Source organism: Cervus canadensis, chromosome X, assembly GCF_019320065.1.
Source record: "Cervus canadensis isolate Bull #8, Minnesota chromosome X, ASM1932006v1, whole genome shotgun sequence".
In the NCBI taxonomy this organism is placed as follows: domain Eukaryota; kingdom Metazoa; phylum Chordata; class Mammalia; order Artiodactyla; family Cervidae; genus Cervus; species Cervus canadensis.
Genome location: NC_057419.1, coordinates 122,306,801 through 122,378,889, shown reverse-complemented (window position 1 = coordinate 122,378,889; position 72,089 = coordinate 122,306,801). Strand labels below are relative to the sequence as shown.

Sequence of the window (72,089 nt, the reverse complement as noted above, 5' to 3'; positions counted from 1 at the left end):
TGTACAAATCTTTCCTTCGACACATGCACTCATTTTCATTTTTCTTCAGTATGTACCTAGTAGTGAATTGTTGGGTCATGGAGTAGGCATATTTTTAATTTACGGAATTGTCAAATAACTTCCCAAAGTAATCATATAACTGTTTCATACTCCAATCAGGAATCTATGAGTGCTGTCTCTGATTTTGATTGGCTCAGTAAGGTTTTTAGCTAAAGTTATTAATGAAAGCATTACTGAAATATCCAATTTTACTTGTTTATTCACATATTTTTGCCTACCAAATATCTTCTCATAAATAAGGCAGTGTGTTCATAAGTAAATTAATATATGAGACTGCAAGTTCTTTGTAGTTGATTTTCAAGTGCTAAATTTCTGAAAAGTGAAAGTGAAGTTGCTTAGTTGTGTCCGACTCTTTGAGACCCCATGGACTGTAGCCTACCATGCTCCTCCATCCGTGGGATTTTCCAGGCAAGAGTACTGGAGTGGGTTGCCATTTCCTTCTCCAGAGGATCTTCCCGACCCAGGGATTGAACCCGGGTCTCCCGCATTGTAGGCAGATGCTTTACCATCTGAGCCACCAGGGAAATACTATATAATTTTCTCTGTACCTTCCTTAAGGTACTTGTCACTTCTAATTTTATGCAGAGTTTTTGAAATCTAGACTAGCTTTCTGAGTATGCCTGCCTACAAGCATCAAAGTAGGTGGGGCCACATGAGACAAATGACCTCTCACGAAATGCCTAGGAATGCAGAATTGATTTAGGAAGGATAGAGGATATGGGGCAGTGTAAACAACTGCTAGATTGGCCCACTAACAGGATTCAGCTAATAGAGTACACATGCAGTAGAGCAGATCTGCTAAGGGCAACAAGATTATGGAAGCTGTTGATGAGAAACAAATCCTTTGTGAGCAGTATTTTTTAAGATTTTTTTTTTGTTGTTGTGGACCATTTTTTAAAAATTTTAAGTCTTTATTGAATTTGTTATAGTATTGCTTCTGATTTTTAATTGTTTTGCCTGCGGGGCGTGTAGGATCTTAGCTCCCCAACCAGAGATTGAACCTGCACCTCCTGCATTGGAAGGAGAAGTCTTAACCACTGGACCTCCAAGGAAGTCCCTGGGAACAGTATTAACGTGATAGAATGGGTCATACCAATGTTGATAAACTTTCAATTGCCAAGTGCTTACTGTATGCTTTTTAAATGTAATCTTCAGATAAAAGAAAGAGGGTACTGCTAATGGAAGCTTAGAAATGTTAGATAAATTACCAAAGGTCAAACAACTAGTAAGTGTTACAAGCAAAGACTGGAACTCCAGGGCCAGTGCTCTCTCCCTGTCATAATATTGTCTCAGACGTGGCTTTGCTAGATACTGTTTCTTAGAATTCCATAGACAGACATACAAATCAGACTGAAATCAGGTCATAATGAGTTACCAAAAGAGACGACTGTGAAAATGACAATAATAAGTATAATATAAATGTATAAATGCTGATTATGTAAAGTAAGCTGTGTGAGTCAGCTGTAGAGCCATACAAAATATAAACGTATGATTTGTACTAAGGAAGAATTCATGTAATAAAGTATTTTTAAATCAAAATTTTAAACGAAATCAAGTATAAATATGGCCAGGGAGAATGGTCATTGAACAATAAGTGTTAACCTCTGGAGGCAGAGATAAGAAGTAAGTTTCATTAGGGATGAGAAGTTACTTTTTTTGGCTGAGAGCAGATCATGGTAGAGTGTCTAAAAATAAAGTTGGTGAATTGTAGCATAATGAGATGGGAAAGTGAGAACTGATGGAGGCCACAGGTACTTGATAATAGAAATTTTACAAAAAGCAATGGTAAGGAACTGCAGGCTTTTGAAAAGGGAAATGACATGGTCAAAATGATTTTAAAGTAAGATGATTATTGTTTCACTGAGAAGCAAAGTTTTAGAAAAGGCAGAGAGCAAGCAAACCAGCTACTCTTATTTTTCATAAAAGTAAGTCTGAGGTTTTAATGTGCTTTAACTTCATCTAGCAAATATATATCCTATTACAAAATGTATCTTGATCACACAATGATTTAATGGAATCCAAAAGTTTAGAATGGCTAATTTTTTATGATAAACAGATAAAAGTCTACACATGTGAAATACAGTATTCTTGTTATTGTCATTCTATATTTGATACATTTCCCCAACCCATAATAAGAAGGCTAAAATTATAGTAAAATTTTAGTTTCAACTTAAGAGATTTTAAACATTTTTGGTATATTTTACTTTGAAGGTTTATGTATGTTATGGAACTACATTTGCCTTTTGTAAAATATATAAATGTCTTCTAAGGAGGATACTATGCTAAATAAATGATGCTATGCTAAATAAAATATGATGAAAATAAATTATTGATAGTCTGGAAATGCAATTAACTTTTTCCTAAAAGAATAAGATTACAATTTATGATATTTTCTGGATTAATGTATTTCTTTACTTAAAACAGAAGCCACTTATATTTCAGTAGAAAAATAGGAGTAGTGCAATTCAGACAACCAATATGACAGCAAAGCAAAATTTTCATTTGGAAACTGATTCTTTGCTGGAAAACACTCTTCTAAAGTCATGGATGACTTGATTGATGAAAAAAATGCGAGAGTGAAAAGCACACAATTCAGTGCCAGTTACATTTGGTTCTATAGATATTTTAAGCCTTCCATTTATAAACCTAAAGAGGAATGCAATAATGAGGCAGCTTGATCTGATTGGTAACAAGGGCCAGGTAATGACTACACGGAGAAATATATACCATGCCATTTATTTTGTAGATAGCATATAGAAACTAGAAATGGCCATAAAAATACTACTTTTGTCTCCTCAACTTTTCATTCTTTTTTAAAATATAGGTTTTTGTCAAAACTACTTGCAAGTAAAATTTTGCAAGATTTTGTTTTCGAGAATTTAATATCAAAGAAACTCTTGCCTCTCTAATCATCTTTTCTCTGACTTCCCCCCTTATTCTTTTTATTAAATGAAACTCTAATTTTTTCATTCATTTATTCAGTATTCATATACTGAGCAAGTATGTGAGGCATTATGTGCTAAGTGTTGCAATTATAAATATGAATAAGACCCTGAGCTATTTTCCAATATAATTTTCTTTCTTCTCTTTCTTCCTTGGCAATATGCCTCTGACCTTTCTCTCAAATCACAGTCCTATATTTCCAGTTTCCTGATTGATAGCTTTCTGGATTTCTCATTGATACCACCAGTTATCCATATCTAAAACTCAATTTATCATCCATTCCATCATAATTGGTACTCCTGATTAGTTGTTTGTTTGATTTCTATTTTTTTCTTCACCTTTCTACCTATTCTATATATTCAAGTGTGACTCTTCTTAAAATATAACCCATCCTGCAAGCACATTCAAAATCACTAATGGCGACTTTTTCACTTCTGTCCATGATTCCTCTCTAAGTTAACAATGAGAAATCTAGGCAACAATAATCAACATAGGATGTGGCTTCCCAGCTGGCTCTAGTGGTAAAGAACCTGCCTACCAATGCAGGAGGCAAGAGACACAAGTTCAATTTCTGAGTCAGGAAGATCCCCTAGAGGAGGACATGGCAACCCACTCCAGTATTCTTGCCTGGAGAATCCCATGGCAAGAGGCTGGAGGGGAGCCTGACAGGCTACAGTCCATAGGGTCACAAAGAGTTGGACATAACTAAAGCGGCTTAGCATGCATGCACTCAAGACAGGACAGCGGTTCCTAAGAGGAAAGAAATAAATGAGGTGAGCCCTACAACTGCCCTAACTTACCTTCTGGAGATAGCTCCCATGTTGCAGTGCAGTGACCGGAAGCTGAGAGGAACCTGATAGTCACTCTGGGTTGAAAAGCTAAGTGGAGAGGCCCAACTGGCAAAAAAGGCTAGAGTTCACAGGATAGAGTAATGGAGAGGCAAGGGTTGCATTGAGAGAGCACTCTGGATATCTGCAGAGGGTTCCTCTTGAGTTGAGTCAAATATCTATCAGCTCTTGCATGTGCTAAAATCTAACTGTGAGGCAAAAAACAAAAAACGCCATCCATAACAAACAGAGGGAACAATCCATGAATATTTCAAACGGCCAAGAAAAGTACCTGTTCCCACCAGCCATATCCTTGTAAATTTTACAAGCCAAATCCTTGTAAATCACAGGGAATTGGGTACAGTACTCAGAATACTGTTGTCTCACTAGTGGGTCAAAAGTATCCCTAGGCTAGAGTCTACTCTGGCTATACCTAACAAACTTCAAAGTGAAGCTTGAAAGAATCAAGCTGAATCTCAATAACTTAAGTATGTCTCAGAATCAAGATCAAGAATATTTATAGGAATACAAGAAATCTGGCATTCAGTAAAGTAAAATTCACAATATGTGGTATTTAATAAAAAAATTACCCAAGAAGCAATAAAATAAGAAAATATAACCAATAATGAGGCAATAATCCAATCAGTAGAAACAGATTTTTAAAGACAGAGATGATAGAATTAGGAGTCAAAGATGTTAAAAGAGTTACTATACACATGCTTAAGAAGATATGTTAAGTAGAGATGTGGAATGTTAAGAATCAAGAATGTTAAGTAGAGACATGGAAAATAGAAGAATTTCAAATGAAATTCTGGAAATGAAAAATAACTGAGATAAGATATACTGGTAAGATTAAACAGATTAGACATTGTACAAGAAAGTATTAGTGAACTTGAGTAACTAGCAGTAGAAAATATCCAAAATGAAACAGAAAAGAGTGGAGAATAAAATGAAAATAGCACTGGGGAGTTCTGGAACAACTTCAAGTAGCCTATTATATGTGTAATTGCAGTCCTCAAATGGGATGAGAAAGTGAGGCACAGAAAAAAATATTTGAAGAAACTGTGGCTGAAAAATATCCAAGTTTGATGAAAACTATACTAAACCCTGTGATCCAGAAATTCAATGAAATCTGAATATCAATAGCATAATCCATAAAAGAAAAAAAATGACATATCAATTGTGTCCCTGGGTCTCAGCAAGAGAGAGAAATCTCAAGGAGATAACAGTGGTATTACTTTGTTGAAAATTCAGAGAGCAGTGTTTAGTGAGTCTGAGGCAGAAGACAAGAGAATAGAATAGCTATGCAGAGATAAGTTTCTAAAAATCCACATATGCATCCTTACATCTGTTGCTGAATACTATGTGATACATGCTTAAGTTGAAATCCCACAAGGCTGGGTAAGGAACTACCAGTGAGGTACAAGCTGAGAAATTGCTAGAATTCACATAGGGCTGGGAATCATTCTAATTTTCACTTTTCAGACTGGATAATTTGTTTGAATATCCACAGCATTTGGTAAAGACACTAAAAAGGTCACACCTTAGTAGTGAGGCTAAAATAACACTAAATTTAAAGCTACTACAGATATCACCATAAAAAAGTTTTAATACAAGCCACAAAAGGATCAATTTGACTTACGTTTCACCTAACAACTTGAAAAATAATTTTCAACAACCCTTCAAGGGTGATAACAAATTCTAGAAATTGAATACCACTTTGATGTTTTAGCTTTTAATCAGAAATTACTAGACAAATGAAGAGGTACAGGAGAAAATATCATTCAATAGAGTACATTATATTTGATAGAATACATGATAGAGATATGGTTAACAAAAAAAGAAGTGAAAGGACCTATTAAATATGTTCAAGGTTTAAAGAAAAGTATGAACAGAATGAAGAGGTAAATTAAAGATACAATAAACAAAGCATTTAGAACTAAAAATACAATATTTGAAACAAGTTTCACACTGTAAGTTTAACAGCATGTTAGATAATGCATAATAATGATCAGTGAACTTAAAGTTACAACTATGAAAATTATTAAAAAATGAAATGCACAGAGGGGGAAAAAATCTTAAAATCCATGAACAGAGTGACAGTGACTTGTAGGATACTATCAAGTTGTCTACCTATGTGTAATTGAAATCTATAAGGAGAGAGAGGGTAGACAGTAAAAATTATTTGAAAAAAGAAATGACCCTTTTTTCAAATTTGATGAAAATAATAAACCCACATAACCAAGAAACTCAACAAAGCACAAGTATCATAGGATACATATGAACAACACACCAGTGCACATCAAATTGCTGAAAATCAGTGATACAGAGAAAATCTTAAAATCATCAGAGGAAAAAAGACACATTATTATAAGGGAATAAAGGCAAGAATAAATGCAGACTTCCTGTCAGAAATAATGCAAGCCAGAAGATAATGAAACAATTTCTAACTGTTGACAGAATAAACTGTCAACTTTGATTTCTGTACAGAGGAAAATATTCTTCAAAAATGAGAGCAAAATGAATAGTTTTTCAAATAGACAAAAGCAGAGAGAATTTTAGTGAACCTACATTATAAGAAATTTTAAAGAAGTTCTTTAGAGTGAAGAAAAATGATACTAAATAAAAATTTGACTTTGAAAAGATAAATAATGAGAATGCTAAATATGTGGGCAAATATAATTTTTAAAACTTTTAATAAATTTTAAACACATTATTGAAATTTAAAGCTAAAATAATATCACTGTATTGTGGAGCTTATAAAATATGTAGCAGTAGAATTTTAAGTAACAATAACCAAAAGAGTAAATTGAAATAGACTATTATAAAGTCCTAGAGTTCTTAAATTAGATGTGAAATGCTATATTATTTTGATAGACAATGAAAAGTTAGAGATGCATATCATAATTCCAAAACAGACACTTAAATGAAAAGTGAGATAGCAATTAAGTAAAGAATGGAGATAAAATGGAATACTGAAAAAAAATAATACCCAGTTGTCCTCAATAAATGTGGGAAATGATGGAAATTAATGAACAAGTAAGATATGGACAAATAGAAAAACATAGGAAAATGGTAGATTTAAAGCCAACAATATAAAAATTGCATTAAACATAAAATTTCTAAACACTCAAATTAAAAGATAGGGATTATAAAATTTGTTTAAAAAGGAACTGGTTTATGCCATGTAGAGAAAACTCACTTTAAATATAAATATTGCTGATTGGTTAGAAGTAAAATGATAGAATAAGACATACAATGCAAACTAATCATAACACAGCTAGACTGGCTACATTAACGTCAGAAAGAGTAAACTTCAAGATAGTAAGTATCATCAGAGGTTAAGAGGGGCATTTTATGAATATAGTAGTTCAATTCATTAAGAAGATCTAACAGTCCTAAATGTGTATGTACTTAAAAACAGGTCTTCATAATATATAAAACAAAAAAAAAGAAAGGAAAGAAAAATAAATCCCACTTGTAGTTGGATAATTTAATACTTCTTTCTAGGTAATTGAAAAAAGATAAATCAGTAAATATATAGAAACATAAAATCACTAGTGAAAAATTTGACCTAGTTTATATTTGTAGAACTCTCCACCTAAAAACAGCAGAATTCAGATTATTTTCAAGTGTACATAGACAATTCTCCAAGGTATACCATGTTCAGAGCCACACGGCAAGTCTCAATAAAGTTAAACAAGATGAAACCACATGTGTATCCCAATTCCCTGTGAACTTGAATAAAACTAAATTAGAACTAAAAACTATGATGTTGTATCATCTCACAGCAGTCAGAACGGCCATCATCATAATGTCTACGAACAATAAGCTCTGGAGAGAGTGTGGAGATGTATTATGAATATCTGTTTTTAGTACAGACACATTTAGGACTGTTAGATCTTCTTAATGAATTGAACTACTATATTCATAAAATGCCCCTCTTAACCGCTGGTGATACTTACTATCTTGAAGTTTACACTTTCTGACATTAATGGAGCCAATCTATCTGTATTATGATTAACGTTTGCAAGGTATATGGGAAAAAAAGAACCCTCTTACACTGTTGCCAGGAATGCAAATTGATACATCTACTATGTATGTATAATGAACTTGAAGTTACAGCAATGGAAATTATAAAAAATGAAATGCACAGTGGAAAAAAAAAAGCTTTAAAATCCATGAAGAGAGTGACAGTGACTTGTAGGATACTATCAAGTTGTCTACAATACACATAATTGAAATCTAGAAGGAGGAGAGAGAGGGTAGACAGCAAAAAAAAATTTGAAAAAAGAAACGGCTATTTTTCCAAATTTGATGAAAATAATATCAAATTTGGAGAACAATATGGAGATCCCTTAAAAAACTAGGAATAAAATTACCATATGACCCAGCAGTTCCACTACTGGGCATATACCCTGAGGAAACCATAATTGAAAAAGACACATGTACCCCCAGTGTTCATTGCAGTACTATTTACTACAGCTAGCATGTGGAAACAACCTAGATATCCATCAACAGATAAACGGATAAGGACATTGTAGTACATACACACAATGGAATCTTACTCAGCTATAAAAAGGAATGCATTTGAGTCACCTCTAATGAGGTGGATGAATCTGGAGCCTATTATACAGAGCAAAATAAGTCATAAACAGAAAGAAAAATCCTATTATACAGAGCAAAAATAAGTCATAAACAGAAAGACAAATCTCATATATTAATGCACATATATGGAATCTAGAAATATAGTACTGATGATCCTACGTGAAGGGCAGCAAAGGAGACACAGACATAAAGAATAGACTTTTGGACACAGTGAGGGAAGGAGAGGGTAGGATGATTTGAGAGAATAGCATTGAAACATACACATTACCATATGTAAAATAGATAGCTGGTGGGAGTTTGTTGTATGATACAGGGAACCCAAACCTGGTGCTCTGTGACAGTCTGGAGGGACGGGGGGAGGGAGGTGGGAGCGGGAGTACAAGAGTGAGGGGACATATATATACCTATGGCCGATTCATGTTGATGTATGGCAAAAGTCGTCACAATATTGTAAAGTAATTATCCTACAATTAAAATATTTAAAAAGCTAAATTAGTATCCAATAACTAAAAGATATTTGAAATATACCCAAACATTTGGCAAAGAGACATCACCCTTGGATCAAATAAGAAATCGTAAAAGAAATTAGAAAACATTTTGAAGTGAATTATAATGAAAAAAGATATAAAATGTGAAATTCAGCAGATTTAGATTTCAGAGGATACTGTACAGTATTAAATACTTGTATTTAAAAAAGAGCTAAATCTAAGATAAACGATTTAGGATGTAACCTTATAAATATATAAAATAAACAAGCAAAATAAACATGAAATAGAAAGAAAACATAAAAAGAAGAGACCCATGACAGAGAAAATGAATAAACAGTAGAGTTAACCAAAAGCTGGTTCTTAACAACAAAAAAAAAAAAAAACAGATAAGTGAAATTGAAAAGGCTCTACTTAAGTGAGTTAAGAAATAAAGAGAAGAAGCACAAATTAGCAATATTAGAAATGGAAAAGAGAAACTCACTAGAGATGCAACATTTTAAAAGAATAAGGGAATATTATGAATAAACATGGGCTTCCCAGGTGGCTCAGTGGTAAAGAATCTGCCTACCAGTGCTAGAGATGTGGGTTTGATCCCTGGGTCAGGAAGATCCACTGGAGATGGAAATGACAACCCACTCCAGTATTGGTGCCTGAAAAATTCCATGGACATAGTCTGGTGGGCTGCAGTCCATGGGATCTCAAGAGTCAGACCCGACTTAGCAACTAAAACAGCAACAACATAAATAAATAAACATAATATTTATGCCAATAAATTTGATAACTTTGATGAAATGGAAAAATTCCTTTAAAGATGCAAACTACTAAAACTGGTGCAAGTAAACATAGGAAATATTAATACAAATACATCCATTAAAGACATGGAATTTGAAATGAAATATGTTCTCATAAAGAAAACTGTAATAGGCCCAGAAGTGGTTTAAATGGTGAATTCTATCAAATATCAAGGGAGGAAAAATAAACTTTTTTGAAAATATAAGAGGGATGAATGTATTCCAGCTATTTTCATGAGACCAGAATTCACATCGCAAATTCCTTTGAAAAGATTAACATCTTTAATAAAAGAAAAAATTAAGAAAGGCCTAAATAAGTGAATCATGTTCATGATTTGGAAGAGCAGGGATGAAACCTGGGTCTCCTGCATTGCAGGCAGATTCTTTACCATCTGAGCCACCAGCAAAGCCCAAAGAAATGAAGTGTATCATGCTCATGATTTGGAAGATGCAAGATAGTTATGATACTAATTATCCCCAAATTTAACTATAGATTCAATTCAATTCTGATTGTATTGACAATCTGCATATAGAATTCATATGGAAATGCAAATGACCCTGTAGAGCCAAAACAATTTTGAAAAAGAACAAGTTGAAAGATTGAACTACCAACTATCAAGACTTAATGTAAATCTACAGTAATCAAGACAGTGCGTTATTGGCATAGAATAGAAATTTAGATCCATGAAACAGAATAGAGAGTCCAGAAATAGAACCACACATATTTGGATAATTGATTTTACATACACGTGTCAAGGTGATTTGGAAGGGAACTGTGGTAGGCAGTATTTTGGTTCTCATAATCTTTGGCCCTTACAGCCTGTGTATGCTGTGTTTCATGGCAAAGGGACTTTACAGGTGGAATTAGAATTAAGGACCATAAGTAGGGAGATAGTCCTGCATAATCCACATGGGCCTACTGTAAACATGTGTGTGCATGCTTAGTCACTCAGTCATACCTGACTGTTTGTGACCCTATGGCCTGCAGCCTGCCTGGCTCATTTGTCTATGGGATTTTCCAGGCAAGAATACTGGAGTGGGTTGCCAGGACCTCCTCCAGGGGTCTTCCTGACCCAGGGATCGAAGCCACGTCTCTTACATCTCCTGCATTGACAGGTGAGGTTTTACCACTAGGGCCACCTGAGAAGCCCAATGTAAACACATGAATTCTTAAAAGTGAAGGCAGAAGCGTCAGTCAGATAGAAGAGACACTAGAAGAGACAGGAGACATTCAAAGCTTCAGTTCAGTTCAGTTCAGTAGCTCAGTCGTGTCTGAGTCTTTGCAACCCCATGAACTGCAGCACGCCAGGCCTCCCTGTCCATCTCCAGCTCCCGGAGTCCACCCAAACCCATGTCCATTGAGTCGGTGATGCCATCCAACCATCTCATCCTCTGTCGTTCCCTTCTCCTCCTGCCCTCAATCTTTCCCAGCAGCAGGGTCTTTTCAAATGAGTCAGCTCTTCACATCAGATGGCCAAAGTATTGGAGTTTCAGCTTCAACACCAGTCCTACCAGAGAACACCCAGGACTGATCTCCTTTAGGATGGACTGGTTGGATCTCCTTGCAGTCCAAGGGACTCTCAAGAGCCTTCTCCAACACCACAGTTCAAAAGCATCAATTCTTCAGCGCTCAGCTTTCTTTATAGTCCAACTCTCACATCCATACATGACCACTAGAAAAACTATTACCTTGACTAGATAGACCTTTGTTGGCAAAGTAATGTCTCTGCTTTTCAATATGCTGTCTAGGTTGGTCATAACTTTCCTTCCAAGGAGTAAGCATCTTTTAATTTACTTAACTAACAGTTGCTGGCATTGAATATAGAAAGAGGACACAGGAATTAGAGGTGGCCTCCAGAAGTTAGTACAACCCCTCAGATGACAACCAACAAGGAAACGGACCCCATTCCTGCAATGATAAGAAACTGGATCCTACCAATAGCCTGAAAGAGCAAGGAAATGGATTCTCCCTGAGTGCCTCCAGAAAGGTACACAGGCCTGAGAACCCCTTGATTTTGGCCTGCTGAGACCCATGTTATGTTTCTGAACTACAGACGGTAAGATAATAAATGTGCTCGGCTTCAAGCTCCTAAGTTTGTGGAAATTTGTTACAGCAGCAATAGAAAACACAGGAAACAACAGTATTTTTGACAAGTGGTGATAAAATAACTGGTATCCTTATGTAAAAAAAAAAAAGTATAAACCTTAAATTGAACCTCATGCCATAAATAAAAAATAATAATATGAAATTATTCAGAAGCCTAAAGATAAAAGACAAAACTACAATATTTATGGGAAAAACAGCATATTTCCCTAAATTACAAGTGCATGTGTTAGTCACGCAGGGATGTCCAAATCTTTGCAACCTCACAGACTGTATCCTACCAGGCTCCTCTGTCCATGGAATTCTCCAGGCAAGAGTACTGGAGTAGCTTGTGCTTAGAAGTAGAAGTAGCCAGTTAGAATTAAAAGTAGCCAGTGATTTGTTATATAGGGCACGAAAGGCAGGAATTACTAAAAAAACAAACAAAAAAAACCTAAAATGGTAAATTGAATTTGAATAAAATAAGAAAAAAATTCTGCTCTTTGAAAGTAAAATTAAAAGACAAAATATATACTGGGAGAAAATATTTATAGAACATGTATCTAACCAAGGACTTAGATCATGTAAAGGATGCCTACAAATGGAAAATGAAAAGATAAATAACCCAATAAAAATGGCAAAAATTTGAATATCATGACACAAATGAAGATGTATAAGTGATTAATGAGCATACAAATAGATGCTCAACATTACTAGTTACAAAAGAAATGGAGTTAGAAGTTAAGTGCACAGGGGCATAAGGAGAGATTAGGATGTTGGGAATGTTTCTTGTCTGATTTTAGTAGTGGTTACATGGTTTTATATATATGTCAAAATTCCTTAAATTATAGATTTAAAATGGATGCATTTATGTATAAATTATGACTCCATATATCTGATTTAAAATATGATTTACATTAGAAAATAAACAAACAAAAAAGAGTCTTAAATGATACTCTGTGCATGAGTTGTGCTTAGTCGCTCAGTCATGTCTGACTCTTTGCGACCCTATGGACTGTAGCCCACCTGGCTCCTCTGTCTTGAGGATTCTCCAGGCAAGAACACTGGAGTGGGCTGCCATGCCCTCCTCCAGGGGATCTTCCCAACCCAAGGATCAAACCCACATCTCTTAGGTCTCCTGCATTGATAGGCAGGTTCTTGATCACAAGCGCCAATTGGGAAGCCCAAATGATACACAAGTTTAGCAAACTGTGTCTCATATTGCCTTTCAAGTCACTGCCCAATTTCACCCAAACCCACGTTTCCACACTTCTCTCCTTCCACTGACCTGCATACACTAGAAATGATTACCAAATGTCCAGGAAAACATGACTATTTATTGTTCTGATATTTTCTATCTTCTTTCGCTTTTTTTAGACTCTTATTTTTTGCATCTGCTATCCTTTCTCTTAACTCATTCTTTCAAATCTTGACTTCCACAACCTGCCTTGTCTTGTTAAAAGTCAACTTCTCTATCACACCTTTCCTGAATCTTCCCTTTATATGTAGTTCTCTTGACCTGACCTAAACTTTGTTTTGTATTAAATTACCTTCTGTAAATCTTATTAGAACTAAGACACATATTTTGCTATCCATCACTGTACCTTGTCTGTTTTATTGCATAAAACAGTCCCTATATAAATAATGAATGCATGAACAAATGAATGAGTGAATATATGAATATAAAAAGGGTGTAAGTGGAAAAGAAAATTAGAGACAAAAGTATTCACTGGGTCAACAAAATTCGCAGTTAGATATAATTTTTCTCTCCTATTTTTGTTACAATTTGCAAGATGTAACTAAAAAATTCAGTCAAGCAGACACTAACATATCAAGTACAAATTGATGATTGTCACAATCCAAAAGTATAGATTTCAAATAATGAGCAAATCTCCTGGAAAATATGGTAGCACAGTGACAAATATTAGCCTTGGAAAATTAATTGGTCTTTTAAATATCCAACATTCTTTATCTGTTTCCTGCTGAAATGGGAAGTGTTGCATGATGCTATCATATATTGTTAAATTTTAGTCATTCTCCACTTTTCATAGTTAAATATTATATTTCTTCTTCTCTCACACCACATCTTCCTTTACAAGTCCATTATATTTGGAAGGTCTTTGACATTTTCAATAAGTCTTTTTGCAAAGCTGAATGTTGAAACTATTTTTTTGTTGCCATTGATAAAGTATCTTCCCTATTTCATTAAAAATTAAATGAAGACCCATGGGGTCTATAGAAAATGGATTTCCATTTTTTATCTTTGCTCTTGAGAATGATTTATGAAGTACAAATACATTCATAAACTGAGATACCATACCCAAGGGAAAATAGCTAGAATTTATTCCATTGTTAATGGTTCACATTATAAAATAGTCTCTATCCAATTTACATGGTGAATTTAAGTGATATTTAACCACATCATGTCATCCCAGATGATGAAAAATAAGAAAAGCAAACTTCTATTTGTTATCCAGATAAAAACTTTAGAGTAATTTAGAATCATGTACCTATTTTACATGGTTGAATCTAAAGTTATATCACCACGATGGAGTTCAGTTCATTAAAGGGTATTTATTCAGAGGAATAGCATTCTTCCTGCTGTGTTTTCATGACTTGAGCTATTTATTCAGCTTATGTTTTCACAAAATGACACAGAAAATAACAGCATCACGGAATTGAAGATGGTTTCCAATTTGTATTTATTGTGTGTGTTTAGTCACTCAGTGGTGTCCGACTCTGAGATCCCATGGACTGTAGCCAGCAAGGCTCCTCTGTCCATGGGGATTCTCCAGGCAAGAATACTGGAGTGGGTTGCCATGCCCTCCTCCAGGGGATCTTCCCAACCCAGGGATCAAACCCAGGTCTCTCACATTGCAGGCAGATTCTTTACTCTTGAGCCGCCAGGGAAGCCTGGTGTGGTTTTTCTGATTGGTAGAAAAACCACAATTTGGATTCTTTTATAAACTTTTCAAGTGTTTGTGTGTTAAGTTATCGTCATAACTTAACATGTAGAGGATCGTGTCATCTGCAAACAGCGAGAGTTTCACTTCTTCTTTTCCTATCTGGATTCCTTTTACTTCTTTTTCTGCTCTGATTGCTGTGGCCAAAACTTCCAAAACTATGTTGAATAGTAGTGGTGAGAGTGGGCACCCTTGTCTTGTTCCTGATTTTAGGGGAAATGCTTTCAATTTTTCACCATTGAGGGTGATGCTTGCTGTGGGTTTGTCATATATAGCTACATGATGCCTTAAATGTTATAGGAGGGTAAGCATTCTTTTTCACATCATCCAGATGTAATTCAGCAATAATCTAAAATAGCTAGTACGACTCTCATTGTGATTATGAAAAATTTAGACGAAAACCTTTACCAAAAGCCAGGACCATCTAACAAATTGGTACAATTTGCAGCTGAGTGGCCAAGGGGGAAACTGCATTTGAATAAAATAGGGCTTTGATTTTCCAACCACCTTCTTCTATGCCCTTGTTCAAGGTTACTCTCCAGATTAAAATCCTCCTTTGTTTTGTCAGTGCCTTTAAGTAGGGTTTGCTTGGGGCAATTCCAGTTTATACCTGTAGTCCTGGCATTATCGTTAATAGTTTCACCTTTCCATCTCAAAAATGTTCCAGTTTAGATGATATATTATATGGTCAACCTATCCATAGGATAAAATCACTAACACAGTTTCTGAATTTCTTTATAGTCTGGCCCCAGGCTGTACTTCGCACTCTATCTTTTCTACTTGTATTTTACCCTCCAGAAACATGAAACTATTTACCCTGAAAATCCCATGCTTTGCTATACCTTTATATTCTTGCAGAAATAGTTCTTTCTGCCTGAACTGTATGTACTTCCTCTGCTTTTACAGATAATGATTTTTTGTATTCATTCTTAGAGGCACAAACATCAAGTCCTCTGGGACAACTTACCTAATTACCCTAGGCTAAGAGTGAGAAAGCAGTTTCAACTTGTTTTGTTACAAATGGATTGTTGAACCATATTTCAGTTCAGTGAGAAATTGCCTGGAGCCATTTAGCAAAGGAGTTCTGACACCAGCAAGGAAGAATGTGTCGGGTGAGCTTGCTGCTTACTATTCTTGCCCTAAACAGTGTTTGATGGCCCCCGCTCTGTGGTTTGGGGCATTGAATTTATCTATGTATTTAATATCACTGTGCTAGGCAGAATTCTCAGATAGACCCCAAGATTTCCACTCTCTGGTATATATGCACTGTATAATCCTCTTCCCTTTAGTGTGGACAGGGCTTGTGAATACGATGGGGATATTACTCCCATTATTAGGGAACTAATTAGTTTAATTTGAGTTCATCAAAAGGAATATCATCATGCATGGCCTGACCTAATCAGGAGAGCTGTTAAAAGGGACTGAGCCCTTTCTGAAGTGAGAAAGATTTGAAGCATAAAAGTATGAGAAGGCCTATAGAAGACACCATGCTGTGTCCCAAGGACCCTACAGTGGCCTCTAGTAACTGAGTGTGATGCCTGGCTGAAAGCCAGCAATAAAACAGATCTCAAGCATACAATTGCAAATGAATTTAACTTTTCTAACCACCTGACTGATTTTTGAAAAGAATCCTGAGCTCCAGATCAAAACACAGTTCGGCTAACACCTTGATTTCAGTCTGATGACTTCCTGATCAGGGGGCCCAGCCAACCTGTGTCTGGACTCCTGATTTATAGAACCATGAAGTAAGAAATGGATGTGTAATTAGTCATTAGATTTATGGTGATTTGTGGCACAGCAATAGAAAACAAATACAATCACTTAACACATTGATTAATATTTACTTTTTAAAATTGTTTTCTTATTGAAGTATAGTTGATTTATAATGTTGAGCCAGTCTCTGCTAGACAGCAAAGTGACTCAGTTATACACATAAATACATTTTTTCATATTCTTTTCCATTATGGTTTGTCACAGGATATTCAATATAGTTCCCTGTGCTATACATTAGGACCTTATTGTTTATCCGTTCTAAATGTAATAGCTTGCATCTACCAACCCCAAACTCACAGTCCATCCCTCTCCCTCAGTATTTATTTTATTTAGCAATTATGTAGTTTAAAAAACTAATTGCTTAGCATAGTCTTGAAGACAGGGACTATATTTTATTTTCTTTATTGTATTGATGCCTACCAGAGTCTGTGTATATATGAATATTCGTCAGATAAATGAATGACTGGGCTCAATTTCCTCTTGTTACTTAGGGCCCCATGACAGAGCTGACCACATCAGTCTAAGTATCCTAGATAATACCCCATGTCCTAGGTCTGTCCCTCCTGCTTTCCCCCTTATCCACAATTACGTGCAGGCAGGGTCTGGTTATTAGAAACCTATTCTCTGATTTTCATTTCAGTAACTGCTACCATTTCTCATTTGGGTTCTAGAGAGAGAATTAAAATTAAGAACAAATGCCCTAAGGCTGTCATTGTATGTAATGAAGTGACTATACTCGTGCATCTAGAATGGTTCTATTTCTATACCATCTTCAGGGAAATTTAGAAAAGAATCCCTTAAATAGTTTTTTTTTTTTCTTTTAATGTTCTGTATTTTAGATGAGGAATCCATTCACTCTAAATATGAATAGGTTTATGTGTTATCCCTCCTAGTACCATTTTTTTTTTTAATCAAGAATTTTTAGAGACTATTTCCACTGGAATGAACATATTGAAAATATGTCAGGCACCGTGCAAAGTCACCCATAAACTATTTTGGAATAGCACTCAGAATTCTTCCAATAATTGTACATAGTCCATTTCTAGAACCAGCACAGCACAAAGTTCCAGACCTTTATATCCAAAGTTAAATATTAAATTCAACAGCCCTTTCCACTTTGTGGATGCTGATGTTTGTACATACTTTTGCATAATTTTTCATACAATTTTATTTACTTGTTCTAGATGCAGAAGTAGACATAGTGTGATGCATATTGCAGAATTGTCCTTGAAAAAGGTGGCAAAAATTTAACTTAGCACTACACTGGGCCTACGATTTCTCCAGTGAGAAAAAGAGACCCCAGGGTAAACATTCAGTTTTTCTAGCATTGCAGGACACTTCCTGGGAGAACCACTTGGTTTTCATCTCACAGGGATCATTGGGGTAATCTGTGGATCTGGACCACTAGGGAACAGATTTTAAAAAAGAAAGACAAAAGATAAACAGAAAGTAGGGGCAGAGAATACAGCTGCTTCTTGGCAGACCATTTCTGGCAGGTGGTGGCCCCTAAGCAGAGAATGCCGGGGAGCTCAGCATGTGGTTCTGCCTAGTATGGGTCTGCAGCTAACATACAATACTAGCAATGGAGCCCATGCTATATATAGTCCTCCCCAGGAAGGGAAGCAAGTTTACTGCCCCATCTAACTGCTTAGCATAACCTCTGGTCCACCCCACCAGGAACCATGGCCATAGATGTCTGGCAGCTATGGAGTACACTCTGTGACTAACCAAGACAGGGAAGCAAATGAGCAGCCCTTACAAACTGTTGAGCATAGTCTCCAGTCCTGCTCAACCAAGAAGCTTGGGCAGAGGACCAGGACAGCTGCAGAGCTCATTCTACAGCTCTGCCTCACAACAGAGGGCAGCCTATGGCCTTGCCCAGACAGAGATAACAGCCCTGATATATCTCACTTTTTTGAGGAAATTGTAAGTAGCATCGTATTTTAAGGGCTTCCCAGGTGGCTCAGTGGTAAGGGATCTGCCTGCCATTGCAGGAGACTCAGGAGATGCAGGTTCGATCTCTGGAACATGAAGATCCCCTGGAGTAGGAAACGGCAACCCACTCCAGTATTCTTGCCTGGAAAATTCTATGGACAAAGGCGCCTGGCAGGTCACAGTCCATGGCATCACAAAAGAGTCAGACACGAATGAATCAACTGAGCACACATTCATGCATGTATGTGTGTGTGTATATATATATATACACGTATGTATTTACATTCCACATGCCTATATGATTATATTTGAAGAGAACTTTTTTTGTTATAGATTATTTTTTAAAATTTATTTATTTTTAATTGAAGGACAATTACAATATTGTGTTGGTTTCTGACATACATCAGTGTGAATCAGTCATAGGTACACACATATCCTCTCCTTCCTGAACCTCCCTCCCACCTCCCACCCCATCCCACCTCTCCAGGTTGTCACAGAGCACTGGGCTGAGCTCCCTGAGTCACGCAGCAAATCCCCACTGGCTCTCTGTTTTACAAAGGATCATGTATATGTGTCAGAGCTACTCTCTCAATTTGTCCCACCCTTTCCTTCCCCCAGTGAGTCCACAAGTGTGTTCTCTGTGTCTGTGTCTCCATTGTTGTTCTGCAGATGGGTTCATCGGTACCATCCTTCTAGATTCCATATATATGCTTTAACATGCCATATTTGTCTTTCTCTTTCTGACTTATTTCACTTTGTATAATAGGCTCTAGATTCATCCACCTCATTAGAACTGACCCAAATGCATTCCTTACAGCTGAGTAATAGTCCATTGTATATATGCACCACAGCTTCTTTATCCATTCTGGATGATCTGTTCTCATTCTTTTAAAATTTTTTTAATTAGAGTATAATTACTTTACAATATTTTGATGGGTTTTGCCATACATCAATATGGATCAGCATTAGTTGATGATGTGTTTTTAAAATTAATTAATTTATTTTAATTGGAGGCTAATTACTTTACAATATTGTAGTGGTTTTTGCCATACATTGACATGAATCAGCCATGGATGCACATGTGTCCCCCATCCTAACCCTCCCACCCACCTCCCTCGCCATCCCATCCCTCAGGGTTGTCCCAGTGCACTGGCTTTGAGTGCCGTTTCATGCATCAAACTTGGGTTGGTGATCTATTTCACATATGGTAATACATGTTTCAATGCTATTCTCTCAAATCATCCCACCTCCGCCTTCTCCCACAGAGTCCAAAAGTCTGTTCTTTCTATCTGTGTCAAAATGGATTAAAGATCTAAATGTAAACCAGAAACTATAAAACTCCTAGAGGAAAACATAGGTAAAACACTCTCTGATGTAAATCACAGCAGGGTACTCTATGACCCACCTCCCAGAGTAATGGAAATAGAAGCAAAAATAAACAAATGGGACCTAATTAAACTTAAAAGCTTTTGCACAATGAAGGAAGCTATAAGCAAGGTGAAAATATAACCTTCAGAATGGGAGAAAATAATAGCAAATGAAGAAACAGACAAAGAATTAATCTCAAAAATATACAAGCAGTTCATGCAGCTCAATACCAGAAAAATAAACGACCCAATCAAAAAATGGGCCAAAGAACCAAATAGACATTTCTCCAAAGAAGACATACAGAAGGCTAACAAACACATGAAAAATGCTCAACATCACTCATTATCAGAGAAATGCAAATCAAAACCACAATGAGGTACCATCTCATGCAGGTCAGAATGGCTGCTATCAAAAAGTCTACAAGTAATAAATGCTGGAAAGGGTGTGGAGAAAAGGGAACCCTCTTACACTGTCGGTGGGAATGAAAACTAATCAAGCCACTATGGAGAACAGTGCGGAGATCCCTTAAAAAACTGGAAATAAAACTGCCATATGACCCAGCAATCCCACTGCTGGTTGTACACACCGAGGAAACCAGAATTGAAAGAGACACGTGTACCCCAATGTTCACTGCAGCACTCTTTACAATATCTAGGACATGGAAGCAACCTAGATGTCCATTGGCAGATGAATAGATAAGAAAGTTGTGGTACATACACACAAAGGAATATTACTCAGCTATTAAAAAGAACACATTTGAATCAGTTCTAATGAGGTGGATGAAACTGGAGCCTATTATACAGAGTGAAGTAAATCAGAAAGTAAAACACCAATACAGTATATTAATGCATATATATGGAATTTAGCAAGATGGTAATGATGACCCTATATGCGAGACAGCAGAAGAGAGCTTCTTATGCACAGAATAGAGTTGGGTAAGGCTTTAAAGATCCATTGTGATAATTTCTGTGTTTTAAATATATATTTATATTTATTATATATATATATTTATATTACATTTGCCTATATTATTATATTTGAAGAAAGTTTCTTGTACACAGAATACAGTTGGATCAGGCTTTAAATTCAATGTGATAATCTCTGTGTTTTAGTTGGTATATTTAGATCATATGGGCTTCCCTGGTAGCTTAGCTGGTAAAGAATCTTCCTACAAAGCGGGAGGTCCTGGTACGACTACTGGGTCAGGAAGTTCCTCTGGAGAAGAGATAGGCTACCCATTCCAGTATTCTGGGGTTTCTCTGGTAGCTCAGATAATAAAGAATCTACCTGCTATGTGGGAGACCTGGGTTTGATCCCTGGGTTGGGAAGAGCCCCTGGAGGAGGGCATGGCAACCCACTCCAGTATCCTTGCCTAGAGAATCCCCATGGACAGAGGAGCCTGGTGGGCTACAGTCCCTGGGATCTCAAAGAGTCGGACACAACTGAGCAACTAAGCACAGCACAGGTCATATACATTTAATATAATTGTTGTTATGGTAAGGCCATTGTATTCATTTGCTTATGTCTTTTGTTCTCTCCATTTCTGTTTGACTGTTTTACTATTACTGCCTTCCTGTAGGTTATTTGAACATTTTTTACAATTCCATTTTGATTCATTTATAGTATTTTTGAGTATCAAAAGCTCAGTAAGACATGGTCCCTGTCCTTCAGGGAATCATAGCGAACAGCAGTAGTTTTCAACCTTGTTTGAATATCAGGATAGCCCGTTGATATTGATATATATATATATATATATATATATATATATATATAGATGAGATAAATGATATATGATAGATAAATAGATAGATATTATATAAATATTATATATTATATTTCTAGCACTATCTATCTTCCTATATCCTGCATAGAGACTGTTATTTTGTGGGAATGAGTCAGGATCCAGGGTCTGATGTTTAAAACCTCCACAATTCAATTCTTTTTGTTGTTCTTGTTTTAAACAATTGTATCTTTATTAACATACAATTCACATATCATAAAATTCACAACTTTAAAGTTTACAGTTCTTTGGTTATAGTATATTTACAAAGCGTTACAAAAATCAGAACTATCTGCATTCTACCTCCATGGATTTGCTTATTCTGGACCTTACATATAAATAGAATAATAAAATATGTGGTCTTTTGTGTCTGGCTTCTTTCACTTAGCATCTTCAAGGTTCATTCATGTTGTAGCAAGTGTTATACTTTATTCTCAATTTATTATTGAATAGTATACCATTGTATGGATATATCATGAATTGTTTATCCTTTTTTGGTTGATTGATATTTAGGTTATTTTCAACTAATGGCTATTTTGAATAATGTTGCTATAAACATTCTTGTACAAATTTTGTGTGGATTCAGAGTTTGAATCTGATATCTTACTAAAACTGTAAACCAATAATTGAGAGCCTCACCACCTATCAAAATCTTCTGTAATAATGGAAATAGTGGGTATTGGCAATGTGCAAAGTAGTAGCTGTTGGCTACATATTATTAACCACTTGTAGAAACTGTGGTGACATTTTAATTTTATTTCATTTTAATTAATTTTAATTTTACTAGTCACATGTCACTAGTGGCTACCATATTGGACAGTATAGAAGAAGACCTGGGTTTAGGAAGATAAATATTGATATTAAAATGTGGATTGGTAAAGAATGAAGACATAGGCAGGGGATAAGATAAGAGAATATTTAAAAATTCCATCTGGAGAAGATGAGGATCAGAACTAAGCCAATAGTAGAAGAGGTAACCTGAGGAGAAAAATCCAAGAGACATCTTAGACTGGACATGAATAAGTTGGTGATTTAGGGGAATGGAGAGCAAGGAGTCTAGGAGGACTTAAGCCCTGTTTTATGTCTAGGCCTCACCTTGATAAGTGTTCATATGTTTGAACTTGTTTTTTAATGTTTAGCCACATAGAGGCATTCCCTCTAAACTCTGCTAATATTCAATTAACTAAAATCTGGAATTCATTGGTAGAGAAAGTGTACTCATTACAGATTTGAACATTTTAACAGTTACCATTATTACTTTAAGGACTGCCATTCTTATTTTTTTATTTAATTTTCAATATCTTAAGAAAAATACAATTAGCATGCAAAGCATTGCTGTTACTATATTGAATAAACAGCCAAATAAAAATCTGTGACTTTTACTTCAGAGGTGAATTTGTAATCTACAGAAGTTTTCCTATCACCATTTTATATTTGCAGAGCATATCAGGATCTTGGGTAGCAGTTACATAGTAACTACTGTAAAAAGGTATTGAATTCATAGTGCATGTTTATTCTGTCAGGTTCTGTCATTATGTTATTTAATTGTTAATGGAAAAAGAATTAGGGAACAGTGCATGCTTGTTTTGACAGTGGCAGCTCTAATGATTAGTAAAAATTTAGTCAATAGGACACATTTTATGAAAAACCAATGAAATACATAATTATCCCTTTCCTCATCTCAACCATATTTTTCTCAGATTGTCTTTCAGCTGTAGAATATATTTCTATTACAGTGATAATGTGTGTGTGTGTGTGTGTTCATCGCTCAGTCGTGCCTGACTTTTTGCGACCTCATGGTCTGTCCATGGAATTCTCTAGGCAAGAATATTGCAGTGGGTTACCATTCCCTTCTTCAAGGGATCTTTCTGAACCAGGGATTGAACCCAGGTCTCCTGCATTGCAGACAGATTCTTTACCATCTGTGCTACTAAGGAAGATAATGTATAGTGATGCAGATGTAAGACATACATTCTCTTTATATTTATTGAATGACTGAGATAAAAGTTTTTTAGCGGGCTTTCAGAAGAGTTATATCTCACTTTATTAAGTCAAACTTTTAATCCTTGTTCTGCTTCTTAATTAGCTGTATGACAGTAAATACATTCAATCTGGTTTAACTTTAATCATCTATAAAATCATCTGGTTGCTAGTAAACAAGGATATTCAAATTAAAACAACAATAGCATGTCATATTTTATCCACCAGACTGGAAAAATTAAAATATTTAAAAATATCAAGTGTCGGTGAAGATATGAAGCTAAAGGAAATTTTATATACCGTTTATAAGAGTAAAACTTGACACAGTGTTAGTTTTCTATTGGTGCCTAACAAATAACCACAAACTGAGCAGCTTAAAACCATATCCATTTATTACCTCATACTTCTGTAGGTTAAAAGTCCAGACACAACATAACTGGGTTACCTGCTTAGATTCTTACAGGGATGAAATCAAGATTTTGACTTGCTCTGTTCTGGTCGGGAGACTCTGGGGTAGAATCTACTAAGCGTGTTTATGTTGTTGTCGATATTCAGGTATGTGTGTGTGTGTGTGTGTGTGTGTGTGTGTGTGTGTGTGTGTGTGTGTGTGTGGTTGAAGGAGTGAAATTCCCATTTTCTGGCTGACTCTTGGTTGGGGGTCATTATCAGCTCCTAAAGCCACCCACAGATCCTATTAATATCATTTCTCCATATTCATAGCTAGCAACAGAGAACATCTCTTGTGTCAAAAATCTCTTGTGGTTTAATTTTTTTTTCTCTGTGGAAAGAGCCCAGTCCCTTTAAAGAGTTCACCTGATTATTAAGTCCACCCCAGATAATCTCCCTATTTTAAAATCCACTGATTTGGGATTTTAATTATATCTGCAAAATCCCTTAACAGCATAACTCAGATTATTTCTTGTACTGCTGGGAGAAGGTTTATGTATACCTGGGGCCAGCCATCTTTCAGATCATCACTTTTACCCCAGAACATTTAAGAGTTCTGTTTTGGCAGCACGAAGCAAATTAAAAATGCACACACTCTATAAAACAACAAATTCTCTTCTTATAAAAATCTAGAGCAGTTATCACATGTGTGCATCATAATATTTTTTTTAAATGTGTGTATTTCAATACAGACAATTTGGGAAGAACCCAATTATCCAGTGATGTAATACATCTATTGTGGTATATTCATGTAACAGATAATGCAATGGTGAAAATAAACTAAATAGATACATACACATATCATTAGAAGATCTCAGTTACGTAATGTTGAGTGAAAAAAAGAACAAATTGCTGAATAAATTCAGTATATAATTCATGTAACTTTTGTAAGGCACAGAAAACTAATGAAATTCTTTCTAAATATTATAGATAAAAACATGAATATGTACAGACTGACTCTGGATATAACTCAACATCTTATTACCTCTTAAGACCTTGGGCAAGTTATTTAATTACTCCTTGGTAAAATGAGCATCCATAAAATGTAGATTACTATGAGGATTAAATAAGCAAATCTTTGGAAAGTGTTAACCATCTAGTACACACTAAGTACTTAAGAATTTGTTAAATAAATATAAATAGATAACTATAAAACTTTAACTGGACAGATACTTACTGAACGGTTACAGTGAGTGTTTACCTCTGGGGAGACAAGAAGGTAAATTACAGTGTTCACGGAGGATTTCTACTTCATCCATGGTTTTACTTTCAGTTAATTCTAAACAGTAGAAACATGAGTTTTTTTACATTATGTGTACATTTTGTCATTTTAAAAATTAAAAGTCAAGAAATACTTTTAAAATGACCATTATAAAAATACCTTGATCCTTAAAAATGAGTGTTATCCTATATGATGTTTAATGTATAGACATACATCTACCTATTCTTGACCATATATTCTGTGATAAGTGCATTCTAATGATGACATGAATAAATTGTCATATTTATTTATACCACTTTCTTTTACTTTATAAGAAGTGACCTTAAGGGATAAGCTTAATTGGTAGTTTAGATTCTGAAAAGTAGTCACTTCCAGAATCTGATTTCCCATAAGCACTGCACAAAGCACAGTATACAATTGTGCCTTGATATTTGACATTTACAATGTCAGGACTAATTGCTGTTATCTGAGCAGCAACTCAAAATATCAAGGTAAAATGAAGAACTGTTTAGTACGTTTATTAGAAGTTTTTGAGATTTTTAAAAAATTTTACATATTCTCAAAGAATGGTAGTTCCAAGTTATCATTCATTACTCAAAGCTCATACCAGCAAATTGGAAAACAATACAACAATAACAGATGTCGTGGGTGACTGCAGTATTCTGCCATTAGTTTGACTTGTGTTTTTCATTTTGTGACTGGGTGAGTCACCCATGGAGAGTTATAAAGTAAAATAAAGAAGATTCAAGATTTTAATAAGACATTACCTTGAGCTCTTCACATTGAAGATAGTTTATCTCTGTCTGGATGTAAGTGTTTATATATGTGAGCACTCAAAGATAGAGACCCCAATAAACAGGCATAGTAATAAAATCCCTTTGTAAGTGAAGATGAAATACTGGCTACTACTTATGTATATAGATGTGACACAAGGATCATTATTCTATTGAGATCTTGAAGGTCAAATATATGTCTCTATCCAATGCTCTGTCTCAGCAGAAGGCTCTGATCTTACTATGATGTCTCTTTTTTGCTTATGTCTCTATTTCCTTATGGGAAACTGCCTTTTAAAAGAGAAGTATTTAATGCCCATTTTTTATCTTCTTCTACAGAGAATATTTATTTGGTTTTCCAGAATAATATTCTCAGGTTGCCAAATTCAAAACAGCTAGATGGCTGGGTGAGAAAGATTATTACTGTCATTCAATTGGTGGCTTGGTTCATATTAATCTAAATCACTGGTTTGAATGCTTCTCAATGAATCAACTCATCTATTCATAGTTATATCAACCAGCTATTATGTTGTGTGCCAATATCATGACTAATTACTGGATAAAAGCTAGTGAAAAGCAAGACAAATGAGCAAAATTATGTATTATATCTCAGTTTTACTTTATATTCCCAGTGTTATATATTTATGATATTTAATACTTTGTAAGTGAAAGTGTATAGATATCAGAGCAAATATGTTCCCACATGTTACTAGTGCTCAAGTCCTAATATTAAGAATAAAAGAAGACTTTATGAGTTATGTTTCTCCCCTACCTGTGACTATAGACTCTATACACCTTTTTAAAGTAATTAGTGATTATTTTTCTCCTAGTTCCCTACAAATAATAAAACTTAAGTACCATTTTTTGTCAGTGGTCAGATTTATGTAGGGGCTTCCCAGGTGGCGCCAGTGGTAAAGAACCCGCCTTCCAATGCAAGAGATGTAAGAGATGCGGGTTTGATCCCTGGGTCAGGAAGATCCCCTGGAGGAGGGCATGGCAGACCAGGCCAGTATTCTCGCCTGGAGAATCCCATGAACAAAGGAACCTGGTGGGCTACAGTCCAATAGAGTCACAAAGAGTCAGACATGACTGCAGTAATTTAGCACAGCACAGATTAATATAGGACTGGCCTTATTATCAGTTAAAGTTATCAAATTAGCCTCTGGCTATGAATTTTATATATATACACACACACATATATATGTATATATAGTCCACATATATTACAATTATTATTATAACATATTAAAACTTCAACCAGGAAAGGCTAAAGTACAACACAGATTCTTGAAGTTGGTAGGTGCTAGGTCATATCACCTCCGCATCTGAATCAAGAATGTTCACATCACTATTCTGCAGACACTGTGAGGTAGTACCTATGTAACTCTCACACTACTTGTTCAAAATCAACTGGTTTGAGGAGATGAGAAGAAATAAATAGAAAACCACAGTCTGTCAGGTGTTAATGGGACCAAAGATCCCATGATCAATTGTGAGACACACAGAAACCTTTATCCTTCGTGGAAAATACTCAGTTGATTGCTATTGCAATTCTTCTGGCAAAAGGTTTCTGTGGACTCCCATATTCCATGAAAATGTATTTGTCTCATCTTTAGCTTCTTGCTGCTGTGAGCACCATTATCATTGCTTTCTTCTTTTCCTCTCTTCCCCAACCAGGCATTTTAAAATATGTCTTCATTGTTTTTCTCCCCTTATGTTTACTAAAGAAATCAGTGTCAGTACAAACTATTCAAACATTACATAAATATATAAAATAAGAAAAAAAGTCCCATATTATACCACATCTTAGAGACATACAGTTAACCCTTTTATATACATTTTTATGTATAATGTATGCTTATTCCTTTCATCTTCCCCCTCCTAATTTTAAACAAAGATGGGATTATAGCATGCCTCTGGTTTGCAATTTACTTATTTCATCTAACATTATCAAGGCTACTTCTCCATGTCAGTAAATAATCAACTCCAGAATTTTAACAGCTCTCTAGTATTCCATCACTTGGAGAACAATCTAACTAGCCAAGCATATCCATGGACAGTCCTCCAACCATGCTTGCCATTTCAAAAATCACTCTTGCTATCAATGTTCTTTTGGATTTCTATTTTTTTTAGTCATATCATCTGCAAGTAATTATAATTTCTTTCTCTTCCAATATTTATCTTTCATTTTCCTATCTTTAAAAACTGCCACATCTAGAATTTTTATAATACTGGTGGTGATTTTTAGAATCCTTGTTTTGTTCCTTACTTTCATAGGAATTCCTCTGTTAGGAATTTTATTGTTCTATTTAATTCTAGTCAATGTTGTACCACTAAACCTGTGGTTCAGGTTTGAAACACAGCACACGAACACACTCACCATATGAAGACTGTATTTCTTCATACTTTATTAAGGACTTTATCAGAATTGTAGTAGGGTTTTATTATTTATTAGCATTTGTTAACATGATCATGTGTCTTATTTGATGTGTTAACATGATACATTGAAATAATAGACTTCTCAATAGTGCAACACTCTTTGCATACAAGAATTAGCTTCACTTTGCATGGTATGGTTTCCCTTTAATACACTGATGGGTTAAATTCACTATATTTGTTCCAGTAGTCTCAAGACTTCTTCAACTATAGAGCACTGATAATAAAACTTCTAGGTTAATGGTGAAAAGATTCTCCACCGTGAGGGACACCCAGAGAGGTTCACAGAGTTACATGAAAAAGAGGAGAGGGAGGAGGGAGATAGAAATGAGCAGGAGAAAAAGGGGGACTCAGGAGGAGAGGGACAGATCTACCCAGTTCACTGTTCCCAAAGTGTTCTCCGTAGCCCAGACACCCACAAAGATTCACAGAATTGGATTGGGAAGAGAAGGGGAAAGGAGGAAATAGAGGTGTTCTGAGGTAGAAAACGGAGAGTCAAAAAGTGGGAGAGAGTAATCAACACACTCCTGAATAAAAATGGGAACTGAATATTGGATTCTTAAATGTCCAAAATTTATATCACATACTGAAAAACAAAGATTAAAAATCTAGCATAGAGGTTAGACTCTTTAAAATACAGTATTTAAAAACAAAAACACACAAAAAAATTTAGAAATATATATGAAGTTCAGTTTAAAAATAGGGCTTCTCTTTTTTTTTTGCAAGGTTATAGTGAAATGAAAATGAAAATTCACTATATTTGAAAAACACATTGCATTTATTTATCTATATGTGTAAAACTAGTCTTTTCTCATTTTGTGCAATTTTAGTAAAGTTTTTAAATCAATATTATGCTGCCCTCCTATAGAAAAAAGGAAACATTTCTCTTTGGGTTCTGAAAGTGGCTCAAAATGAAATATTCCTTCACAATGTGAAATAATTTCTTTGTGAGACCATCAGGATTAGCATGCCTATTACATGTTTATAATTATATGTTTATATGTGTGATTTTCTGAGAGGAAGGGCAAGTACGTAAACAAAGTAGCATTCAGAGTTTTCTAGAGTTAATGGTCTGTTCTTATCTATTCTTGGGAAAAGTTTCGTTATTTTTATCTTCCAGTAATTTCTTCACTCAGATTTTACAGTTATCTGGCTACAGCCCATAGGGTGGCAAAGAGTCGGACACGACTGAGCAACTGAGCATGCACGCACACCTTATAAATAAATCTGTGCTTGTGGTTGTTTCTTCTTCACTCTAAATTCTCCGTGTGTGCTTTTGTGATTGTAATTCCGAGGAAACGAGCATCCTCCACTGGATACCCCGTGTCCTTTGGTAGCCTTGGAAAAGTGGCAGAGCCCTGCACCTGTGGAGCTGAGGCAGGAACTCAAACACGGGCTAGTAGCAGCTGGTGACACTCCACCTCTGTGAGGCTGCCAGGGCTTTGGCATGTCTGCCAGCCTGCCAGTGCCAGCAGGCTGTTGAGAGTGCTGGAGACATCTCAGACCAGCAGGTTAAGTGGTACAGCAATCACTGTGAAGTCCTGCTTTGTGACCAAAGTCTGACTTTTCATTCTCCAAGAAGGTACCAGCAGTTGACCAAAGACAAAGCTTCATTAGTGGACCAATGTGAGATCCTGGGGCAAATAGTTAGGGATGATATCTGAGAAAAAAACTGCCCTTTTTGACTGAGGTGGATAATAAAAATTATTATAATTATAAAATAATTAGAAATGTGTTTTTTCTCATGCTGACGACATCCTTGCATGTGGGTAAAATAAGCCTCTTCTATTTTATATTCTGCCTACCCTGCCCCCCCTTTTAAAGGCTTTTCTATTCTGCTTGCCCCTAAAAGGGAGAGTTTCCCAGCATTTCCTATCACTCACCTTTCCAGCAGTGAGAAATCTCCTTCTGGAATATGTAACCAGTTCTTTACTGGGTATGTTCCCAAGTTGCCACAAAGGCACCGCAAATTTCACATGTCCCCAGTTGAGTTAATCACCCTCCACACATATCCTCTGTGGCTCTATTTTCTATATTCATCTGTTGCCACTATTCACTGACATTCAATCCCAGAGTCTTAGAGCCCACCTAAATCCTCTGGCTTTATTCACCCTTCAAGTGAAATACCAAATACTGCTTGTTCACTTAATTTCCCCCTCATTTTTCCTAATACCTCCCTCCCTCTCCACACTTAACTCAAATATCCTAGTGCAGGCTCTCATCATCTCCTTGGATTTTCTTCAGTAACATGTGATGCACTGAATCCAAGTGAAGCCAGGGTACAATAAACCAGGAAACCCTACTAGGTTCAGCTGAGCATTTAAGAAATGTAGTCTCATGTAACCCATCTGCACATATGTGAACCTCAACTGCAGGTGTTCTCTGCCTTTGGTTTGACAGTATTTTTATTGTTTGCCTTCATTTCCTCATATTCTTGATCTTTGTTTCAGAACCTACTTGGTACTCTGACCACAAATCTAATTAACTCGGCTACAGTGGCTTAGAAACAAAGGATCAAGATTAAGTGGATATCTGATTGGCAAGGAGTGCAGAATTTGATGACACACTTTTGGCAAGAGTGTGTTGAAATCAGGCCTGTATACATTACTTATGGGAGATTAAGTTGGTGGGACCCTTTTGGAGGGTAATTTGGCAATGGCTATTAAATATAAAATTGACCCAGCAATTCCACTTCTAGGAATTTATCCTGTAGATATACTTTCACATGTGCATAAAGATGTATGCACCTAAGTAATTACTATAAAACAGTTCATAGTAACAAAATCAGAACCAATATAAATGCTCATCAAAAATGTTATGAAGAAATAAAATATGCCCCAACCATATTTTAGGGAATACTATACAATTAAAATGAATTAGGTAGATATGTATCAGAGAAAATCTTTAAGGTTTGATTATAAAAAAGGCACAGGTATATAAAACACGTTATCATTTGTATAAAAATTGCATACGCACATATGTATACACTTTCATACACACACACACACAATGTATATATGTAGACTATCTGTAAGCAGACAGAAGCACAAGATGTACTCTTCTGACCCAGAGGCAAATCAGGGAACTTGGGGTATGAGACTAAATTTTCACTATACACTTTCATAAAGTATGATTCTTTTTTCACGTTCATGTGTTACTTAAGTTAAAACAAAATGTGGGAGGTCTTGATAGATGTAGTTTAAAATATATGAAATATCTGCATACGTAAAATGTCATATATTTATGCTTTTTTCTCACATGGGAAGTAACATATACACATACCCAAGTACATAGTATATGTGAGTAGGTGATTACGAGCACAATATGTATGGTCATGTAAATGAAAACCAGTGTGTTAAATCATCTTAAAAACACAAGACACCTAACTGTCCTAACAGGTAGCAAACATATATAGATAAGGTATTCGACTGGTGTGCTGCAGTCCATGGGGTCGCAAAGAGTCAGACATGACTGAGCAACTGACCTGAAGGTATTCAAGATGTCACTCAATTTTTTAACCCATGATAATAGCGTAAGTTTGCTTGTCAAAAACAAACATACAGAGTACTATGTGCATAGGTGATATTTCACCTTGTTTCTCTTCTGGAAGATTTTGACTTTAATATATTCCTAGAAGGACAATTAAGAAAAAATAAAGTATATGTTTAAGCATTCAGAAACTTTAGCCTAGCACTTAATTGCCAAAATGCTGAACATACTTTGTTTTTATTTCCCGCAGTACACCACATATTCAAACCAGATAAAAGGCTTATGCACATATACAATAAAAAATGGTCAACACCACCTACATTGAGCACAACAGTCAGCCTTTCTCCATAAATGGCTGCCTGGATAGTGTTACCTAAAATATAAAGAAACGTTCACCCCAAAAAGTACCTCCCTGATTGTCCTGCCACATAGAGGCCAGTTCTGATTAGCTCTAAAATTTGTAGCATAAATACTACCCAAGTAAGCAGGCCATAATATAGCAGATTTAGACAAGAAGACTGAGGGCCTGGGGGTACTGATGCTTAAGTTTTTTACTAAACAATGAAAATTGTGACTAATAGGATGAACATAATTATAAGATTTCTTTTAAAAGAGAACATATTTTAAAGTATTTTATACATCAACAATATACAAACAAGAAACACAGTTTCCAACATCCAAATGGAACATATCCCAAATGGTGACAACATAGAACTTGAAATGCATTTTCTAATTGGAGTAGGGCTATAAACCTGCTCTGTTATATGATGGGTAGTTCCTCGGATCAGCCCAAAAGACACTTTGCAGCACACATTTCCCAGAAATACAGTATATCTGAAATGTGTAAAAGACCTGAAGTTACTACTGAAACATTGATAAAACTAAAGTAGTAAATTATAGTAGGAACCATAACTGAGCCAAGAGAAAGCATGTGTGAATCATTCAATGAGAACACAATTAAGGATTAGCCAAAATTCTGTGAGAGAGGCAAAAGAGACAGTGGTTGGAGGAGGTGCAGAAAAATCTTAAAGCCAAGTGTTGATTGCCCAAGAGACCACTTTTGCCTTCTCTCTCTTAGCCTAATAATCTAAGCGGAGGTAAACTGGACCCCTTTCCCCTGGAAGATAAAAGCCACACAGAGTCAAAAGCACAAACGCAGAGCAAAGGAGAAAAGTGGGAGCCGACTGGAAGGTAAATCTGGGCACTTTGAGGACAGGGCGGCCATCCTTAGCTCCAGAGGCCTGCATAGTTCCCATGGAGGCCTGAAGGGAGAGGGCCGCCAGCGACGAAGAGCTTCATCTCCGGCCAGTTGTAGCAGTGGGTGTAGAGCGCGTTGGGCAACTCGTCCATGCCACCGAAGTAGTTCACCCACAGGTCATTATGGTTGAGCCAGCCTTTGCCACAGGTCAGCTTGAGCTTCCTCACTGCATGCCGCGGAGAGGAGTACGGGCTGGCCGAGGCCCTCTCCTCCAGGAACTTCTGGGCGCGGACGTCATAGAAGAGCAGAGAGCCGTGGCCGGTGCCCACGGTGATGATGTGCTCATAGAAGCTCAGGGAGCGCACACCCGTGCCGCCCTCGCGGGAGCACAGCGGCCGAATGTTCTGCTGGCGCTGCCGTGGATCCAGGAAAGAGACATGGGACTGGGAGCCCACCGCGTACACGGACAACTCATCGCAGTAGGTCAGGCACACATTCTCTCGGCAGTAAGGCAGCCTGATGGACAGCAGCCTGGACAGGGTATTCCGGGCTTTCCACAGGTGGAAGTAGCCGTCCAGGGACACAGCTCCCAGCTCCTGGTTCTTGGCGCTGAAGGCCAGGGCCCTCACCTTGCGGTTACTGGGGCTGGTGCTGGCTCTGGGGATGTTCTCCACATCCCGGGGACGGACGTGGGCGTACAAGGGGAGCCCTGCGTCGCTGTGCCAGGCGATGCTGCCCTGGAATACGTCGGGGTCTATCTTCCAGAGCGCCAAGGTGCCGTCGCGGGAGCCGCTCACCACCACCGTGTCGCTCATCCAGGCGACGGCGAAGATCCAGTCCTTGTGGCCGTGGCGGTCGCCCAGGCACAGGGGATCCAGCGTTGGCAAGCGGTAGATGGCCAGGCTGTTGGGGTTCTCGCCCCCGGTGGCCAGCAGCGTCTTGGAGGGATTCAGCTCGATGGCATGGATGCCGCAGCCCGGCTGGGCGCGGGCCGGCGGGGGCCCGCGATCCCGCATGAGCGGGATGCGCGTTATCTGGCCCGACTGCACGTCCACCACGAAGAGCGTGTTGCACTTGGTACCGCACACCACCTGCTTGGCGTTCAGCCACTGCGACGCGAACACCTTGTTGAGGGTGCCCAAGGGCAGCTCGCGCTCCCGCAGCAGCTCTGGCAGCTTCCGCACCGCGAAGCCACGCAGCTCGCTATCGAAGCCCGGGAACCCGGCGCGGCCCCGCGCGCCCACCTCGCGCCCCTTCAGGTAGTTCACCAGCGAGCGCTGCGCCGCCGGCCGCCTGGGCTTCTTGAGCGGCAGCGGTCCGTCCCCGTCCACCCCCGCGGAGCCCTGAGACGACGAGCCCGCGGCGGCCTCCTGGAGCGCGGGCGCTTTCCGCTTCCTGCTACCTGTTTGCTGCGGGGCCATGCCGGGCGGCGGGCGGGTGGAGGCGGCGCGGCGGCGGCGCGTGGCTCCCGGGTTGGCCGTGGTAGCGGTGGAGTCGGCGGGGGGGCCGGGCGGCCAGGAGCGCGGAGCCGACTGAGCCCCGGGCGCGGCGGAGGCGGAGGCGAAGGCGAAGGCGAGGGCTGGCGGGCCCGCCGAGGAGAGGCGGACGGACGAGCGGAGCCCGGGGCGGCGTGCGGTAGCCAGGGCGGCGGCGACGCGGATCCAGGCGAGGGCGGGAAGTGCGGCCGGCGGCGAGGGCTGCGAGAGCGAAGTCGACGTGGGACGAAGACTACGCAGGGGGCGAGCACGAGGGGGCGGTGGCGGCGGGAGGGGCGGGCGTGGGGGGCTGGGTAGCACGCGCCCGGCTGGGAGGGGTCGGAAGGGGGCAGGAGGGAGGGGTCGGAAGAGGGCAGGAAGGAGGGGTCGGAAGGGGGCAGGAGGGAGGGGTGGATGGAGCCGCCGAGGAAGACTCACCCAGGACCAGCGCTCTGGGATTCCCTAGCGGTCTCTGAGCGGACACATTTAATACGCCTGCCCAAGCCCCCGATCGCCTACTTGGGGAGTTTCACGACCCTCAGGACGGTAACAACCAACTAACCTTCATAAAATCCTTACTGAGATAGTTCTGAAAGCTGAAGTACAGTCAAGTATGAGGCTAGAAGGAGCGCTGAAAGTTATCTGTCGAAGAAACAAATGTGCAGTTGGTGCGATTTGTGGAACGTCTTTGCTGCAGTTAGTGAACTTGACCAGGGATGGTGGTCTTTGGCAGAGGCAAAGGACCCTCCACATTAGGGCTGTCTGTGGCTCCTCTTGTTTGACCACTCTACTGAAATCTGTTAAAAATGTTCAGCCGATTCCCCGCCCCCACCCCACCGCCAAGGTTCTCAAATTGAGTTCCCTGAGCTCTGGCACCGGCATCCTTCAGGGGTGCATTCCAAATGTAATTCCCCAGGCTCCACTTCCCGCCTCGGGGGCGGGGGTTAGGGTCTTGTGGTCGAGAGTGAAGCTTCAGGATGGGGGAATCCCAGGCGGAGACTTGTCATACGTGAGAGGCTTGGTGGGAAGTTGGGGCAGGGCCTGAGGGATACACAGGATTTCCAGAAGCACAGATAATGAAGAACTTTCCAGAAGGATAAAACCACATAGACACAATGGTGGAGAGCAGGAATTCAGAGCATGGGTTTAGCAGTATGTCCAGGCATGCTCAATTACGCAGAGATACACGTAGCTGGTGGCCGAAACCAACTCTGCACGCACCCTAATCTTATCTAAAGCCGTGTTTGCTCAGTGGGTGCATTTGGGGAAGGGAAGTGAATTAACTATAGACCGTGGATCTTTCCCAGTTGGAGTGGTCACAACTGGAAAGTCACAGTGCCCACTCCTCCCCCATATTCCTCTCCATGTTTAATGCTATATCAGGATGTGGGTGAGGATGGTAGATAGGGAGAGACCTGACAATGAAAAGAGTGCTGACAACTTCATAGTTAGAACTGACATCACTAGAGAATAACTGATTGCAAATTCCTTTAACTTAACCTACCATAATGCCATAATGCTTTTTTTTTCTTATTCCACCTCATAAAAATGGATATTATACAATAAGATTTCATGGCATGCTTTTTCCTGTTGTGGTAGAACAAAATAAGGCTGAACATTTTGGAAAGTGTATATATATATATACATATATATATATACACACACATACATATATATGTATACACACATATATGTAGATAAATACAGATATATTTCAATTGTAAAAGTAATTCTTATAACAGCTATCATTTATTGAGAGTGTATTTGTGTCATGCACTGGAGGGCTGTGCTAAGCACTTCAAATGTTTTATGTGCATTCGGTCTCACAGTAACTTTGTGAGGTAGGTTCTATTTTTATAGCCATAATTTAAAATGAGAGAACTGAGGCCCAGAAAGAGTAATGATGACTCCCTCATGGTCATACAGCTTGTAAATGGAAAAGTCAGATTGTGAATCCCTGTCTGACTCCAAGGCTTTTACTTGGAGTAAATAACAACTACTCATTATTTTATAAATACAGTTTTTCTATTTCTGTCCCTTTAAAAACCGTGCCAACTACCCCATCATGGAAATTTTACAGTTGTTGCGTCTTGTGCACTTTCTAAAGACAGCCATAATTTCTAAAATGCGTGAATAAATATTGAATGCAAATTATGTATAACACTTTTCATAGGATATTTAAAGGCAAAAATAGAATGTCTGAAACACTTTTTCTTTTACAAATTCTTTTAAAATAATATTTATAAAATGTAATAATATATGCCTACATTTGTTTGGTTTTTGTTTGGTAAAAATAACGCCCATATAAATAGTCCTAGTATTATGTCTCTCTACTTTTTTGATAATATAATTATGCAATATGTATGTATAGTGATGTGTTTTTAGACAATGTACAGATTATTATTTTGTATTGGTAAACAAGGTGTGTGAATTTCATCTAGAGTACATGAAACACATTTTATTTATGTCAATACTATCAGATTTCTTTGAGCTTTTTCACTTCAAGATGTAAAGCTTCCAGACCAGAGCCAAGTTATGTTGAGAGATATACAGTTTTGTTTAGCTTACAAAATTGAACCTTTATTTACATTTGATTGCTTCCAGTTTTTGGAAAACACAATGTCTGGTAATATATAAGTTTACACACATTTATTGTTAAAGTGCATTTACAGTTAAAGCAGTAGATATAAAGGCCTGAAGATAAAATTTCAGATGTCTGCATAGCCTTCTGAGTATCAGGGTCTCCATTACATTTTGTTACCTGTGAGAGCCACTGTATGTATGACAACATCTTGTCAGTCCTTACTAATCCATTTGTACATTCATTATTTCTTTGTGCTACTAACATATCCCTAAGTAAATTTGTATTGGCCTCACCTATCTCCCCTACACATTCCCCTCTATTGGTTAGGGGCTTATATGAGTGGTTTCGGGGCACTGTCTCATCCTGTTCTCTAATCACTTACTATGTTTAAATGTTATTTTCTTAATCAGATTGTAAACTCCTCAAGGGATCAGGTGATGTTTCCTATTTCTTCTCCTTCATCATATCCTTCCAGTTATACACTAAATGGTTTGTAAAACTTGCTTGTCCTATTGATAAACTAAAAGAACAAAGGAGAGAAAACAAAATGAAATATCAAAAAAATTACAAGTAAGATATTTCAAAATCAAATTACTTGAGTAGGGGAAGTGAAGGATTTGATTTATAATATTGGCACATAACTTACTTGATGTTTTATATATATATATATATATATAATGTCAATATAGATATCTGTATTGGTCTATATATTACATATATTCAAACAAGTTATGTGGCATTGTCATCTATATCTATTTATCTTTCTATATTTATATATGGTGCCTTTCAGCCTCCTGGATCATTTTATCAACTGTGTCTGTCCACCTTTCTAATCTATGAATAAAGAAAAGGATCTGTCTAGCTGAAAAGCAAGTTAGATTACCAATTTAAAATTAGTTAAGGGAGAAGATTGATTATTTCACTGTGGTATCGTGAACATAAGCTTGATTGTTAAATTATTTGTCTCAGGACAAAGGCACTGAAAAAGAAAGGCAGGGTAATAATAAAACTGTTAGGTTAGTAACAAGTCTTTTGGAAGAAGTGTTCTTAAACTATCTTTTATGTATTCTTCCATGCAAAAATAGATTTTAGAAATAGAGGCTTTAGAGATTGGAGTACACTCTCAGGTATAAAGGTATCTGTCTTCAGAAATGGGGTTATATAATTCTTTCTGATACATAGTCTATAGATGTAAAGCAAGGCTATTCTCAAGAATATTTTTGACATCTTGTCTATATTTACATGTATACCTTTCCATTATCTTTATCCACAAGTATAAGGCACTAAAAAATAAAGAAATGTAGTTAATTAGGCTTGTTTTTAAAATAATACATGATAATGATAGCCTGTTATTTATAACAGACAAGGCAAACTATTCTTGAATTATTAAATTGAATAAATTGTCACTTAATCTCTAATTATAATACAGCCATAGCATTTCAAGCTGTGACCTTGTCAAGTTTCCGAAGATAAGCAGCTGTGAACCTGGTTTGTAGTCAAGATGAGAGACTTGTTCCCAACCTCACGAAGCAGAATCTGGTAAGGATGACTCAGCAGGCTATGTTTCCCTGACAAAGGCACTACTAAAGGCATATGCTGTCAGATGGGGAAATAAAGGAAAGATTTATCACAGTATTTCATTTACTAGAAACAGAATTATAGGGAAAGAGGCAATTTTGACTCTATGACCTCTTCCTTGCCCTTTCCCTGTCTATCTCCTCTAAGCTGAAAGAATGCCTCAGAGCCCAAGCTTGGGCTTTGTTTATTGAGAGGGTAGATTCAGAGCTGCTTGTATGTTTTATGGGAGGCTCAACAGTGTAGTTTTCTTGTCTGGAAAATTTCATGGACATTGAAACTTGGTGGGCTACAGTCCCTAGGGTCGCAAAGAGTTGGACATGACTGAAGTGACCTAGCGTGCACACACACACACACACACACAACAGTGTATTGCTTAAGAAAGTGGACCTCAGAGCCACATAGCATGGTTTGAATTCTGTTTCTGTGGTTTTCCCATCTTGGAACTGGGTGAGTTAGTATACTTTCTTTGGGCTTTTTCCATTATCTATAAACAGGATAATAAAACCTATGCCCTTGGGTTGTTTTGATGATTAAATACATAAAAAACACTAAGAACAGTGTGGAAGATTAGAAGTTTTTAATTTCTCTTAAACCTTAATGACTTTCCCTCCTTTCCCATATTTAAAGTTACAATTTGGAAGTCTCAGAAATGGGAGTTTTTGAGTGTGCACTGCAGTATAATGCACACTTACACACCCTTACTAAAAACTAGTACACACAGGGACAAAATATTTGCAGAGATAGCTGCTTGTCTGCTCACATACAGCTCATCAATCTCGATTATCTGTCCAATCTATAGATAAACATTCTGTCTAATCTATAGGGTTAGGGTTATCTATAGGGTTATAGATAAGCATTCATATGGGAAGAATTTATTGTGGAAACAACTTTATAGTATGCTAGTAGATGATCAGGACTTCCGTGATGGCTTAGTGGTAAAGAGCCCACTTGCCAGTGCAGAAGGCACAAGAGACACAGATTTGATCCCTGGGTTGGGAAGATCCCCTGCAGAAGGAAATGGCAACCACTCCAGCATTCTTGCCTGGGAAATCCCGTGGACAGAGGAGCCTTGTGGGCTATAGTCCATGGAGTCACAAAAGAGTCAGACATGACTTAGCAACTAAACAAGAAGTAGATGATCAAGGAATAGTTTGGAAGGTTTCATTCTGCGAACCAGCCAGATTGAAGTTCCTGTTGCTCATAGATGTCAAAATAAATATGAACTCCTGTGCAAAAAGTAGATCTTCTCTTTCATTTGAGGACATTGCCTACCATTGCCCACTTGATGATAGTAGTTAAACTGGACAGAAATGACTAAAAATCTATACAGACCACGGTGTAATATCAGATAGATACATGAAGGAAGCCTGTGAAGTTCATTGATAAACAGTTCTATTCCATGTTCTGTAGTGTCTTAACTGGATAGAGATACCAGTTATTATTTTCCCTAACTTAGATACCCACTTACACTTAGCTTAAACCTTACTTCAGTTTCTTTTCCAAAATGAAGAAATTCACCTTTAGTTTCTTTGTCTGAAACTAACATGGCCAACTATCTACTTGATATTTTGGACATCAAAACACAAACTCAGCACGTGTAAGTTCAAGATCTTAACTTGACTCCCACATACCTGATCTTTTATCATTTCCTGTCTTAATGAATAGCACCATCGTCCATTCAGCTGAGTAAACTGGAGTCCTAAGAATTGTCCTTGACACACAGTGCTCCCCATCTTCGGGTCCAACATCCATCTTCTAACAGTTTTCAAATCCACTCATTTTTCACCCTTTCCACAGCAGCCACTCTTTGGTCTTGACCAGACACTAGAATAGTCTTATAACTGATTTTCCTACAACTGCTTCTGGTCTCCTCCATTAAACTCTCCATACTGCAGCCAAAGTACTATTTTCAAAATGCAAATATAGCCATGTCACTGATCTGATTTAAACAAACTGATATTTTCCTACAGTCTTAAAATAAGGACCAAAATCTCTAACATAGCCTACGAGACCCAGCATGATCTTATGTTCTTAGGTTCTCCAGCTACATTACTATCTTCTTTTCATTGCTTTTTCTGCTCAAGACATGCTGGCCCTTAATTTCCTCTGTGACATTACATAACTTCATGCCTCAGATCATTTTTTGCATGCTGTTCTCTCTGCCTGGAATGCTTTCTACCTGTAGATCTTCCCACCTTTACTTCCCACAGGTACTTGACCTTGTTAAGTTCTTATCCTTCAGATTTTAGGTAAGTTTTCACTTTCTTATAGAGACTCTCCTTGACCAACCCAGACTAGGTCTGATCTTCTATACATGGAGATCCCCTTAACTTTACTTCATGTCATTTACCATAGGTGAAATGGCATGACTATTGATACTCCTGTGACTCTTTGTTTATTTAATGTCTGTATCTACCAAAAGATCAAATGAAAAATTCATGAGGACAGAGGCAGTATCTGTTATGCTCACTAGTGTAACTCCAGTGTTGAGCATGTCACAGAAATAGTCAGCCAATATTTTTTTAATAATACTGACTGAAATTTTAGAGGCCTCAGATCTTTAACTGGTACATCAGAACTCAAAACTTCATGCTATTTGATCAACCGCTTCTAATTGAACACAGCATGGAGGGGAAGAACTTTTGCTACCTTCTAGTCAAACATTAACTCCTCCACTGTGATTATTTCATTGATTCTTCCAGATAGGTCTAAGGGTGTCTTTTTTGTACAATATGTACACACTTCCATTATAGCAATTAACTTACTTCATTGCAGGCACTGGCTCATCTAATTCTAAAATAAATGCAAGCTCCTTTGAAGTAGAAATATTTTTTCAAGATATATTTGGATCCCCAGAACCTAGCACAATGCCTGGCATATAGATGACCCATAATCTTCTGCTGAATGAATGAACAATTGAATTTGGTCTTTATCAAAACCCTTGATAATATCATAGCATTCTGAAGTCTGGTTCATGTATTTTCAGTTTTATTTTTTAATCACCTTAGGCCACCAGAGGACTGTACCATAGGATCGTATTAGCTTAGTATTTGCTGAATCAGTTTCACTCACTTGCACTTTAATGTTATGCTTTAGACAGTTATCAGAGGTCATTAAAAATAGTCAAACAGCTATGTGGATATTCTTTCTTCATTTATTGTAAATCTGTTATGAAGGGCACCGTTCATCACATTGCTCAATGTCCCCTTTATACAATGCCACACAGAAAATTGATTTTATAATATAATGACAAAAGTCTTTATCTCTGGAATCATTATATTTTCTCCTTTCTGACCATGAGAATTATATAAGGGAACAGACTATGAAGTCAGAGAGTCCTTGGATTTGAATCTTGGGTCCACTTAAAGATTTAGTTTTGTGACACTGGGCAAGATAATGTTCCAACTTCAGAAACTTTCCCTGCAAGATGAGGATTATAACACCTACCTTCCATGGCTGTAGTGAAGATAGATATAAGGTCAATGCAGCTAGCAAAGTTCCTGGCACACAATATGTGTTCAGTATGCAATAAAAATCATATAATATTTTCCCCTTGGCTGCTAGGAAGCACAGAGACAAACGTGATACTTAACTATAGCAGTTATGTCAACCTTTCCGTGTTTCCTTGAGCTGATTTTGATTTTTTTAAAAATTTTATTCTTAAAACTATTTCATTATGGAAAGAATGCATATAAACTGTGTAAAAGGATTATTACCTCTGAACTCTGAAGTACAACAACAAAATCTCCTTTAGTTAGAAACCCTAAAGTTATAATTATCATAGACTAATGTAGTGTAGGGAATGTTGAGATTTAAGGCACAGAGAAGAAACCCCAGTATTTCTACATATCCCCCCTTTTAGGTGCCACAATATATTAAATCTCACCATTAGAGATTCCTCTCCCAACAGAACTCTTGAAATGTAAACACACAAATATGCATTAAAGTATTACTAACTTGTCATCAGAAATAATAAGATCAAAGACAGGAAGGATTGCTTAGAGGAAAAAGGCATGAAGAAGTGAATAGAAGGGGGAAAATGGTAAAAATATTTTAAAAAGAAAAAAAGCTGGAAATAAGGGAAGAATGCAGATTACTGATTTGGCTCATAATCCTAATTTCCTTCAGGTAGATCATATCATACTGTTCTTTAGAATATAAAGTAAAGAAGAAACAATTGCTTTACAATATGTTCTCTAACTAAAGAGACTTCTTATTATGGAACATGCATTTAAAATGATCATAGATATCATTGTGAAAAAAATATGGAAAAAAATGGGCAATATCCTTGGACAATAAGATAGATTGCAGTGTGAATGATTAATGATTAATGGTTGTATTTACTCAACAAGGATTTATTACATGCCTATGATATGCTAGATGGCATTAAATATTAGCAAATACTAAGATTAATGAGACATAAAGTCTTTCAATGAATTGTCATTATAGTGTGACAAAAAGACAGAATGGAAAGAGAGGAGACAAAACTCATTCACCAAACACTTACATGGATAACTATTATATATCGGGAACTTTGCCAGGATGTATGGGTATATCACATATATTTTTTAGATTAAAAGTTATTATTAACATATATTTTGTTGTTGTTTAGTCGCTCAGTCATGTCCAACTCTTTTGCGCCCCCGTGGACTGTAGCCCACCAGGCTCCTCTATCCATGGGGATTCTCCAGGCAAGAATACTGGAGTGGGTTGCCATGCCCTTCTCCAGGGGGTCTTTCTGACCCAGGGATCAAGCCCACATCTTCTGCATTGGCAGGCGGATTATTTACTGCTGAGCTACCATGGAAGCCCTTATGTATATATGCATCTATTTAAATATATATATATATAAAATATCATATATATATTTTATCTATATTTATTATAGCTTCTAGTGTTTGATTACTTATGTTGCACAACAGGTTTTGCATATATTATCTGTATTCTTCACAACACATCTGTGTGACAGAGGACATTCTTTCACTTCTACAGATAAAGACACTCCGGTTTAGTGATTAGCTAATAAGTGACAGAGGCAAGATTGATTCCAACCCAGGCTAGTGTCCTTTCCTCTATCACACTGTGTCCATTACAATATTCTTTTCTGGACCTTTCCTAGTACCAAAAAAGTGTTGAGTGTGGCACGAGGTAAATCAATATGCTCCAGTCATGTTGCCTGGCCACTGAATGATTTGGAGATCTACCCCAACCTGGGTAATTCCCAGCCTTCATATCTTGCCCTGCCAGCATCTTGCTAGTTGTGTCCGTAGCCTCTAAGGTGGTCTCCAATGAGCTCCTAGTTTCCATACCCTTATAGAATTGATGCTTTTGAACTGTGGTGTTGGAGAAGACTCTTGAGAGTCTCTTGGACTGCAGGGAGATCAAACCAGTCCATCCTAAAGGAGATCAGTCCTGGGTGTTCATTGGAAAGACTGATGCTGAAGCTGAAACTCCAGTACTTTGGCCACCTCAAGCGAAGTGTTGACTCATTGGAAAAGACCCTGATGCTGGGAGGGATTGGGGGCAGGAGGAGAAGGGGACAACAGAAGATGAGATGGCTGGATGGCATCACTGACTCAATGGGCATGAGTTTGAATAAGCTCCGGGAGTTGGTGATGGACAGGGAGGCCTGGCATGCTGCGATTCATGGGGTCGCAAAGAGCTGGACACGACTGAGCGACTGAACTGAATTGAACTGATATAATCCTCTCCTTTGGCACCAGACTGGCCTAGTGACTTGATTCTAATCAACTTAATATGACAGAAATGATGGGATGTCTATGAGTCATTTATTGGGCTGGCCAAAAATGTTCATCCAGGTTTTTCTGTAGCATCTTATGGAAAAACCCAAATGAACTTTTTGGCCAACCCAATACAAAAGACTGTGATCTCCATCTTCCCCCTTGATCTCTCACTGACTTACTCTGAGGGAGAAGCCAGCTGCCATGTTGTGTGTTGCCGTTTGGAAAGACTCGCTTGGTAAAGGACCTGGTGACAGCCTGCTGATGGCCACATGAGTGGGAGTGGATTTCCCCCACCGTGCCCTCAAGTGAGCTATGAGATGAGTCCACAGCCCAGGCTGACATCTTGATTGTAACCTGATGACACACTTGGAGCCACTGAAGCTCACATGTGCCCAGATTTTTCTGATCTACACAAACTGAGATAATAAATGTTTATTTTTTTAAAGCTATTATGTTTGGGGAATATTTTTCCATAGCAATAAATAATTCATATACTGGAGGGAAATTTTTCCCAAATTTCTTAATAGTTGGTCCAACCAAAATAATGGCTGGGCTAGTGACTCAACATGGCAACAAATACATGATTTGAGTTCTTGAAACATTAAAACATTTACTGAGCACTTACCAAGTACTTGACCCATAGGAGTTTATCTTAGTTCTTTAAAACAACTGGATGGAAATACTGTATTCAATCCCATTTTGCTGATAAGGAAACTGAGGAACAGAATTTTCCAAGTTTGCACAGCCAATATGGTAGTAAAACTTTGATTCTTACCTAATAGTGTGACTGTGGGCTTCCCAGGTGGCGCTATTGGTAAAAAAACCTGCCTGCCAATGCAGGAGACATAAGAGATGCAAGTTCCATCCCTGGGTCAGGAAGATTCCCCTGGTGGAGGGAATGGCAACCCAATGTAGTATTCTTGCCTGGAGAATCCCATGAACAGAGGAGTCTCAGTTCAGTTCAGTTCAGTCATTCAGTCATGTCCGACTTCTCTGAGACCCCATGAATCACAGCACACCAGGCCTCCTTGTTCATCACCAACTCCCAGAGTTTACCCAAACTCATGTCCATTGAGTCGGTAATGCCATCCAGCCATCTCATCCTCTGTCATCCCCTTCTCCTCCTGCCCCCAATCCCTCCCTCCCAGCATCAGGGTGTTTTCCAATGAGTCAACTGTTCGCATGAGGTGGCCAAAGTATTGCTAGGGGGCTACAATTCATAGGATCAAAAAGAGTCAGACACGTCTGAAGCGACTAGGCACACAGGCACTGTGACTCTAGAGTAAGCATTCTTAAATAGATAGCCATGTTGTTTCAACTATACATATTCTCAGTATATTTCCTAGAGGTTACCTAAGTGATTCTTTCTCCCAGTCTTTTATTTTTTTGATAAGGACATAAAAGGAATATTGATCAAATTTATAGATGAAATTAAACTGGGAAGCAGAACAAATATGATGCATAAGAAACATGATTCAAAGATATCAATAGACTGGAGCTACATTCCAGTTCTAGCATGATTACCTTTAACTGGAACATGTGCTGTCTTTCCATATTTTAAACTTTCAGGTATAAAAGGAAAGTGACATGGTTTCACACTTGGAAATCCATGTTAAAGGACTTTGGGATTTTATTTAATAATAAAACCAAAGAGTGAATAAGAAAGGTCCTCTGATTTTAGACTGTAATAATAGAAGTGCAGAACATAGCAAAAGCAAGTTTTACTCTTTATGAGTAGGCTAGATTACCTCTGAAGGGCTGCATTCAAATTAGTCACCTATTTTAAAGAACTTTCGACCCACTGGTAAAATATGTTATCACGGTATTGTGTGGGTGGTTGCTGCCCCCCAGAAAAACTTTGAAAACTTGTGGGGGTGTTTCTTTGTATTAAAAAACAAAATTTTTAGTTGTAACTTACACATTGCAAATTATTGTATTTACTATAAATTTATTTCATTGAGTTTCTCATTTATATTAAATTTCAAGAATTATATAGATTTTTGTAATAGATGTGTATAAGTAGGCTCTATTTATGAGTTTAATTTCAGTAAGGGGATGTTGCAAAATATGGTCATTAAATCTGATAAGCTTGATAAGAACAGCACTGGAACATATTTAGGGCAGAACAAGCAGAGTGGAGAGGAGACTTGGAAACAAATCGTTTGGGAAACTGGAAAGAAGTGAAGTAGTGTGACAGAGAGAAGAGAAATATTAGTCTAGGGTAGCATGAGAGTTATTTTAAATACTGATGGCTTGTCCTATAGAACAGATACTATAGTTGTTTCATGGTGTCCCAATAACTAAAATGAGATAAAGAAAGAAAATTCCAGACAGCAGATTTTAGTGAAATGCAAGAGAGATGTCTCCAAGCAGACATTATCTGATAGAATTGGTGACTTCATGCTGTTGAGAGTTGCAAATTACTACATATAGTCAAGTACTATCTGCTTGAGTGACTAGTACATATAAGGTGTTCAGGGACTATGTGTTGAATAAATTTCAACACGAATCTAAAGATTCAAGCTTTAGATTGGTCATTTGAACTAGATAAACTCTAAGGTTCTGTCATGCTCTGAAAGTTTGGGATTAAGACTGTAACTGAACAGCATCGAAACATGTATATTATCAAGGGTGAAACAGATCACCAGCCCAGGTTGGATGCATGAGACAAGTGCTCGGGCCTGGTGCACTGGGAAGACCCAGAGGAATCGGGTGGAGAGGGAGGTGGGAGGGGGGATCGGGATGGGGAACACATGTAGATCCATGGCTGATTCATGTCAATATATGGCAAAAACCACTACAATATTGTAAAGTAATTAGCCTCCAACTAATAAAAATAAATGGAAAAAAAAGACTGTAACTGAAAAATATAAGTATGTTATATATCTTTGTAAACTGTGAATTTCAGAATGTGGAGGCTATACTGGCAAAAACCACTACAATGTTGTAAAGTAATTAGCCTCCAACTAATAAAAATAAATGGAAAAAAAAAGACTGAAACTGAAAAATATAAGTATGTTATATATCTTTGTAAACTGTGAATTTCAGAATGTGGAGGCTATACATGTGACAATGAAAGGAAAAATAATGGCATATTCTGACCTGTATGCTACAGAAATGTCGACTACCACAGTACACAGTAGATGATGACTGTCTATCTACACAATATACAGAATCACAAAATTGCCAAAATATCTTTTTAAAGCATAAGTTATTAGCTCGATTTTGGTAAAGTTTTATAAATTGACAGGCTATGTTAAACAAGGAACCACTTTTGTTCTCCTGTTAAATGATGGAAGAAGGTATATATGGCAGACATTCTCATTTACTGGGTGGATTGTGTGATGGCAGTAAGTAAAAAATTCAGAAATGAGATTTAACTCATTTGATTCTCCTTATCAATAAATATTGACAGTCTCTTTATCAGCAGATACTCATTGAGGATATATTACATATGTAATGATATCCTTGGTTGTGTAGAACATCTGCAAGATATAACAAATAACGTCCCATGCCATCCTACTTTGGTTAGAAAAGTAAGATGAAAATAGCATGACATTTATAATAATTTTTAAAATTCCCAAGTATAAAATTAAGTACCAACATAAGTAGTCATAAAGAAGTCATAAAATGTCTTATACTGATAGGACAATTGTGAAGAAAATTACTTGGTATAGGCTGTGACACAGAGAGAAGAATTCATGGAGGAGCTGTGACCTTGAACCTTGAAGTTTATCTGGATAACATGAGCAGCACAGTGTATAAAATAGCCTGATGAAAGCAGAGTAATTGTGTTATGGAAAAGTGGGAAATTGACTTGAACATTAAGCTAAGGGTCATCCAATTATAGAAGGCTTTGGAAGTCATGCAGAGTAGAACTGGTAAATAGGGAAATACCATAGGTTTTTGAGAAGATGAATGAGATGATGGGTGTATCATTCAAAGGAAATTAGATTAGCCATGGTTTATGAGTGGACTTAATCAAGGATAAAAAAGACTGTAGAGACAAGTAGGCTGTACTAATCCATTCACAGGGGAATAGTGTTTTAGAATGACATATTTTCTCTGGAAATGAAATTTAAGGTATAAACATGTCTAAATAATGCTAACAAGACTTGTGTATTGCCTGGGCAGATGAGATGAAGAAGTAGTCAAGTGGCTACAAAGTTCTGAGCTTAAGAGTTGACAGAGAAAACAAAATTTAAAAGGAGGACACAAAGAAAGTGAGGATGTGGATTTCTAAATTGATTCAGTATTGAACAAGTGAATTTAAGATGGCTCAATTTTAAAAAAGCAATGAAAGAAATGAATCCTCCTCTTAACTTGAAAAGTTCCTTTGAGACATCTCTCCTGATTTCCTCATAATAGCAGTCACAAATAACGAAACCTTAGTATTCTTTAATTTCTTATACTGGAAGGTATAAAGGATAAAGTAAATTTTAGGATTTGTTATTTTGAAATGCTAAAAATCATGTTATGAATTCCTAAATAAAATATGGTGGTAGGTATTAGGGAAAACAGAAAATGCTGTAGCACCATCATAACTCCCATTCTTTAGAAACTTAGCAAAAGATAATACTGAGGGATGGTGGAGAGAGCATTGTGAAAAGTAGAGGACTGAGTGCTGGTTGTCATTTCATCTCATCCAGATGTTCTCTTATCTCTTGGCAAGGAAAACTGTGTTCTGCTTATAAAAACAACTGCCTTCAGCATCATCTCTCTTTTTTTTGCCATGTAGGGATTGAACACACATCCATCCGCTGCACTGGAAACTCAGAGTCTTAACCACTGGACAGCCAGGGAAGTCCCAGCATCATTGCTTTTTGAAGGCAGGTGTGTATAATCTCACCTGTGCCCAAATGACAGTGGGAATACAAGGAGTTGACGTGGTTTGCAAAAGCATCCTATATGTGTGTGTGGGAAACTTGAAGGTAAATACTGTATTCTTTCATGTCCAAATGTTCTATGAAATTGTTAATGGGATAAGAAAACATGAAGAAAAAAGTAAGAAAAAACTCAAGAAATGTGAACTTCTAGAACTTGGTTCATGGCTATATTATGTCAAAACAACTGGTTGAAAATTCCAAGAAAAGTGCATTCAGACCAGTTTGATGCTATATTTGACTGGAGTGGATTCTAATGCACTGCACACAGTAGCTATTCAATAAATATGAATAATGATGCTAGTGATTTAATAAAATTTTAAACTTCGTAACCCATTGGGCAAAATATTGACAACTCTAATTGTTTATACTGGTCACCTCCAAAATTCTTTTTTTGTATCCTTTAACCAACATCTGATTCACTTCCCTACCATGGTGTTCACCATTCTACTCTTTGATGTATGCAGTTGACTTCTTTAGATTTCAGATATAAGTGAGATCGTACAGTTTTTCTGTGTTTGATATATTGCACTTAGTGTAATGTCCTCTAAGTTCATCTATATTGTCAGAAACAACAAGATCACATTCTTTCTTAAGGCTGAATAATATTTCATTGCACATATATGCCACGATTTCTCTATCTATTCATCAACTAATAGACAGTTTGTTTTCATGCATTGGCTATTGTGAATAATGCTGCAATGAATATAGTAGTAATCCTGTCACTGTGTATATGTTTATCTAATCATCATGTTGCACACCTTAAACATATACACTTTTCATTTAAAAATAACAGAAAAGAAAATTTTAAAGAAATTTAAAAAAAGAAAAACCTGGGACACCCTGCCTCCTCTTTGGACTAGGTATGGAGTCCTGGGTTACACAAAGGGACTTAGACAAGAACTTTCAAGTTTTAAAATTTTGTTTCAGTCTCTTTTCTCTTTGTACAAATTGGCCTGTTCCAAGAGTACAAAGAATGAAAATAAGATAATAGATAGAAACATGTCACTGGTAACAAGAGAGAGATCTAATGATTTATTTTAAAACTTTCTAAGCTTTGAAACTAAGGAGAACTTAATTTACATCTACAGAACTTATGCACTTAAATGAGCTATTTTTGTTCTCTTGCACGCAATCTCCCCCTTCTGTTCCTGCTGTGTTCCAGAGACAAATCAAAATAAATTTACAGTAATAAAATTAAGAGCTTAAACATGCTGTTCTTGTATATGTTCGTTAAGTTGTTCCCCCCCACCCCACCTACTGCGATTTGCCATGGAGTTTCAAAAACTCTTTATTTGGTTGGTAGACAAGCTATTTTATCACAAAAGTACAAAATGTCATTTTGAAAGCCTAATAACTAAAAAATTACATTTGCCCGCCATAGAGAATCCAACAGTTTGTGGTTGTTAGAGAAATGTCACTGAAGGCATTGAGTTAACATATGCAAACAGCAACAACTTTCCTTTCTTCTTTAACTTTCCAGTCAAATAAAAACATTTTTGCAAGTTTTAGATGAAATCATGTTCTGAAATTTAAATCATATGCTTTCCTTGGCATGAGAAAGACTACTGACCTTCTCTAAGTACATAAAGCAGGGTGTCTCGTGTTGTTTGAAGATATTTTGAGTTTGCTTTTTAATGTGAGCCCTATGTGAACAAGGAGCCTTGCTTGAGTGTGTTTTGAAAGTGGAAGGAGTGCCAGGTCCCAGCTCTCCAATGGAGAGCTGGCAAGTTGCCCTACTCAATATTCATCCACTGAGCAGAAAAATATTGATGTTCACAGAAGAAAAGAATTAAATATGCATTTTAAAAGTGTAAATAAAATGTGTCACTCTATAAGCTTTTGAGGATTAGGAGGAATCAGACATTCTAACTTTTATTGACACATTGACACCAGCAAAGGTAAAGAAAAGATGATAGAATGTCATAAGGTTTACTCATTGTGTCTTGAAATTCTCATACTAATAAAAGTATTATTATTGGAAGCATATAAAGATAAGAATTATCTGATTTCACAACCTCTGCCAGCAAAATAGCGAAAGAGAACTAAGGTTAAAATATTATACAGAGAGAGGGATATAAGAGGCATTTATTTGCCTTTATTTAGCCTTGTGCTTTTATCATGGATTAATTTCATCCCCTCTGAGCTATTGATTAATTGATTTACAAACTTCGGGGCATGAAGGTAGACAATTTTGCAGAGTTATTTTGTTTGTTTGACCAGCTAAATAGAGATTATTGGGATAAGTTCAAATGACCACATACATATATTATTAAGACTCACTTATATTTTCTATAATATGTAAATTGGCCCAAGGTATCACATTGAAGTTCAACTATCCAAAACCCTTTCTGATTTTGGTAATTAACAGTCTTAACAACACTTTGTCACTAAGCAAAACTGGGGCGAATGCTGACTTTCAATATATATTCACTATGCAGCATGAAAGAGTATAAATAATATTATTTGGGAGCATTTAAAAGTGATTCTTTTAACTATTTTTAAGTTAACATAGAAGTTTAAAGATGAAAAAAACTAGAATGATTAGAGAATTTCAGAAAATAAATACCTCCTATTTTATGAGTGACTGAACTGTTTAAGTAGGTATATACCATTTTTTCTTTGTTCTTATCTTTCTATTAGATGCTCAATAAATACTTCTTGAATAAATAAATGAGTGAATTTCCTATTAGCTTCTAAAGGAAAGGAGCCATGATTTAAACATCTCTCTATCCCCACGGTTCAGGATATTATTTGACAGAAATCTTCACCAAGAGTTTATTCTACCTTTACTCTAAAATATAGAATAGAAGTATGAATACATCTCAAGCTTATCTTTAAGTCCTTCCCTACAACCTTTAACCTATTCAAGGTATCTCTGATCTTGAATTCTTAAGTATTTGAGGAATCCCAGTTCAGTTCAGTTCAGTTTCTCAGTCATGTCTGACTCTTTGCAACCCCATGGGCTGCAGCACACCAGGCCTCCCTGTCCATCACCAACTCCCGGAGCTTACTCAAACTCATGTCCATTGAGTTGGTGATGCCATCCAACCATCTCATCCTCTGTCATCCCCTTCTCCTCTCACCTTCAATCTTTCCCAGCATCAGGGTCTTTTCAAATGAGTCAGTTATTCACATCAGGTGGCCAAAGTATTAGGGTTTCAGCTTTAGTATCAGGTTTTCCAATGAATATTAAGGACTGATTTCCTTTAGGATGGACTGGTTGGATCTCCTTGCAGTCCAAGGGATTCTCAAGAGTCTTCTCCAACACCATGGTTCAAAAGCATCAATTCTTTGGTGCTCAGCTTTTTTATGGTTCAAATTTCATATCCATACATGACTACTGGAAAAACCATAGCTTTGACTAGACAGAGCTTTGTTGATAAAGTAATGTCTCTGCTTTTTAATATGCTGTCTACATTGGTCAGAACTATTCTTCCAAAGAGCAAGCCTCTTTTAATTTCATGGCTGCAGTCACAATCTGCAGTGATTTTGGATCCCCCAAAAATAAAGTCTGTTACTGTTTCCATTGTCTTCCTGTCTATTTGCCATGAAGTGACGAAACTGGATGCCATGATGTTAGTTTTCTGAATGTTGAGATTTAAGCCAACCTTTTCGCTCTACTCTTTCACTTTCATCAAGAGGCTCTTTAGTTCTTCTTCACTTTCTGCCATAAGTATGGTGTCATCTGCATATCTGAGGTTATTGATATTTCTCCCAGCAATCTTGGTTCCAGTTTGTGCTTCATCCAGTCCAGAATTTCTCATGATGTACTCTGCATATAAATTAAATAAGCAGGGTGACAATATACAGCTTGACGTATTCCTTTCCTATTTGGACCAGTCTGTTGTCCCATGTCCAGTGCTAACTGTTGCTTCTTGACCTACATACAGAATTCTCAATAGGCAGGTCAGGTGGCCTGGTATTCCCATATCTTTCAGAATGTTCCACAGTTTGTTGTAATCCAGAGTCAATGGCAAAGCCGTAGTCAATAAAGCAGAAATAGATGTTTTTCTGGAACTCTCTTGCTTTTTCAATGATCCAACGGATGTTGGCAATTTGCTCTCTGGTTCCTCTGCTTTTCTAAATCCAGCTTGAACATCTGGAAGTTCACAGTTCACGTACTGTTGAAGCCTGGCTTGGAGAACTTTGAGCATTACTTTGCTAGCCTGTGATATGAGTGCAATTGTGTGGTAGTTTGAGCATTCTTTGGCATAGCCTTTCTTTGGGATTGGAATGAAAACTGACCTTTTCCAGTGCTGTGGCCACTGCTGGGTTTTCCAAATTTGCTGGCATTTTGAGTGCAGCACTTTCACAGGATCATCTTTTAAGATCTGAAGTAGCTCAACTGCAATTCCATCACTTCCTGTAGCTTTGTTCATAGTGATGCTTCCTCAGGCCCAGTTAACTTCGCATTCTAGGATGTCTGGTTCTATGTGAGTGATCACACCATCGTGATTATCTGGGTCATGAACATCTTTTTCGTATAGTTCTTCTGTGTATTCTTGCCACCTTTTCTAAATATCTTCTGCTTATGTTAGGTCCATACCATTTTTGTCCTTTATTGTGCCCATCTTTGCATGAAATGTTCCTGTGGCATCTCCAATTTTCTTGAAGAGATCTCTAGTCTTTCCCATTCTATTGTTTTCCTCTATTTCTTTGCATTGATCACTGAGGAAGGCTTTCTTATCTCTCTTTGTTATTCTTTGGAACTCTGCATTCAAATGGATATATCTTTCCTTTTTTCCTTTGCCTTTCACTTCTCTTCTTTTCTCAGGTATTTGTAAGGCCTCCTCAGAAAACCATTTTGCCTTTTTGCATTTCTTTTTCTTGGGGATGGTCATGATCACTGCTTCCTGTACAATGTCATGAACCTCCGTCCATAGTTCTTCAGGCACTCTGTCTATAAAATCTAATTCCTTGAATCTATCTGTCACTTCCACTGTATAATCATAAGGGATTTGATTTAGGTCATACCTGAATGTTCTAGTGGTTTTTCCTACTTTCTTCAATTTAAGTCTGAATTTGTAAATAAGGAGTTCATGATCCTAGCCACAGTCAGCTCCCAGTCCTGTGTTTGCTGACTGTATAAAGCTTCTGCATCTTTGGCTGCAAAGAATATAATCAGTCTCATTTCTGTTTTGACCATCTGGTGATGTCCATCCCAGTTATAGTCGGTTATATATTTAACAAAAACTTTTATATGTGAAATATGCAAATAATTCCTATACAAGGAAGCCTACAGTATCAAAGTAACTTTTTTCAGCTTTATTGAAGTATAGTTGACAAATAAAGTTGTAATATATTTAAAGTGTACTACATGATTTGATAGCTGGGACCAAGAGTGCCGGGAGAAATATCAATAACCTCAGATATGCAGATGATACCACCCTTATGGCAAAAAGCGAAGAAGAACTAAAGAGCCTCTTGATGAAAGTGAAAGAGGAGAGTGAAAAAGTTTGCTTTAAAGCTCAACATTCAGAAAACTAACATCATGGCATCTGGTCCCATCACTTCATGGCAAATAGATGGGGAAACAATGGAAACAGTGACAGATTTTATTTTGGGGGGCTCCAAAATCACTGCAGATTGTGACTGCAGCCATGAAATTAAAAGAGACTTGCTCCTTGGAAGAAAAGCTATGACAAAGCTAGACACCATATTAATAAACAGAGACATTGCTAAGTCGCTTCAGTCCTGTCCGACTCTGTGCTTGCGGACAAAGCTTCATCTTAGCAAAGCTATGGTTTTACCTGAAGTCATGTTTGGATGTGACAGTTGGACCATAAAAAAGGCTGAGCACCAAAGAATTGATGCTTTTGAACTGTTGTGTTGAAGAAGACTCTTGAGAGTCCCTTGGACTGCAAAGAGATCAAACCAGTCAATCCTAAAGGGAATCAGTCCTGAATGTTCATTGGAAGGACTGATGCTAAAGTTGAAGCTCCAGTACTTTGGCCACCTGACGCAAAGAACTGACTCATTGGAAAAGATCCTGATATTGGGAAAGATTGAAGGCAGCAGGAGAAGGGGAAGACAGAGGATGAGATGGTTGGATGGCATCACCAACTCAATGGACATGAGTTTGAGCACGCTTGGGGAGTTTGTGATGGACAGGGAAGCCTGACATGCTGCAGTCCATGGGGTCACAGGGTTGGACTTGACTGAGTGACTGAACTGGACATGATTTGATATATGTGAATGTTGAGAAAGGATTCCCGCCATCGATAAAATAGCTCTTTTCTTTCTTGATTGTTTACATGGCTTAGGAAAAAGCAAAGCCTTAGAGAACAAGACAGATACTGGCTTGAATACCGGCTCTACCATGTTACAAACTGCAAACTGAGGTAAGTTATTAAACTCTTCTGAGTCTGTTTCTTCACATATGAAATGTGGTTAATCATACTCAACTTATATAACTAAATAACAGATATGAAATTTCATCGGTGTATAAATAGTTGAATAGAACAGATACTTAGATACAACAGTTTCTTAAATCTATGTTTTCTGAATATTTTCTTTCTTAACATGCATAGTTTTGTGAAAAAGGTATACTTAACTAAAATGCAATTATCTTATAAATGATGTTTGAGTTTTGACAAGAATGCTTAGATATTTGTCTGGATTCAATATTAAGTTTTTGGATGGCACTATATTTTAGTATTAAGACTGGCACTATATTTTAGTATTGACGTTGCTGTGTTTGGAAACAAAAGATATACATTAGAATCCTGGCTCTTCCACTTCCTAACTCTGTAATTTCACCTCTCTGAGTTTTACATTCCACATCTCTAAAATGAGGATAAAATACCCACCTTACCTGCTTCTAAGGTTGTTATAAGAAAAAAAAGTGAGATAATTGGTGTGAAAATACTTTGTAAAGTGCCAAGATCCATGATCTGCTTTCCATGTGTTAGATTTGACTTGGTCTTCATTGATTTGTCAGAAGCAGTTATTTCATGGTTAAGAGAATTGACTGAGAATAATGACAGAAATTGCTTAAGAAACACATCACACATAATCTGCAATGATAAATTTTTATTTCATTCTCTATCACAGATGTGATACGTGACCTTGAAAAAATTACTTTTTCATTTCTTAGTTCTCAAAATGGGAGCAAGAATTACTCCAATTAGTGCAGATTAATATAAGAATTTCAAGGGTGATAACACATACTGAGATACTGGATTAAGAGAACCACTGTAATTGCAAATGTAACAGGGTGTTTCTTATTGTCAATAAGGAGTTTTCATTATCCAGTCTGTTTCTTTGGCTAAGAAAGGCATTGAGTCAGAGTTTCCCCTGCTGTTAAACTATAATACTATGTTAACATTTTACTAAATGGAACTGTCGTAGTTCCAAAATGTCAATAAAAGTAGTTCACTCCCAGGCAGTAGCTTTTCCATTGTAAGAATCCGACTTATTCATTCATGATAATAACACCCAAATATGAACCTTAAAATTCTCTAAATGTATAATCATTTACATGTAGAATTGACATTAAGCATTGTCATGATAATGTCTTTAAGCTTGAGTGATATGCTAAAAATCAAAGAATTAATTTAAAATAAGTTGACAGAGAGCCCTGATCCACACAAAAATCTGAAATGGTGTTTTATTGTCAATGAATTTTATGATGGCAGCTGCGTGAAGAGTGGTGGTGGAGGGGGTGGTAGAAATCATGAAAGGATGGGACAGTTAGTAATAGAGACATTTAATCAAGAAACTATTGCAATTAATAACTGGAAAATAAATCTTTATCTATTGTAATCAAACTGTATGTAGATAGGAGATTTGCATGGGTGACAGAAAGATTGAAATCACTAGAAGCTTTCAGCCATGAAGGAGTTGTGCACTGTAAACACTCAAATCAAGATCTTTCATCCATGACAGAATGGCTTGTTACTTTGCACAAAGGACAATAAATTGGTTTATAAGCAAAGAGAGTAATTTTTTTAAACACTCTACTACATGTATAACAACCCTTGTAACATATCTGTCAAGCACGTTATTTGTAAATACAAAAGGAATTTGAAAATAAATCTTAAAGCCAGAAAATCAGAGAGAGAGACTTTGGTGGAAATCAAATGTGTCCAAGAAATAGGTAATCACAAAATCCGACAAATTATCTTCCACAAATTACCTTCTTGGTGATGTACATCCAAAATGGAAAATATTACTGAAATGGCTGTATTTACTAAGATGGAGAAGAAATCCAGGAGCTAGAGTTTTTTCTGCATTGTTTTTCCATCTTACTGATGAGGCCTTAGTGAAAATAAATATGTAAGTTACAGGCATTCAATTCATTTTCTGTAGATCCAAATGACTCACAGTTAATGGTACAAACCAAAACATGTTTGCTAAAGTAAGAGAATGCTCCCATAAAACAATCCTGAATGCAAGCATATCTTTAATTTTCCAATGAAAGGAAGTTAATGTTCTTTTCTCTTTAATACAATGCTGTAAAAGAATCTTTGTTGTTGTTGTTTAGTCATTAAGTCGCGTCCAACTCTTTAGTGACCCCATGGACTCTAGTCTGCCAGGCTCCTCTATCCATGGGATTACCCAGGCAAGAATACTGGAATGGGTTGCCATTTCCTTCTCCAGGGGATCTTTCTGACCCAGGGATCAAATGTGCATCTCCTGCTTGGCGATCCCCAGGGAATGAATTTATGTCTCTTTCATCAACAGGAATATGTTTACCACTGAGCCAACCTGGGAAGCCCCAAAGCATCTTTAGTCAACTCAAAGCAACAACAACAATAATAATAGAACCCAAAATAATGGTTTTGAAATGGAATAAAAGGTCAGGGAAAAAAAACATTTTCACTCCTTAAAAATTGATTAACTTTTTTTGGATTATATCAAGTGTAATGAAGACTGTTTTCCAAAAGTTGTTCCATTTATGAGGAATTCAGTTATACTTGAAATAAACTACACTTTTAATAGGTCAATAAATTTATTGTTTACTATAGAAATTTTTTTTTCCAAACCCAGCCTCAAATTAAAATTTAATGAAGTCTCATTAGTGTGTGTGTATATATATATATATATATATGTGGTTAAGCTAGGAATGAATAATTACTGTTTACTTCCTTCCTTGAATTTTAGTATACCTCACCTATTTAACTTACTTGAATTTTCTCCTCAATAAAAGTTAGTGATTTCTCTCCCTCTCAGTCTCTCCCTCTTTCTTTTCTTCCCTCTATCATGTTTACAGACACACACATGCACATGGACACAGGCACAGATACACAGAAACACACACTTATACACTCACGCATACCATTCTTTCAAGGAAACCAGTTGCTGTGAGGACAATATTTACAATCTATGTAATACTTAGTCACTTTTGGTCAAGGAGTTTCATGTCTAAACTTAAAAATTTGAGACAGAATAGCTTCAGGAGGATATTATAAAGTGATACAAAAGAAAGTAAAAACATCATGAATAATAGGCATAGAAAATTAGCTGTCAGTAGATGTTTGAAATTGAAGGCTGACTTCTGATATGAAAATGCACACTTAAAACATCTTTAAAATATAATGAACTTAGTAAAACTTCAATTAATACGAATGGTTGAGGAATGCAGGCTTTAGTTTTTGTTTGCTGCTGGTTTTTGTTTTTGTTTTGATTGACCAAGTCTTAGGAAGAAGATCTCTTGTTTCAATCTCAGATGTTGAAGAGGAGATATGACACTGATACCTCATAAATACTAAGGATCATAAGAAACTGCTATAAACAATTACACACAAATTGGGTAACCTAGAAAATAAAATGGATAAATTCCCAGAGACATACATCCTACCAAAACTGAATCATAGAGAGACAGAAAATCTGAGAAGATGAGTAAGGACATTGAATGAGCATAAAAGGACATTGAATAAAACTTCCAGCAAAGAAAAGCTCAGGACCATTTTGTTTCCCTGGTGGATTCTATCCCACCTTTAGTGAATACCTTTCTAAATTGTATAGCCTCTTTGCCTTCCTTGCTGAGTTATTGTGAGCATAAAATAAATCAGGTCATAAATGTAAACCATGGATTACCTGAAAATTTGTTTTACATAGTAGTTCTCATAGTAGAACAGTGTGGAGAGAGAAAATACACTCTAGCTTTTATCTGAAAGTATGTTTTTAAAACAGATTCTTAATATCTGGTTTCCCTTATGTTTCTTTTTCCAAAAGGAGAGAAAGGAGTTGTCGAATTCTGCTTCCTAAAGAATGTAATCTAAACTTGTAAGCTTTGAACATTTATTACTACTATAGTTTTTAAATAGCAGAAAGTAAATGTTTCTCATAATAGTATATAGAAACTTATACCATAATACAGTAACACTGATGATATCATTGTGTTAAGAAAACCCAGCATTCTATGATTTATGAAATATGACTGCCTCCTCATTGGATATTTTAGGTAACAGTTTTATTTGTAGGTCATGTACTGTAAACCTCTATTTTTAAAATCATATCCTCTGCATTTTATAAATTACTTACTTATTTCTCCAAACATAGAAAATTATTTTTAAAAATCTTTGTAATTGCAAAAGAAATTCATATTTTCCCCAAGATGGTAATAGTTCTGTTTAGTTAATTTCTTTGTGCATAAAGATAGATCGCATAAATGTGTATAAAATGTTATCTTGATTTATGAACCACACTATAGATCTAAACGTTTCAATTCATTAGCACTGAATATAATGACTTTGGAAGCATTGAGGTATCTCATGACATAAATAGCTATCTAATGTCCAAAAGACTTGCAGCAAAAGTCTGATATCCACTGGGTAGGAAATTTGTATTAGACCAAAACATTTTAAGAATAAAAATGTCCTTAAAGTGGTTTTGCCAAAGGAGCAAAGGCCATCATCCTTCTGACATGCAGGACAGTACTAATCTTTTTATTCCATGAAGTATGGACTTTATACTCTTTGCTTTCAGGTTTAATCTGTTGTAGTTTTTATATAGTAGGGGTACTGGAACATAAGATTGTGATCGAATGCGAGGTTATATAGCCATTCTTATATTCTCATACAAGAAATGGATTCATGGACAATTTTGCTTAGAGTAAGAATGTTTTTCACATTTGAAATTAATAGATTTCCAATTCTTACTTGACTGTCCATTAACAGGTATTTTGTATTGCTTAATTTATAAAAATTTAATATTTTCCATTAATGATAATAATTTAAAATCATATAATTTGGATTCTATGTACATGGCAGTTCTAAAACATAAATTAGAAAGGTTTTGGTAAAATTGGTGATGTGACAGTTATTACAACAAAATTTTTAAAATTATTTGGATAATCAAATCAATTTCAAGAGTGCCCATAGCACAATCTCTGCATGTATGCTAATGCTTGGTTGCCTAATGACAGATAATAATAGCACATTTGTGGAGTGCTTATTATTAGCTAGACACTGATCTAAGCATTTTGCATTTTTATCTCATATTTTATAGATGATAAATCTGAAACAAAAAGAGATTATATCACTTGCCTAAAGTCACTTAATGTGTACATTGTGAAAGCAAATATTTTAACTCTAGAGCTGACACTTTTAAGCTCTACACTTTACTGCCTCTAATGGTAATCTGCTGGAATTGAGGGAAACAATACTAAAATACTTCAGTTTTTAAGTTTCTGCTGATATGGGGGTATTGGATTTTTCTGAGGCTCTGAAAATAACAAAACAGCTCACCCTTGAACAAGTCATATGACTCCTCGGAGCTTCTTCAATTTCTTCATCTAGAAAATGAGAGTCTGAATGAAGTAGAAACTTCGTTTTCTTCAGTTTTGTAATTTCATGTTTATATTTGTATGATTTTCTCAGAGTTCAAAGAGGTAGAAATCAATGCACTGACTACTTAACAATGTAGAGAATGAGAAAAAAAGGGCCATTGATTCTTAAATTTATTTTCACTGATGGCATGCAAATGGACGTCAAGCAAGCTTATGAACACAATCTTTGGATGTTATTCTTTCTGCTTAGAAAACATTCTTTCTCAATTCTTTATTGGGCTTACTCATACTTATGCTTCCAGACTTCTATCAACCTTTACCTCATTCAGGAAGCCTCTTTTCTTCAGGAAGCATTCTTTTTTCACTGCCATATCATCCACTGAGAGGTGACCTTCATTTTAATCGGATCTGTGACTTTACACCTCCTCTCCCTGCTGCCCCATGAAACTCTCCGTTTTTTTTTTTTTTTTTTTTTAGCCTGACTGCCTTCTACTCATATTTTGCTAGATTAAGAATTATCCCTTTAAGTATTTCTTCACTGGCCTAACCTCCTCTTCAAGCGGATTTGAATGTCCCTCTTTAGGATTTCACTATCATCCTACACATATCTCAGAAGGCTAGAAAGTTTATATTAAATGATGTATATACTTGGCTTCCTCCATCATTATATGATCTGAGAAAACAAAAGTCGTGTTTTATTAATTTTTATAAACCTAGAGACGTTGCCTGGAATGGAATGTGATCAATATTTATTTGACAAACTGGACTTAAGCGGTGATTCAATGCAGAGGTAGCCTTGAGGCATTCCTTTTCCACATCCTAAAGGGAGGGCAGTCTCCTCTTACTTGTACCTATAAAATCTATGAGAATCATATAGGGTTATCATTACCATCTTTCTAAATTCCATATGTATGCATTAGTATACTGTATTGGTCTTTATCTTTCTGGCTTACTTCACTCTGTATAATGGGCTCCAGTTTTATCCATCTCATTAGAACTGATTCAAATGCACTCTTTTTAATGGCTGAGTAATATTCCATGGTGTATATGTACCATAACTTCCTTATCCATTCGTCTGCTGATGGGCATCTAGGTTGCTTCCATGTCCTGGCTATCGAGAGAACAGCATCGGAACATGTATATTATCTAGGGTAAAACAGATCATCAGCCCAGGCTGGATGCATGAGACAAGTGCTCGGGCCTGGTGCACTGGGACAACCCAGAGGAATCGGGTGGAGAGGGAGGTGGGAGGGGGGATCGGGATGGGGAATACATGTAAATCCATGGCTGATTCATGTCAATGTATGACAAAAACCACTACAATATTGTAAAGTAATTAGCCACCAACTAATGAAAATAAATGAAGAAAAAAAAAACTATGAGAATCAGTGAGTCAAACTCTTAGTTTGAGGTCTTAAGACTAGGTAATATACAAACATGCAGTACATAAGCCAGCTACCATTTACCTGATAAACATATGAGCACTGATATTTCCAATAAAAATAAATTATATTTCACAGAGGTGTATTTTAATTTTTTAGGATACAGACACTAAAAGGGGTATCATGAAATTATAGGGTGAATCTCATACATAAGTCAACTATTAGAGTAAAAGAAAATAAAATCTTATTGAAAAGAGATTAGCATATTATGCTGGCTGTTAAACTTTTCCCATTGGTGTTCTCAGCAGCTACGATCTGGGGCTTAAAAGGAAGTTAAAGACAGTAACGAAGCTGCTGATGAATTAATGAGGACCATGGGCATAGCTCATTAATAAACTCTTAAGTGGAGACCACTATAAGAAAGAGAATCCAAACGAAGTATTTTATCAAAATCCTTAGTGCCAAATAGCAAACTTTGTTTACACAGGGCAGTAGACCAATTTCTTGGCTGCTGTGAAACATAACTCTTTTCTCCCTTGCTCCCTTGCTCTCTACCTTCCAGCATTCAACAAATATAGGCACCCTGATAAACCCTAAAAGAAGGGTTGAGATTCAGAGATTAATACACAGTTCCTGAATCTTATCAAACGTAATGAAAGTTCCAGAGACACTTGAAAGTATTGTTCATTCTAAGGCTAACAGATCCAACAAAACTAGCAACTTTACCACTACTATAGCCATAGCTTTACCTGTTTGTCAGGGGAGTTTGTAATTTCCTGGATTCTGTCTCGTCGCAACAAAAATTTGAAGTGACGGATGGACCAGCATTTCAGCCCTCAAACAGACAAGTATTACAGCTTCACATCACTGCTCAGTTTTATTTAGAAAGTAAAGGAACATACATCCTGGAGTTGTGAGGGCATTCCAACCCAAAAGACGCAAAGAGAAGAGAGGCCCCCCGGCCCAATTTTGGCTCCTCTTTTTATATGTTTTTTCTCCTCCCCCTGGGCCTGCCCTGTGTAAAGTGGGCTAGTCAGGAATGCTGTTTGTTTTACCTGAGGTCCTCACTCCGGTCCTTGGACCTTCCTTTGTTCTATTTTCGCGGGCTTTTCCCTTCCTTGTCTTTTAGCCACCATCATTCTGGACTCCTTTTTCCTATTGTAACTACCTAACATGTTTATACTTTGAAAATCCAGAATTAATAATTGTCATCTTCAATAAGTCAACTCCAGTTGTTGTGAATATAAATGTTTCATGTCAATTCATTTGGGAGTGATCTGTCTTTGGTGGCAAATAATTGTTTATTCAAGTTTTTAATGTAAGGTAAAACATCCCATTATTAGAGACTACTAGGGGGAAAGTGTGAATACTTTTCAACTATCTTTTAATATCTACATATTTCATTAGATTTAAATTTGGGAATTGATACTGCCTCTCCTGGTGGCTCAGATATAAAGAATCTGTCTGCAAATGTGGGTTCAATCCCTGGATTGGGAAGATCCTCTAGAGAAGGGAATGGCAACTCACTCCAGTATTCTTGCCTGGAGAATCCCCATGGACAGAGGAGTCTGGTGGCTACAGTCCATGGGGTCGCAAAGAGTTGGACACAACTGAGTCACTGACACTTTCACTTTCATTGAATATTTCAATGACATCTCTGATTATATCTTTCCTCTGATATAGGCAATGTTACTGAGTACAACATAACACTCCAAAGAACCATCAGGCTGTTTCAAAAATGATGGATTAACAACATAAGAATTAAAAGACATCATGATGTATTAGACAGAAAGCTGTTAAATATGACCCAAGATATGAGCAAATACAGACATGATCTGTTTTTGAGAATAATACTAGAATTGTGAATTTAAAAAAAATAACATTTAAGGTTGTCAGTTATACTCATTATTTTAGCACCAGAGCATCATAGAATCTCTATTAAAGAAGAATATTCATTTTGCAATCCATATTACCATATGTGGTATATCAGTGACATTAATAATTATTACCTTAGGCTACTGCAACAGCAAAGAGAAAAAACTAACACTGTGTGGTTCAGTTCATAATAGAAGACATAGAGTCCTTGGAATTCAGATGCCACACTTGAGCACATTTAGTGTACAGCAAATAATTTCTGAATGTCACTGATCCTAGATCATTTTTAAAAAGCTGCTTCCTCTTACTTTGAAAGATGTGTTATGCTGCATTTCATTACTTTTCTCCTTACCACGTTCTTCTTTTGTTTTAAAATAAGTGATGACGCTTTCAGTGAAGATTAAGCACTTGCAGACAGTAACGCAATGGCCCAAACAGGGTTTTAATTGGAACCTCAAATCCTGTGGAAAAATAAGAAATTAAATCATTAATAAAATGTATTTCCCAGAAGACACTATGTTGATATGTGTTATGTTAGGAAACCATTATTTTTTCCTATAAGAATCTATAGACATATTTGTGAAAGCTAAAATTCACTATCCATGCCACATTAAGATTATGTAATGAAATCCCAGACCTTTCAAAGTTCCAAATATCAAGAAATAAATAAGAAATCCATAACAATTTTCCTTTTACAAACGTTAGCATTTTTTTATGTCAACCTTAATCCTCATGTCTCCTTACAGTATTACAGTACATTCATTACTTAAAGCAATCCTGGAAGTACTATAGAAGTATTTCAATATGACCCAGGCAAAACCATGGCACAGTGTTAAACAATTCAATCTGCCACATAGATGAAAGTCTAGAATGCAATGTCTTTTCTCTAGAGACTTTCAAAGACCCTAATTACAAATGTCCCCATTAAAGAAAACCTTAAAAACAGTCTTCCAGTGAGTCATAGTTTATACCAGGTATGTGACTGAGGCACATTATATAAATAAAAATGCAGATGATAAATTGCAGGAACAAGATTTAGGCTTCTATCTAAAAGACACTTCATTATGCATTTGGTCAACTAACTATTGAGAAACTGTAGAACAACTTTTGTTTAAGAATAATGCAAAAATAGTTCATATTAAAGGGTTTAAATCTAGTTGGGGGAACCAAATGCAAATATTACAAGTACAGATTAACCCATATATATTGGGGATAATGATTCTATGGTAATGATTTACCATTTAAATGGCATATTATCACATAATATAATTGTCTTCAGTGATCTGTTTTAGTGGGTCAGAGTTTATTTTTGTAAAGAACACATTTCTCTCTTTTATAAGTATTAAGATGAGTGTGTATATGTAAGATACATACTACATTCCTATACTATGTTCTGTAAAGAGATGCACATGTCACTTTTATGCACCACCTTTTACTATTTGGTAGTAAACATAAACAATGAAAAATTATACATAGTATAAACACCTAAAATCATCTTTATTTCCCCTGCTGCTTTGATTTCACATGGTTTATTTGCTTGGTAAGCCTTAGTGCAGATAAATCCAAAGCCTATGCTATTGGCATTTCAAAGGTCACATATTTTTCAAGTGTATTCTATCAGTTATAACTTGCTACTCTACTGCCTTTATTCTATCGTATTCCAATGAGAATATGTAGCCCAAAGATTATCCACAGGATTGAAATTCTCCTCTGCTTCTATCTTCTGTCTCTAATATACTATTTTAATAACCTAACAATACTTTGCATTTTGATAAACACATTCAGATCCATTCTTGCAACAAATATTTATTGACCACTCAAAATACTCTACTAAGTGTCATATAAAATACAATGAAGTAAAATAAAAAGGTGAAAGAGACCTAATCACTGCTTCAGGGTACTTTATAGTCTAGTAAGGGAGATGACAACTCATTACTAAAAAATGATGATGAATATCATGAAAAAACACAGTGAGCGAAAAAGCTACACTAGTTCAGAGGAGGAAAGTTTGCTTCCAACTGTGAGGATCAACGAAGATTCTATAGAGTGTGTGGCATTTCTGCAGATCTTTAAAAGATTTGAGCAATTAAAGGTCAAACAAAGCATTTGGTAGAGGGAAAACTGTATGTGAAAAGGAATCTAAGGGGAAAGTGAGGGGCAGATTTGGAAATTAGCAGCTTTATTTAGCTGAATTACAAGGAACTTGTATTGAGGTGGTAGAGGTAAGGCCTGAAAGATGGATGATTGTCAGATGATGCAGAGACTTAAGCATAAGCCTGAGGAAATGGAATTTGTTTCCCTAAGCGGTAAGACTTGCTGAAGTTTTTCCTAAGCAAGGGAATGAGGTGATACGATTTTGTTTTACAAAGATTAATCTGGCAGAAGCATGAATAATGAATTCAAAATTTGAAAATAGATGATAGGTGTGGAGGCAGTTAAGAGGCTATTGTGATGGTCCGTATGAGAGATATTGTAAGACCTGAATTAGGGTAGAAGCAAGAAAAATTAAAAAGATGAAACAGATGTGAAAAATGCTTTTCTAGATACATCACGAATAGCTATATGCCTCTGAAATGCTGATCCTGGGGAACCAGGAGGGTAGTATTGCCATTAACAGTGATGGGAAATATAAGAAAATTAACTAGTAGATGTTAAAAAAGAGGATAGGAAGTAAATTTGATTTATTTTAAATTTGTACTGCAGGCATATGGAAAGGTGTAACTGGTGTCCAGAGAATTCGAGGCTGCATTAACAGATGTGGGAAGCATCTGCATTCATTCAGTTAACATTTAATGAGCATCCAAGATATACCAGAAGTTAAAGGTATAAAGGTAAATACTACACAGTCCCTTGCTCCAGGGAGCTAATTGTCTAATAAGGGGGAAAGTCTCAGTAATAGAAAATTATGATTAAATATGGTAAGTTCAGTCATTGAGGTTTGAATTAATATAATTATACATATGGGACACCTGATACATCTTAAAAGGGTCAGAGAATAACTCTGAGAAGAAGCCACACCTGGCTTGAGTTTTAAAAGATAAGGAAATATTCACCAAATGAAGGGGCAGTATTTGAATTAAAATGAATAAGAGAAAAGACATGAAGGCATAAAGAGTGGACTGTTTGTGAAAGTATTAACAATTTTTGTTATAGTAACAGGGAAAATGTAAGTCATAAGAGTGCAGACGTAGTTTAGGGCTAGATTGTCCACATTCTTGGACAAAATAAGGTACTTGGGCTTATTTAGTAGTCAGTGGAGAGCTAGTGAAGGTTTTTGGGTACAGGGGTGATTTGATTGTGTTTATTCTTTAAGAAAATTAATTTAGTAGATGAGTACAGGATTAATCATAATTGGAGAAAGCCTGTAGATGAAGAGGACAGTTGTTAGGCAACTACAAACTTCCAAATGAAACTGATGAGGGTCATATACAAAAGTACTGGTACAAGTAATGGAAATAGGGACAAATTCAAGATACATTAAGAGGCAGAATTGACTAGAGTTGATTGCTTTGATGTGGTAGGAAACCACAACCATATGGTTTATAAGAAGTGAAGAAAAAGTGAAAATTGCTCAGTCGTGTCCAACTTTTTGCGACCCCATGGACTATACAGTCCATGGAATGATGGAGTGGGTAGCTGTTCCCTTCTGCAGGGGATCTTCCCAACCCAGAGATCGAACTCAGGGCTCCCTCATTGCAGGTGGATTATTTACTAGCTGAGCCACAAAGGAAGCCCAAGAATACTGGATTGGGTAGCCTATCCGTTTTCCAGTGGATCTTCCCAACCCAGAAATCAAACCGGGGTCTCCTGCATTACAGGTGGATTCTTTACCAATTGAGCTATCAGGGAAGCCCCATTCTTAAACTATATTGAAATTACTTGTCTCTGTATATCTTAAGTGTTGGTTGTACAACACACTAGATAACCAACTGACATGAATCAACCTCTTACTAAACAAATGCTCTATTGTTCCTCATCATACTTCTTGTTCACATGTGCATAGGTGTGATAGAATTATAACTGATTAGAATTCATGAAGAAATATTTATAAGTATAAAGGCTCTTTTCTTATTTTTCCTTTTGGTTTACTGTCACAAAACTAGGAGTGTTGGCTTTAAGCAGACACATTTTTAATTATGCTATAGCTCCATAGACAGTGGAATTCAATTCCAATTCTGCTTGTTTTAACTGAGATTAATAATTATTTGACCTATGAATAAAAAAACTGGCTAGGACACATAATCTGTATTTTTCTTATGTTTATATGTGCTTCTTTTGAAAGACCATTTAGAAATAAAAAAGCGATAAAATGTGTGTGTGTGTTAGTTGCTCATGTCCAACTCTTTGTGACCCCATGGACTGTAGCCTGCCAGGCTCAGCTGTCCATGGAATTCTCCAGGCAAGAATACTGGAGTTGGTTGCCATTTCCTTCTCCGGGGGATCTTCCCGACTCAGGGATTGAACTTGGGTCTCCTGCATTGCAAGCAGATGCTTTACTATCTCAGCTACTAGGGAAGCCCAAAGTGGTAAAACAGTATACACAATCTCTCCCTCAATAGATAAATAGATAGGGGTAGAGACAGATAAATAGATCTATAAATTAAAATATTTTACTCTGGTGAATTTCATCATAGCTGAAGCACACTTTCAGTTTTGGTACAGCAGGTCTGGCAGCCTCTTCATTGGTGCTTGTAATCTACTGTTGACTGAGGAACCCAAATAGTGATATAATGATTAAAAGTGAAGCCTGGGAATGAGGGACTTAACACAGACTTTAATACAATTTAGGAGCCAACTGATCTAGATAACTAGAGTCATGAGCATTTGAGAAACCTATAAAATGATTATGAAGACAAAACAGACATACATGCATAAACACACATATGTTTTCCAGCTTCCTAATCAAAGACCTATAAAAGTAGAGATGTTTTAAAAATTGACTCTTGGGAGACATAAATTTTCTCTAGAACTTGCTCTTGGCCTCTGTAGATCTCAGCGTTTCAAAACATAAATGAGAGTTAGTCTAGATGAACTCTAAGGTTGCTTCCAGCTCTAACATTTTGGGAAACTGTGACTCTGAAGATTCATAGAAATGTCCAGTCTCTGAGCCAGAAGCACATTTTGAGTTATAAAGGTGATGTTTTGATTTGAATTTTGCTAATTTTAAGCTAAATAACTAAAACTTAAGAGTAAATATGATCTTTCAATGTCTATCAAAGAAATTTATCTATCACATTCAAAGTGAAAGTGAAATTGTTAGTTGCTCAGTTATATCCCACTCTTTGCAACCCCATAGACTGTAGTCCACCAGGCTTCTCTGTCCATGGTATTCTCCAGGCAAGCATACTGGAGTGGGTAGCCATGCCCTCCTCCAGGGGCTCTTCCCGACCCAGAGGTAGCAGGCAGATTCTTTACTGTCTGAGCCCCCAGGGAAGTCCAACTTGTCTATCACCTTGGTTCTTTCCAAAGGCCAAAGGTAGTAACTAAACTGTTTGAGTCTAGTTATTTAGGTCTTTTAGTAGAGCAAATCCAGTTTGATCATCAGTAAAAAAAAAAAAAAAACTAACGTGATAGCCAACAAAATGGAGATGTTTGGTTGAATGTCTTAACCACATTATTCAAGTGATTAAGAGACAAGACAATCTTAATTTTCAAAACTAATACACCACATATTAAAAAAATAACTGAGGGGAAAATGAGTAAAAAGTTGATAATCTTTGCAGTTTTCATCATTTCATGGACTGAAAACAGTATCTAAAATAACTCTAAAGCTATTTGCACAATAAGTTATTAAACTATATTCAGTTTCCTCTCTCTGGACAGAACCAAAAGTAAGTCTCAAATAATTACTCTCAAAAAGCTGGAAAATCATCAGAAATAGCAGTTAGTATTTATTGAGTACTTACTATGTATTGGTCACTGTTTTTAAAGTGCTTCCCATTCATCCCTTCCCTTAATTATCTCAAAGACCTAGTGAAGTAGATGCTATCATTTTCTGATTCTAGAAGGAAAGCAATGGAGACACAGCAAGGTAAATAAATTACTCAAGATCAAATAGCTGGCATGTGGTGAATTCAGCACTTGAGCTTTTTAATTTTATTAGGTCAGATTGAGATCATAGACTCAGTTACTAATCTAATCACAGATCTCAATTGATCTCAATAGATCAATTACTATTGTGTTTCAATAATGAGGACCCTGTTTGAGCAAACTAAAAGTATAAATAAAGCAGAAAGAAAATTATTTGCTCGAAATAAAAGTCAGTTGTCTTAAGTGGATCATTAATTTGCAAGCAAACAGGTCAATTATAGCTGAATCTTGTCTGCTTCTTGAACTAAGATTTTATAGGGCTTATAGGTAAATCTTTTTAATAAAAACAGTTTTGTATATGTACCTAAAGGTATATGTATATAGCTAATCTATCTATATATGTATATATTTTATTTCAAATTGCTATAATTCAGTCTTTCTTACCAATGCAAATAAGCTTTAGCTTGAATTATTCAGTCTAAGTAGGATTCTAGTATGCACCATCCTTCACTTAAAGGGGTCCTCTTTATTGAGAACAAGTTTTCTCTTCAACTTTATTGAGGTATAATAAGGCATTCATTTCAAGTATACAGTTTGTGTTTGACAAATGAAATTACTGGTAATGTTGTAGCACCAAAATTAGATATAACTAGGAAGTCATTCTTACAATAAATAAAACTGTATTTCTATTATTCAAGTGTCAATAAAAGCTGACTGTCAATCACACAATAATCATGAAAAACTTAGTGTCTTGAGGTTCTGCAAGATCATATTGTTCAAATTTTGTGCTGCTGTTCTCTAGGGAGTGAATGTGTGCAGTAGATTCCAGAAGAGGAGAGAGGACCCTAGTTTATCCCAGGGTCCCAATGTCTGGCACATAAGTAGGATTTTATGTCCAAATATTTCTTCAATGAATGAGACATTGGTAATGAAAGTAAATGTGGGATAGCAGTGTGGAAGCAAATGTAGGCACATTACCACAAAGAGTATTCAAGGTATTTGAGAATAGAATCTAGAAATTAATGATGAAGACTTTCCCTAAAAGTTACCTGCAGAGGCATCTAAATTGGAACAGAAGAAGTATTATCTCTATTTGCAGATAACATGATCTTCTGTGTAGAAAACTCTATAAAGATTCTGCAAAAACCTGCCAGAACTAATAAATGAATTCTGCCAAGTAGCAGAATATAAAAGTCTATACTAAACGTCACGTTCCATTCCTACACACTAATAATGAATAATCAAAAATGAAATTAAGAAATAATTCTATTTATAATAACATCAAAAAAGAATAAAAAATAAGAATAAACTTAACCAAGGAGGTAAAGTCTTATAAACTAAAAACTACAAAACTGCAAAATGTTGCCGAAAGAAATTTCAAAGATACAAATAAATGGAAAATATCTGTGTACATGGATTGGAAGACAATATTGTTAAGATATCAACACTACCCAAAGTGATTTACAGATTTAATGCAATCCCTCTCAAAATCCCAATGATTGTTTTTGCAGAAATAGAAAATTTCATTCTAAACCTCAGATGGAATCTCAAGGGACCCCAAATAGCCAAACCAATCTTGAAAAGGAAGGACAGAGTTGGAGGTCTCTTACATCCTGATTTCAGAACTTGCTACAGAG

At 36.7% G+C, this 72,089-nt stretch overlaps 1 protein-coding gene and 1 long non-coding RNA gene across 2 annotated transcripts; one reads left to right on the top strand and one right to left on the bottom strand.

Annotated features, from left to right (window-relative positions):
* Positions 1–32,183: 32,183 nt before the first annotated feature.
* DCAF12L2 (DDB1 and CUL4 associated factor 12 like 2) lies at positions 32,184–34,726 on the bottom strand. The gene has a single exon (XM_043459063.1). It carries the CDS (start codon positions 34,583–34,585, stop codon positions 33,194–33,196), a length of 1,392 nt encoding a protein of 463 aa, XP_043314998.1. The 5' UTR covers positions 34,586–34,726; the 3' UTR covers positions 32,184–33,193.
* A 338-nt stretch (positions 34,727–35,064) lies between these two features.
* LOC122435073 lies at positions 35,065–55,725 on the top strand. Its single transcript, XR_006267577.1, has 4 exons — positions 35,065–35,185; positions 38,653–38,762; positions 49,284–49,378; positions 55,695–55,725. It is a non-coding gene; the product is annotated as an uncharacterized LOC122435073 (long non-coding RNA).
* Positions 55,726–72,089: the final 16,364 nt, after the last annotated feature.

What these genes read in the sequence shown, in the direction of transcription:
- DCAF12L2 (XM_043459063.1), bottom strand. Translation starts at nt 34,585, where the DNA reads ATGGCCCCGCAGCAAACAGGTAGCAGGAAGCGGAAAGCGCCCGCGCTC.